Consider the following 72,089-nt stretch of genomic DNA (forward strand, 5'->3'; position numbering starts at 1 on the left):
GGATCCACCTCGGGTTCGCAGATTGTGCCTTAGACATTGGGCTAATTAATCTAGTAACTAGGTTAATTAAAATTGGAGTCACTTAGGGTTTTTTCCTAGTTTGCCCTAAAATAATTAAACAAGGTGGCGACTCACACATCACGTGCATTTCTTCCTTAGTCACATGCATTTACATGCCTTTGATATTTGGGGAGGGGTTTACACATGAATGTAAAAGAAAAATCAAACTCCAATAAATAGTTTATCTAATTATCAATTATTTATATTTTATTAATTACTATGTCAATTATTTCTTATTGAAAATTAAAATAATGATGATCATCCTTTTTAATAAATAATAAAAATTATAAATTAAATAACGAATATTTACAATGAAAAACAAACATGTGTAAAATATGTTTTTAAATATCAATATAATTAATAATTGTTGATCTAAATCTAAATAACAATCTCAAACTACTAGATTCAAATCCCAACCATAATATAGACAATAATGAAGCCAAAGTCCAAACCAAGTGGTTTTAGGGATTAGGAAGGGGAAAATACTTATTTTGTCTCTTAGATTTTACAAAATTAATTAACTCATTCCTGTATTTTTGACTATTATGTATTTAGTCCTTGATGTTAGATTCTGTCTTATTAAATAGTCCTTCTGTTCAAAATCAGAGGTTTTCTCCGTTAAATGCGGATGAAAAGATTAAAATATCCCTCAATAATTAAAACAAATATTGTACAAAAGTTATATCGCACCATCTCTCATCACCATCATCATTAACTCCTTAAATTTACCTCCAATGACCTTGACAAATATATGCACTTGGGTTAAATTTTGGCAAAGATCTATTGATTTGAGATTTTGCGACAATTCCATACACGCAATTGCATGATGGTGATTGATAAACATCAATCTTAACAAAGAGCTCGAAGACCACATAATGTAAACAACATAACCGAAAGGAGATATGGGCACGGTATTAGGAGATACTGCCGGGTTATTTCTCTCCTAATATCACGTAGCTTATCCAAGTAATTACATCATGTATATAGGTAGGGGTACTGCCCCTCTGGAAAGAGTTAATGCCAATTAAGCAATTTAAGACAATTCTGAATATAGTGCTCATATTACTACAATTTTGCTACTATCAAATTGGTGCGATGAGCATGGAACGAGCCAAACCGTAATTCCTTTTAGAACACTCGGTCATATATAGCTGATCTTTCCTTGACGACGAGCTTTCTACCGTATCACAATGGAGAAGACATCGCACCAGCTGTAGAGAATGTCGACGGAGCAGGCACTTCAGCTGATAAGTTAACGCCCCACCCCAGATGTCTCCACGTTAGACCCTCAAGCAGCTGCAATGCTCACCCAAGCATATAATGATTTCGCAGCTGTCTTGAAAAGGCTAATGGCCAAACCAGTAATCCAGCTTCCCCTAAAGGGTCGACGCCACATCAATATAGTAGTAGAAGGAGAAAATACTGCTAACAAGACAGTGGGAGAGTATATGGAAAAAGAAGACTACTCTTAACATACTGAAACGCAAGGCAGGACCTAGTTCCATGGACAGTGCATCCCTTTGCTTGGGAATGTAGGGCACAATGACTAGAACAAGTTTCGAGCAAAAACTTTACAAATTCTAAAATATTTCAGAGAAGCAGGAGACAACACTGACTTCAGACTGAGAAATTACCCGCCTTGTCCCCGAAGATCATGTTCGTGCCTTTTTGGTACCCTTTTGTTGAAGGTCATTCGAGCTTTTCCTAGGAGTATGGCATGGGTTACTTCACATAGCACCTGGTACTCGAAAATTGGCTCAAGGTATTTTCTCTACCCCTTCTTACCCTGAAAAAGTAGGGACACCGTGCGTCCTTGAATCGATAACCATCTTTCGGCTAACCTAGCCTCCTCCATCCCTCTGGACCAACAAGGGGTAGTACAGGACTATTTACCTGTTGTCCATCAACTACATAAATTCAAGATGCCGAGCTTCGAGATGTATGATGGGGCCACTGATCCAAGAAGCCACTTGGCAAATTTTTCATACGAATAAGCACATCCAGATGACAACAGACGCCCTCCTATGCAGGGCTTTCCCGATAACGCTGAAAAGGCCGGCTTAGGAGTAGTTCCAAATGCTCAAAATAGGATCCATATGTAACTTCACCCAGTTAGCGGAATCATTCAAAGCTCGGTTTATCACATGCATACCGAGTAGAAGATATCATTGGACCTGATAGAATTAAAGAGTGCAGATGGCAAGTCACTCCAAGAGTACATCACCAAATTCTAGAAATTGGCCATGTAGATAGAAGACCTTAATACTGAAGTGGCCATCGGTTTAATGGCAAAAAACTGTAAGTATAACAAACTCTTCGATTCGCTAAACATTGATAGGCCCTATTCTTTTCAAGAACTAATGGCTCGAGTCAATAACTTCGCTCGATAAGACAAAGCCTAGAAGGCACAACAAACACTACATAAAAAGGGCAAACCCAAATGGAAGGCCAAGTAAACTCGAGTCTCCAGCGCCCTCAAGTCAGCAGATCATATCGAGGTCGATTCGGTCATCAGATGCGCTTGCCCTATGCGCACACCAGCAATCCCCCAATAAGAGAAGTCAGCTTCATGCCCCTATCCAAAAGCCGAACGGATATCCAAAGGTGGATGAAGGACAACTAAGATGAGATTCACTTTAACTGCCCAAGAAAATTCAGAGAAGAGTCAGTAGGGTATAGAGACAAAAATAAATACTGCGCCTTCCACAAAGATGTTGGACATGATACCGAGCAGTGCTGGCAGTTAAAGAAGGAGATAGAACGCTTAATATAGTGGGAAATCCTAACAAATTCGTCAGGAAAGAAGACGGTCCAGAGGAAAGACGAGTAGAACCTTCCAAAAGGGCGGGCAAGCAACCAGTAAGACTTGAACCCATTGGAACAATTAACATGATCTTTAGTGGTGTCACAAGAGGTGACAACACAACAGCAAGGAAAAGACATGCTAGAGAAATCTACTCTATACAAGCAAATGTACCGGCGAAACATCTACGCAAACTAATCACTATCTCTGAAGAAGATGCAGAACATGTCCACTTCCAGCATGCGGACGCTCTAGTAGTAGAAGGTGGGATGGAAAACTACAAAGTTAAAAGAATCTTAGTAGATGACGGCGGCTGGGTAAACTTAATCACCTTAGTGGTATTCAAAGCCCTAAAGCTAGACACCACTAAGCTAAAGCCAATGCGAAAACCCCTTGTTGGTCTAGCATGAAGGTAAGTGTTGGTAGAGGGAAGTACGGAGATTGCTATAGAGCTTGGAGATGGCGAAAACACTAGAATAGAAAAGGTTGAGTTCGTTGTTGTTGACATCCCATTTCCCTACAATGCCATCCTTGGTCGCCCATTGCTATATGCTCTTGGCGCTTGCACATCAATCAGGTATCTTGTCTTGAAATTTTACTCTAACTTGGATGATATTATGATAGTCAGGGGTAATCAAAAACTAGCCAGAGAAGCATACATGGTGGCCCTCAAAGGAGTGCAGCTCGCCCTTCTTCTCTAGATGGTCCTAGAGGCCGAGGATGGGCCATCTTTCCTTTTCAAAATTCAGATCCTATGTCAATATGTCAATTTATTTTGCCAAAATGCATTAACGTAATTGCAAATGCAGACATAGAAGCTATTTTACACCCTATTACCCAACATACAACACCATTGTCGAATAACAACATATCTCCTATTATCCAGCATATAACACCCACACTAAACATAACCCCTTTCCAAAATTTATCTTCCCCACACAGTCCCAACATAGATATCAACACTAATCCTACCTTTTACCCACAGGACACTTCACCATCTATCCCAACACATCCCATTATACAACCACAACCATTACTAGAACCTTCACCAACTGCACCTAACCTTAGAAAACGTACCAGAATCAAACACAAACCAGCTTGGTTACGAGACTTCATGTCAACTGTGTAGTCTAATGACAATAGCACTCTTACTTCTCATGCATTTTCAAGTAATACATAATTTTCTGATTTTATTTCCTCTTCAAGTATATACTTTAGCACTTCCTATTTATCTTTTCACTCCAAAGTGTCCAAGTTCCTTGAACCCAACACCTATAATCAAGCTAAGTATGACAATAACTGGGTTATTACCATAGAAAAGGAACTTGCAGCATTTAAAGCAAATTATACTTGGTCACTAACAGATTTACCACCTAGAAAAGCCATTGGCAGTAAATGGGTTTTTAGAGTGAAGTATCTACCAAATGGAGACATAAATAGATACAAAGCCAGACTTATGGCTAAAGTGTACAACTAGCTCCTTGGCCTTGACTACACAGCCACCTTTTCACCCATTGCAAAATTAGTAATATGAGAATCTTATTAGCCATGGCAGCAGCTTACTCTTAGCAGTCCACCAATTGGACATTAACAATGCATATATCCATGGATTTCTAGATGAGGAGATTTACATGCAACCACCAGATGGGTATGACAAGGTTGAGCCTGAACAAGTTTGTAAATCAAAAAGATCCCTCTATGGGTCGAAGCAAGTTGGGAGATAATAAAATAAAGAGATGACTTCCAAATTGAAAATTTTTAGTTTCAAACAATCTCATCATGACCATCGTTTGTTCACAAAAGGGTTAGGTTCTTATTTCTTAATACTCTTTGTTTATGTTGATGATGTACTGATAACAGGAGTTGATGAGTCCTTAATCAAAGAAACTAAAAATTTCCTTCATCAGCAATTTACATCAAGGATTTGGGCTATGCAAAATTTTTTTTGGGACTTGAGATAGGAAGATCAGAGTCTGGTTTATTCCTTTTACAAAGAAAATATATTTAAAATCTTTTGGTGAGTACTAGACTTGAAGACTCTAAACCAGCATTAACTCCTCTAGTGCAACGCATTAAGCTGTCATCTACCATGGATCCCTTATTATCTAATCTAGATCAGTTCATGAGACTCATAGGAAAATTACTATATCTCAGTCTTACAAGACCAAATATCACCTATGCAGTGCAGTAACTAAGCTAGTATATGCAACAACCATGTCAAGAACATTACAAAGCTGCTCTTCACATTTTGAGATATCTCAAAGGGTGCCCCACTCACAGCTTGTTTTTCCCTAGCCACAACACTTTCCATTTGTTTGCCTACTATGATGCAGATTAGGCTATATCCTCAGATACTAGAAGGTCTGTTGCGAGTTTCTGCATTTTCCTTGGTACATCTCTCATATCTTGGAAAATAAAAAAACAGGTTGTCGTTAGTAGATCCTCTGGTGAAGCTGAGTACAGGAGCATGGCACTCACAGTTTGTGAACTCTAACAGATAACCTATATCTTGCAAGATTTACAAGTTCCTTTTAAATCTCTTATACCTCTATACTATGATAAAAAAGCTGCAAAAGTATGGCTCAATCATTTCCCTCAAATTTGGTCAACATCTTATTGTCATAGTCTCATCACCATCAGCAATCGAGGAATGCTTCACCAAGAACGACATCATTTTAGCAAATCGCCCGCTATTGACCATTTTCAGGCAATTCAGTTACAACTTCAATAATATAATCACAATCCCTTATGGTGACCACTTGCGCAACCTCCGCCATATCGGAAGTGTTGAGATCTTCTCAATGAATCGACTTAATAAGTTTATAGACATTCGGCAAGATGAGATTCAAAAGTTATTAATCAACTTATCGCGCCATTCAAAATAAGATTTCGTTGAGGTAGAGTTGAAATCAACTTTTTCGAATTTAACTTTCAATGTTATTATGGGATTGGTTGTAGGGAAGCGATATTATGATGATGATATGAATGGCGAAGAAGAGGCAAAGCAATTTAGGGAACTAATAAGCGAGATCTTTGGTAATGCTGGAACAGCAAATCTGAAGGATTATTTGGCGATTTTGAGGTGGATCAATGATGGTAAGCTTGCTAAGAAAGCCAAAGAACTTGCTGAAAGAACTCATAAATTGTTTACAAGGTTAATTGATAAGCATCAACAAAGAAAGGATGGGTTAAAAATTGCAGATACGATGATCAACCATTTACTTTCATTGCAGGAGTCCCAACCAAACTTCTACACTAATGATGTTATAAACGGGCTTACTATGGTAAGTAGATTAAGTTCCATGTTTTTTATATGTTTTTTTCCCCAAGGTAAGCAAACGGTAGGTTCGATTCAAACCGAATAAACTATGGTAAAACATATAAACCGAAATTTTTGGACAATAGACCGATTGAATCAGTTGGTTCGGCCAGTTGTGGTTGGTATTTGCCATGTAGATTCGGTTTTAAGCCCAACGTCTCTGAAATAAAATTGACCTGAACAATAATTTCGATGCAAACTAAATAAATCGATAAATTAAAATTCCTGTCAATAACTGACCGAATCAAAACGAAATGGTTCTGCTTGGTTAGTAGGACACTAGATCTCACATTCTTATTGCAAGATGGAGTAATAGAATTAACATCTTGAAAATGACTTTACACTTAATCACTGTCTGGCCAAAAAAAGAAAAAGAACTCTTCCTCCTAACCCCTAAACCAAGTGGAAGGATATCTGAATAACTACCAAATTATATAACTTAATGGTCTTTCTATTTTGACTCATCCAATTACTATAAAATATTTGTCTAAATGCATAATTCATATATATTTGTCATTTATGTGGTTAAAGGGGTGAGAGGATATTCTTGCTAACTATTAAAAAAGAAAAAAAAATTTAAATTCCCATTCTAACTCACTCAACTATTATATTATTTTTTATTAAATTTTAACTAAATATATCAATTGACACCTAAATTTTTTAAGAAAAATCTAGTGGTATTTTCAAATTTTAGATTTACATATTAAATCTTTGAACTTATAAATTATACATATTAAATCAATTTATAAAATTATACTTATTGAATATTTTAATTTATAAAATTATATTTATTTAATATTTTTGGAATGATTAAAATATACAAAATATTTTTCAATAATTAGTACCAAAAGATGCATAAATTATATAGTTGGACAATTAACTATAAACGACAAGCACAATTGAATTAATTTTTTAAGTAATAGAGATCACAATTAGTTTAATATGCTATGGCACCGGGATTTACTATTTTTTTTGTCTCTTTTTAATGAAATGAGTTGCCTTTATTTTTTATTGTTAAAAAAACTATTAGGTGGTTTGTCTCTTTTTAATGAAATGAGTTACCTTTATTTTTTATTGTTAAAAAAACTATTAGGTGGTATTATAATATACTATAACACAGAAGGTCCAGTAATCAACACATCATCAATGTAGACAATAAGAATAAGAAAATTGTCACTTGATCCCTTAGTGAATAGGCAATGATCAGTGGAAGATTGAGAAAACCCATAGTTGATCAAGATAGCAGTGAATACCTGCCTACTTTAGCCCATACAAAGAGCACTTTAGTTTACAAACTTGACCTGGGAATGTCTTAGTATAACCCTATGGTGGATGCATATAAATGTAATGTCCTCATCAATGTGCCCATGTAAGTATGCATTATTGATGTCTAGCTAGTGTAGAAAGCATAATTTTGCTGCTATTAAGGCCAATAGAACCCTAATAGTAACCAATTTTGCAACAGGGGAGAAGCTTTCTATATAATGTAGACCTAGGAATTGATTGCATCTCTTAGCCACTCAGCAAGACTTGTATCTGTAAACAATATCGTCTGTCTTATATTTGATTCTATAAACCATTTAGATCCTATGGTCTTCTTGCCTTTATATAACTTTAGAACAAGCCAAGTGTCATTTGCCTCTAGTGCATTTAATTCAGCCTACATTGCCTATAACCACTTCTCAACTTTCTTAACATGATTAAAATATTTAGGCTCATGGACTTTTAAATAGGCAGCAGAATATAATAAAAAAATCGACCTATTTGATGTGCAGGTGATGTGTCATTGCTATTGGATGAAACAAGAGCTACAAAATCAATAAGCCAAGCAGGTTTAGTTTTGGTTCTAACGCTTCTCATTAATTTTGGTTGTGGGTAAGTCAATACAGGTATGGTACTGTTTTGATCCGTTGTATGAGAAATGATATTTTATGATGGAATTGAGGTTGTATTTTGGTTTTCTATGGTATCTTGGTTTGTTATAATATTTTGGAATTGGTGATTTGCGATGGGAGATGGAAATTAAGTTTGTATGTTTGGTTGTGATTGCATGTTTGATTATGGTGGTAGATTATGATTATGAATGATTGGTTGTGGTGAATGGGGTGTGTATGTGTGTGTAGTATGTGGGATATTGTCATCAATGCATTTTGGAAAGGAGAACTTGTAGCTAGAAGTGGGTATTTGGTTATGAAAGGGGAATATATGCTCCTTGAAATTGACATCTCTAGAATGAATTTTTTTTTTTTTTATGTTTAAATCATAAAGTCTGTATCCTTTCTAGTGTGGCGTGTAGCCAAGTAAAATAGTCGGAATTGCTCTTGCATCAAATTTGTTTTTGTTTGGTGTTACATTGTTTGCAAAGCATAAGTATCTTATGGTTTTGAAATATGTGGTATTTGGGGATTTCGCATGTAAAACCTCAAAAAGGGATTTCCATTTCAATATTTCTATGGGTACTCTATTTATTTTGTGAGTGGCTACCAATAAAATTTCTGACCAAAACATCTTAGGGAGTCTAGATTGAAGTATAAGTGTTTTACCTATTTGCATTATGGACTTATGTTTCCTCTCTACCCTTCCATTTGTTGAGGGGAATAGGGACAAGATAGTTGGTGTATGATACCTTTTTGAGAAAAGAGCCCTTGTAATTATTTGTTAATGAAATTTGTCCTGTTATCTGTCCTTATTTTCTTAATTTTAGTCTGAAATTGTGTGCTAATCATGCTTAGGTAGTGCCAAAAACCTCAATCACTTGAATTTTGTCCCCTATCATATAGACCCATGTATACCTGCTGTAATCATCTAATAATGTGACCATATATCTTGTATCTGTCATTGATCTAAATGAATAAGGACCCCACAAATCAGCATGTACTAAAGCAAATTTAGCTTATGCATGGCTAGTACTAAGAGGAAAAGGCAATCTTTGTTGTTTTGACTAGGGACAAATGAAACAATCCTCAAATTCAATTTTTGTATTCAACAATTAAAATATGTGTTTGAATCTAGCATTTGATATGTGGCCTAGTCTAGCATGCCAAAGCATTCCTACATGCTTATTACGATTGTCACAAGAGATAGTAGCATTACAAGTAATATTTGAATGAAAATATGTGTTATTCAATAGGTATAAACTTCCTTGAACCCTTCCAATAAAAATAAGTGCATCAGTTTGTATATCCTGTAATAGACAATGGTTAGTTTTGGTTTAACAAAAATGTTGCATTTTTTGGTAAGGGTATGAACTGAAATCAGGTTGCATTTAAAACTAAGGACTAACAACACTTCATGTAAAACCAATCTGTGATTTATCTTTATTGTACCAGCATGTGTGACTATTTTATATGAACCATCGGGCAGTTTGACAAGTCTAGGTGTTGGTAATTTGTAAGTGTAATAAAAAAGTTTTGGGTTATAGGTCATATGGTCTGTAGCACCCATATCTATTATCCAATTGTCTTTATCCTTAGTCACGTAATTAAAATGAGATGTGTTTGTATTACCTGCAAAGCACGTATTATCTGGTCTATACTGTCAGCATTATCATTGAGCTTGCAAGCTTGCACTTCTTTGCCCTTCATCATCCTCATAACCTCTTGCTGAATCATCTTTGTGATATAATCATTGAGATCTCAATATGCTTCCACATTCATCACTGTTGAACTCTCTAGAGGCGTTTCATTCACTTGATTTGACATGCTGACACTAGCTTCTGCCCTTTTCTGTTTATACTCAGTAAACCATCCAGGATATCCATGTAGTTTAAAACATGTGTCCCTTGTATGTCCTCCCTTTTTACAATGATTGCAATACCTGTCTTCCTTTTGGTTGGCAAAATTGCTTCCATCCTTATTGTTGAATTTTTGATGATTGTTAAATCTATTTTCATACATTGTTGTTGAGTGTTCATTTGATTCAAAACTCATAGTGTGAACCTCCTTTTGCTTTTCAACCCTAAGAAGCATTGAATAGGCTCGGTTAACACTAAGAAAGGGGCCATCAGTACCATCAATAGTATTTGGTTTCTCACATTATCATATGACTCGTTTAATCCCATCAAGAACTATATGAGTTTGTCTTCACTATCTATTTATGTCATAGTTCTTGATGCTCCACAGGTACATGTACGTAAAGGCCTTAAGCATGTCAACTCATCCCATTGTCTTTTCATCTTGGTAAAATACACCATCACTGAGTTATTTCCTTGCTTAATACTTGAAATTTCTTGTTTGATTTGGTAGAGCAGAGGGCCATTGCTCTCACCAAATCTTTGTGCTAGCTCCTCCCATAATTGTTGTGCATTGTTTGTGTATGCCTCTACTATATCCTTTGATATGGAATTCAGAATCCATGACACCACCATACTGGGATATGGAATTCATAATCCATGACACCGCCATACTGGGATATGGAATTCAGAATCTATGACACCACCATATTGTCTACCCTCAGCCATTTTTCCATCACAGGTGAATTATTTTCTGGTTTTTCACATTGTCCATTAATAAACCCTAGCTTATCCGTAGCTCTCAATGCAATTATCATAGATATACTCCAAGACAAGTAATTATTACCAGTAAGTAAAACCTTACAAGGTTTGTAGTAGGATTGCGTAAATTAAGTAGCTTCAATCCATCTGATTCCTCTATTTCTGCTCTTACAGGTGTTGCAGCTATGGATGAATAAGTCTCCCTATTTGCTGATTTAAGGAGATAAATAAGCACAAGGACTGATTTACAGTAATGAATAAAAACAGAGATCAATCCATTGTGTCATAAGCTCTGATATCATGTTTAGAAATATAAAATTATGAGAAAAATTGTAAAACTAGTTGAGGAGTTGTGGATCTACTTCGTTATCAATGAAAAGAAATTGTACAATATGATCAGCTAATGAAAAAAAGATAACCAATATGTATTTATACTAAGTCCTGTCTAGTATTTTGTGTATTATCCTACTGTAGCAAAACTACTTTGCCTAACTAACTTTGTTATTCGCGTTAGTTTTGGTCCATGTATTGGTCCATATAAATTAATGTAGGCCTCTCTTTCATGCAGTACATTGTGCTAGTTGGATTTTGTATAATCTCAGGCCCATTTTGCATATTCCCATAGTTAACCTAGCGCCGTTTCCAATCCTTGATCTTTGCATTCGTTCTGATCATCACTTCCGTTTGTTCAGTATGAGAATGAGTAAGAGAGTTTTTACTTTTCATTTTTTTTTATATTGGAATTTATCAAAAAAATAAAAAAAATAAAAAAAAAGTTTTTCAAGTTAGTCCATTACGTTGATCAACCCTTTAGAATTATAGAAGCAAATAAAATGAAAAACATACCACAAGCACTGCAAATATTCTTATTGCAAAATGAGAACATTTTAGCACATATCACGAATTTGTATGATACTATGTTAGAGGTTCTGCTGTGACTTAAACTAAAATCTGTCCAAACTCATCCTTAATGAAACCATATTCTGTTGTTAAGAAGACTGGTAAAAGATCAAATTCACCCCAGAAAAAATCCAACTTTGAATAAGATCCTTCCCTCTTTCTTTTTCCTTTTCTTTCTTTTAACACTCACAAAAAAAGACAGAAGAGAGATTTGTTACATATGTTTCTCCATAGTCATCGAAGAAAAGTTAGTAATATCTTTCATACCATTTCTCAAATTTGGGAACAGGAGTATTGATACAAATCAATATAGAAAATATTCTGAAGCAATTTATAAATTTTTACAGCAACGCTGCAATTAAGCAGCTGGATCAATGATGCAGTAGAAAGCAGCATTTACTTGTCACGAAGCACCGTGTCAACAGGTGAACCACCTCATATAACAGCAATCTTGAAATAAGAACACTGTCTCATTCATCTTGTAAACAAGGCAGCCAGGCAAGTTGATGTAACAAAGATATGTAACCTCAAGCAGATACATGAAAATAACTCAAAATCAATGCCCATAACGAAGTGTCAGCTTCAACATCCTTGACTGGCTTCAGATGCAGATGGATGCAGCAGCACAAACTATCCTTTTGAACGGGTAATACATTAGCATTGAAGGCAAACAAAACACGGGTTTCAAACTGGCATCAAGAGTGGTAAATTCTAAACGAGAGTAGCTTACCATACCTCACAGCTTCCAATTCATTCTTTAACTTCAGCGATTTGAAGAATGCCTTCAACTTTATCCATGGCCAAGCGTAATATCTCAAGATGATTTATATGGAAGTTGAGAAGTCAGAGTACATAAACTAAAACAGAAAAGAAATACATCTCCTGGATTCCATGGGAAGAATCTAGAAACCTTTTACAAACAGGAGGTAGAAAACCTACAAGATGAGTTAACTAATACAAATAATAACAAAATGTTAATGTCACACTTCTAATTGAAAGGTCACCTTATTTAGGGGGAGTAAGCGAAAAGAACATTAATATGTCATGAAAAATCTGTAAGATAACACAAAACTACCAATCTTATTGGACGCACTGCATTTAGAGTGAGTGAAAGAAAGACTTCATTTGAAATCTGTATTACAAAAAGATTCAGTTTTCAAAAAATATTTCTAGGATACCAAAATTTCATGCCTAAATTCTTGCCTTTTCTAATTTTTCTGAAAGCCTCGTGAAGGGCAGCTCTAAATCATAAATTACTATAAATGACCCAAGAGTACATTAGAAGAAATGTTTTGACTCTTCAACAACAATAACTAAGCTGTGAAATTAAATGTTGAATCAGAAAGGATCTATGAGGATCCCAATCCCAGTTCTGTAGGATTGTTAGACAGCTATCTATAATTTCTCAAACAAAATGGTGGGTAGGATATTCCTGCTCATATCCATTGTAATCATAGTATAGCCTCTCTCCTTTAGCAATATCACGAGTGGCAACCAAAAATACCCGGCATTCACCATTTACACTGTATCTCACACATTTACAATTCTGCTTCTTCTTACCATCCCTGCACAAAATTGGATATATTTTAAACTTCATGGAGGACAGACTTAATATTTCGTATTTCTAACGCAACCTCGATACAAAAAATGCAACAAATGTAGAATTTGACTGAAGAAACAGGTGGGGTATCTTGTTTTGCAAACAGAAACCTAGATCAAGTAAGGTGCAAGTATGAGGAGGTATAATGAGAAGAGCAATAACTTTTCAAGTTAGAATATGGAGAAGCAGCAATAGGTTACACAGGCTTACGGAGTATGGTTGTTAATGCCATTGATAAATCGAGCAATATTTCCACGTTTATCAGGGCAGATGACAAGGCTTTTAGTTGGGTCTTTTGCTAAAAGAAGGGTCATCATACTATCACAATCGTCATGTTCACGATTTCTAATGTAATCCACATCGCCTGTGTACTCTGCTATTAATGTCATATCCTTTATCTGGCTATCTGCCTTAACTGTAAATCTGCATCACAAAATAGAAATGAATCTACTCAAATCTGCAGTGATGGAATACAGCAGCACTGGAAACCTGTTCAGAAAGTAAGTACCCTTCACAAGAATCAAAAACCACTAAAAGAGGAGGGCATTCGCCTCTTCTAGACATAGCTCTGCACTGCTCCAGTGTCTCTATATCCTCCTTTGAAAGAACCTAAAAAACCCAGAATTTACTGTAACTAACTCACATGCAAGATAAGAGCGCCAATAGCTCCCAAAAATTATAATTAAAAATGGAAGTTTGACTTCAGACCTGCATGCCACCCTCTTCAAACTCTGCCTGATTGGCAGCTCTAGGAGCCATATCAGGCAAGTAGGTTAGTTCATCACTAAACTCCATTTGCAATGCTGTTAAGGCAGATGCAAGGGTGCCCATTTGTTTCAACCTTTCAGCAGCATCTTCTGATGGAATAAATGGCAAGAGTCTCCTCCTTTTCTTTTGATACACCAATGGTCCTGAACGCCTTCGACGCTTTCTTGTGTCTTAAAGTCAACCGAAGCAAATAAAAAACCATCATATTGCAACTCAAATGCAAGTAAATAAGTAATTAGAATTAAAATGGAACATTATACATCTGGACTCATACAATCAGTATTATTTATGGAACCCTAACTAAAACTAACCAGCACTCAGCATGAATATGAAAGGCAAGGTTTTCTAATAGTGAGCAGCAAATTCTACAGAGCATAAACTGCAATTGATTGAATTGCCAACTGAAAACATATATGTTACATCAATTAGATTAATGAATATTGGCCAACTAAGGAACTCCCCTTAATAGAGTCACAGCAGAGTGGATAACAACACAACGTCTTCCAAGTTGAGCACTCAAGTACAAAGATAGAGAACAAAGAGATTCCACTGCCCTTAGTCTCTTACATTTCTTTCTTAAATCCAATGCTAAAGGAAATTGCATTTGGTTTTGCAAATATTAAAGGGCAAAAAGAAAAAGGGAAAAGGGAAGCATAAATGGAAGAAAAAGGCAAATACTAGGATTTCATATGCAGGTGATGAAGAACTGAAAATGAATCACCTAATCAATCACAAAATAACAACAAAAATAACCATCCTAAATAACCAAAAAGAAAATACCCAAATAAGTAAGTCTTAAATTTTATCCTAAATTGAATTCACAATTCTTTTAAATTTATCAGTCCCACCAAATTGTAATAAAAAAATGTTCTATAGGCATATGCATGGAGATACATGCATGCTTGTCTACTGTAATTGTGCAGTCATGTGATCTCCTTTGAGTCAAATGACATATAACATATGATGCAACAATGGACCTCTTCCATTAACTAAATATTCAATGGATTTTTGCAAGATTTTATAAGGTTGCTAGAAATATTATATTTAAATCGCGCCAATATATAGACTATTTGCTTACATAATGATCTCATTGTCGCCCCCTGTTTCCGGAGCTTTTAAAGGAATCTCCTTAATTATCTTGCAGTATGATTGAAGGTTGATTTTATTGTTTGAATTTGATACTTGCCTTTGTTTGCTTAATTTAGGAGGCAATTTAGCGATCTAGCATGATTGGACTTACATAGATTCAAACTTTGGCAAGTAAATAAGTTTGGCAAAAAGCAATCTACAAGAATGGCAACCACTAATCAAACAATCCATACACATGCTTGCAATTATAATTATAATCAAAATAACCGATAATCTCAAATACAAGTAAAACAAATAAAATCAAAAAAAAAAAAAAAAAAGCATTTATGTCTGATGCTAGAATTTCATGCAAAGTACATTGATGTTTTCAAAATTTGATCAAGCTGAAACATCTTCATATTTAAGCTAGGATTTCATTTTAAAGACACTTCTAATTTTCCCTCTCCTACAATTAAAACGACCAGCCCTTCACTTGATTCCTTAAGAAGTTAGTGTTTGCCAATACATATCCTACAAATTATAAAAATTGATTCATGCAATCTCCCAAAACTATCTCCAACACATTCTACAAGTTCAAGTATATCCAGCATTTTTCTTTTCTTTTCTTTTCCTTTTTTTTTTTTTTCCAATTTTAACACACCATCCCAAATAGTAATTCTAGAGAAGTTCCACATCAATGCAGGTGAATCATTCCCTTGTTTATTAATTAATTAATTTATTTCTTTTTGTGATTGTTGCTATTAATCCTCTTCTCCTTTCCTCAATGTTATTGGATTTATTTTCGGCTAAACAGGATTGAAAAACTTGTATCATGAAAACCTGAAAGAAGTTTTCAACAAGAAATATTAAAAAAAAATTTCAAAGATAAAAGAAATGATAAAAAGAATAACATACCAGCAAAAAAAGAAAAAAAAAAGGAAAAAAATTCACCTTGAGGAGAGCTGCATTTATCTTTCTTGCGATTACACTTCTGAATCCTGAAAAAATCAATTATCTTCTTCTGTGAAAGCCCTAAAACAAACCATCAACCCACATTGTCATATTTTTCATCAAAAATGAAAATAGAAACATAAACAGAAAAGTAAAATTTTTCCCCTACTTCTTACTCGTCTCTGTCCAGAGCACTTAGGGCAGAACCACGATCCAATCGGGACTCTAGCAACGATCGGCCTAACGCATTTCATGTGAAATCCCTTATCGCATTTGTCGCATAAGAGTAGCTCGTCGGCTCGTTCACCTGAGCCACATTGCTCGCAGCTCACGTCGCTGTAGTCAGCTCGCTCCACCACGGCATACTTCGCCTTAGCAAGTATCTCCGAAATGGGCTTTAGCTTTTTTGGCGGCGGTGACTCTGGCGGAGACGGCAAGGGAGTGGCCTTGGTTCGCCTCCGAGAGCCGATAATACGCCGAGCTGCCGCCGCCCCTGGGGAGGAGGTGGTGGAAGCCGGAGCCATAAGGCAGACTGTAGACTCGTAATTGTAGGTGGTAATAGGGGTAAAATTGGAATTTGGAAGGAAAATGCTGCACCGGAAAAAAGAGAAGAACGGGAAATTGGATGGAAATGTGTTTTGGTCTCTCACTCGCGGGGAATGGAGAGAGAGCCGGAATGGGTCAGAGATGCTAATGTGCGCTACGTATGCGCACGGAATTCGATGCGCGCGTTACGTTAGAAATGCTTGGAGTGTTTTGACGTTCGCAGCCGTTCTAAGAAATGCATTTAAAACCAACCGGTTTGACGTATTGAATCAGTTAAACTCAATTCAAATGAATTTTATGATTTTGTATTTTTTTTTTATATACAAATAAAAAAATAAAAGCCATTAAAGTAAAGGTTTGCGGATAAGGGTGGCAATTTCACCCTATCTGCCGCGCTCGATCTGATCTAATCAGATTTTAGTGAATTTGAGTAGTGAATAAACGGATTTGAGATGAATTTAAATAGTATTTTTAAATTCGGATTCAAAAATTTGAGTACCCACTACCGTTTAATGAACATTTGAAAAATATTTAAAATAATTATTTTTTAAAAAATTATATATGTACGTTTTTAATTATAATTAATGTTATAATTATATTTACTATTCAAAATAATAATTTATAATTTTTACTTACTTTTCCTTTTTGAAAAATAAAAATAAAAGATATTTTTAACGTGAAACGACTATTTAAATGGATTCAAATATTTAAATAGATAATAATAATTGAATTTCGGACGAATTTGAATATAAAAAATGAATTTCTAAATAAATTCAAGTACCAATTTATAATCAGATTTGAATTCGGACAGTGCATTTTAAACAGGAACAGATTCATTATCGTCCCTATTCACGGGCTTTGATAATTTAGTTAAAATAGCGTGTATGTGTTATTAGTTGGATAGATTAATGAATAAAAATTATTCAATAAAAATCAATATTGTCAGAAATGGACGGCAACTGAAGTGATATCTCACTGGATTAAGTTTCGACCAAGTTGGACGGTTCAACTGTATTTTCTATTTTTTCGATTTCTAATATTATCTCTCTCTCTCTCTCTCTCTCTCTCTCTCTCTCTCTCTCTCTCTCTCTCTCTCTCTCTCTCTCTATATATATATATATATATATATATATATATATATATATTAAGTGTAACAACTTATTTTTATAATAGTTAACATATATATATTATATCATTTTCATCAAATATTCATCCCCATATAATAAAATGATATATATAAATAAAAATTTTAATTAATAATTTCCAAATTTAAAATCAAATTCAACATCCTAAATTGAAAGTTCTGTTGTGGTGTGCCCACTTAAATGGGACCCACATGTGTGAAAGTAAGAAAAAAAATAGGAGCAGTCAGTTCAACAGTGATAGCACATGGGCGGTGCAACTTGAAAGAGTTGTACACGGCATTCCTACGCGTTAACCTGCCTATAAATAGAGGCAGAGGCAGAACACACAAGCACACCAGAAACGAGAGAGAAAATGTAGCGAGAGAGTGTTACCGTTTTAGGATGGGTTCCTAAAACGAGGGAGAGAAAAATAGTGAGGATTATTTTGGGGTGTTTTTGGGAAACACTTTGTGTGCCACTATTTTTGTATTACTCTCTTTGTACCTACTATTGTTTTAATAGTGGAAGAAATATTCGGAGTTTGTCCCGTGGACGTAGCCCTAAAAGAGTTGAGGGTGAACCACGTATATTTCTGTGTGTCCCATTTCTATTATTCCGCTGCCGTAATTATTTTCTCTTAATTGGTTAAAAGGGCCCAAGGAGTGGTATCAGAGCTGATGCCTAACAAGTGATATCAGAGCCTGATTCCCAACAACTGGTATCAGAGCCGAAGGTTTCGGTAGGGCCAGCCGGTCAGATAGCTGTACCGGATCCGTGGATATATTTTAAAAATGAATATACCACGACGAAGAGAAAATTACGACGAGTCCATTGGTGCTGTCCGCTCGGAAAGACGTTGCAGAATCGACTTAGTGATAAATAGTAAAATAGTAACTTAGAGTTGATGGTGAACAGTTACTATTGGCGTACTGTTGCTGAGTCCGTTTGAAGTAAGCCCAGCACTATTCACGCATAGTACTATTTACGTGTACAGTTACTATTCATGCATACAGTTACTATTTGAGTAGACTGTTACTATTCATGGTCACTATTCATGTATACTACTGTTCATGTATACGGTTTATGTTAGTGATGATATTCTGCACAAGTCAGAGGTGGACGACAAACAAAACACAGTTGCCAGCGACTCAGAGCAGAGTGGGCAAGTGTTTACAGATGTGGACAACAGACAAAACACAGTTGCCAGCGACTCAGAGCAGAGTGGGCAAGTGTTTGCAGATGTGGACAACAGACATAACACAGTTGCCAGCGACTCAGAGTAGAGTGGGCAAGTGTTTGCAGAGGTGGATGACAGACATAACACAGTTGCCAGCGACTCAGAGTAGAGTGGGCAAGTGTTTGCAGAGGTGGATGATAAACATAACAAAGTGGCCAGCGACTCAGAGCAGAGTGGGCCAGTGTGTTCAGAGGTGGACAATATCTCAGAAAGTCCAGTGGCCAGCGACTCAGAGCAGAGTGGGCCAGTGTTTGCAGAGGTGGACGATATCTCAGAAAGTCCAGTGGCCAGCGACTCAGAGCAGAGTGGGCCAGTGTTTGCAGAGGTGGACGACATCTCAGAAAGTCCACAGTGGCCAGCGACTCAGAGCAGAGTGGGCCAATTTTTGCAAAGGTGGACGACAGACATAACACAATTGCCAGCGACTCAGAGCAGAGTGGGCAGTGTTTGCAAAGGTTGATGACAGACATAACACAGTTGCCAGCGACTCAGAGTAGAGTGGGCAAGTGTTTGCAGAGGTGGATGACAGACATAACATGGTGGCCAGCAACTCAGAGCAGAGTGGGCCAGTGTTTGCAGAGGTGGACGATATCTCAAAAGTCCAGTGGCCAGCGACTCAGAGCAGAGTGGGCCAGTGTTTGCTGAGGTGGACAATATCTCAGAAATATACATGGAGCAGTCAGAGGGTTTTTTAGAAAAAGAGGATTGTGTTTGCAAACTGAGGAAGAGCTTGTACGACTTGAAGCAGGCACTGAGACAGTGGTACAAGAAGTTTAAGTCTGTTATGGGGGAGCAAGGCTACAGAAAGACTACTTCAGATCACTGTGTTTTTATGAAGAAATTCTCTGTTGATGACTACATTGTTTTTGCTCTATGTGGTTGATTGTTGGTTAGAAATCTAGTAAGTCTTTGCGTGAGAGACTTGGGACCAACAAAGCAAATTCTTGGCATGAAGATTACAAGAAATCGAAGAACCAAGAAATTATGGTTGTCACAAGAGAAGTACATTGAGAAAGTACTTCAAAGGTTTAGAATGGAGAACGCAAAAGCGGTTAGTTGCCTCTTACTAATCACTTTAAATTGAGTTCTAAACAGTGCCCTTCTACGGATGGAGAGAAGGAAGAAAAGGAAAAGGTTGCATATGTTTCAGCAGTTGGAAGCTTGATGTATGCCATGGTTTGTACACGGCCAGATATTGCTCACTCAGTCGGAGTAGTGAGTCGGTTTCTTTAAAATCTTGGAAAGGAACATTGGACTGCAGTGAAATGGATCTTCGAGGTACAACCAAAGTATGTTTATGCTTTGGAGATGAGAAGCCAGTATTAGTCGGTTATACCGATGCAGATATGGCTGGGGATGTTGACTCGAGAAAGTCTACATGAGGATATCTAATAACATTTGCAGAGGGAGCCGTGTCGTGGCAGTCAAGATTACTGAAGCGTGCAAAGAGTTGCTGTGTAACAACAGAACCAAGACCGAAAAAAGATCTGCAGGTGGTGCCTTGTGTCGAAAGTCTTCCCGACAAAAGGAGGTCGGGCGGCGTGTCCCGCAAAGTTGTAGCGGCGGTACAAGATGGTGGGCAGATCTAATAGATTATAGCTGCAGGGGGAGCCGTGTCGTGACAGTCAAAGCTCAATTCACCTTGGAAAGGATTCCTCCTTCCATTCTATCACTAGATCAGGGATGTGTTGGAGATGAAGCTGTTACAGCTTGAGAAGATCCATACAGGAGAAAATGGATCAGTCATGTTGACGAAGATTCTTTCAAAGGAAAAGTTTGAATACTGTCGGATAGTTGCATGGATGATGGAGAATATGGCTAATGTTCCCACTTAAGTGTGCAGGGGGAGAATTGTTGTGGTGTGCCCACTTAAATGGGACCCACATGTGTGAAAGTAAGAAAAAAAATAGGAGCAGCCAGTTCAACAGTGATAGCACATGGGCAGTGCAACTTGAAAGAGTTGTACACGGCATTCCTACGCGTTAACCTGCCTATAAATAGAGGCAGAGGCAGAACACACAAGCACACCAGAAACGAGAGAGAAAATGTAGCGAGAGAGTGTTACCGTTTTAGGATGGGTTCCTAAAACGAGGGAGAGAAAAATAGTGAGGATTATTTTGGGGTGTTTTTGGGAAACACTTTGTGTGCCACTATTTTTGTATTACTCTCTTTGTACCTACTATTGTTTTAATAGTGGAAGAAATATTCGGAGTTTGTCCTGTGGACGTAGCCCTAAAAGAGTTGAGGGTGAACCACGTATATTTCTGTGTGTCCCATTTCTATTATTCCGCTGCCGTAATTATTTTCTCTTAATTGGTTAAAAGGGCCCAAGGAGTGGTATCAGAGCTGATGCCTAACAAGTGGTATCAGAGCCTGATTCCCAACAAGTTCAAAATAACAAAATAACACTGTTCAATCCAAGCTGAAAGTTTAAATTTAAGTTCCTCAAACACAGAAACTATACTGATACATATAAAAGTAATAAAACTTTTTTTAAATGAACAATAACATATTTATTTTTTCAAATAAAAATCGTGTTTTTTATTCTTTGTATAAATAATTTATTATTAGATTTTTTATATAAAAATATAGAAATATATTGATATATATTACATACTTATATACAGTTTCCTCATGATGATTTTTAGTTTGATTTTTTTTTCAGAAAAAGAAAATTAATATATTTTCGTAAAAAAAGTTCGGTTTTTTTCAATTTTACGAATTTTTTTTTTTTCAAATTCAAGTCTGGATGACCAATTGGTTCTTGGTTTAACCATCCAACCGGCCGGTCCGATCAGGTTTCAACAACTGATAAATGCTCAGAAAAAAATACGAAAATAGGAAGAGAGAGAGCTCTGAAGGCTGCAGCAAATACCAAAGGTCTGATTTTTTCAGTTTTAACTAGTTTAATTCGATTTTTACATTTTTAGTTTTCTCAAAACAAACTTCCAGTAAATCGATTCATAAATTAATTGGTATGAATGATCATACCAGTTCAATTTTCAAAATAATCAAAAGATCAAAATATAATAATAAATTTTGTTTGTATGTCAACCTAATAATGATAATAATTATTATTATTATTTATTATTATCAAAAAATGCAGTTCATGAGGATACTTGAATGTTTAATTTGTGACCTCTTTGCTCATCATTGCACTTTGGGATTTAATGGAAATTTTAATACCAACAACATTAGATGATATTCAACCAATGAAAAAATCTAAAATCAATGAAGAGCAGATCAAATGAAGTTGGAAGGCAAAGAAACAACACACTCTTTCTAGATCATCATCCGAGGCAAAATATCGAGCATTGGCTTTTACCACTTGCAAGCTTCAATGGCTCAAATATTTGCTCAACGATCTTTATGTTAATCACTCCTAACCTGCTCTTCTGTTCTGTGATAGCAAATCTGCCCTACAACTTGCTGCAAATCCCATTTTCCATGAATGTACTAAGCACATCGAAATTGATTGCCACTTAGTGCGTGAGAAGGTTCATTCTAGACTCATCAAGCTCCTGGCCGTCTCTTCAACTGCTCAAATAGCTGATATCTTCACCAAACCATTGCCAACACCAATTTTTCAATCTTTAATCCTCAAGCTGGGAATGATAAATATATTTTCTCCAGCTTGCCAAGGGGGTTCTTAGCATATTTTTGTAAGGCTTGTTTTATTTATTTGTTACAGCTAGCTAGACATATAATTTGTATTGTACTTTCCTTTCGATCAATGAAGCATTGATTTTTCCTCAAAAAGTTGATACAAATCAAAAGGAAATGCACTTAAAGATCGACATTCTTTCTTGGCAACATCATTGCAGGGTGAATAGACAAAAGATGCACAAAAACACTAACAAACAAATAAAGTTTTCTCAAGAAAATACATAGCTTTCATCAAACTGATTTAACTATGAAGAGAGGAATAAAGCTAAAACTCTTCTTTTTCTTCCTCTTCGTCTTCCGAATGATCAAAGAACAACTTCAACCGTCCATCTTCTCTTAAGCGCGAAAGGTTTCTCGATTAGGAATTATCTCCTTAAAAATAGAGCTATCATTATCTTCATTAATAGAGGATAAGTGTAAGGGTTGCTTGTCTTAAACAATTTCAAGCAAGAAATTGGTGGAAGAAATAACCTATTTTTTGCAGACAAAATTCTTAACATGAATCTCCTTTTTTCTCTTCCATGACATCTTTTTCATCGTTTATGACTTATAAGGAAAGATCAAATAGTGATAATGAGGGAAAGAGGGTTAAGAAAGGCAATGTTGGTTCCAAAAAATATAAGGAAGATGATGAATAACTTTGTTTATTAGCAGAAAAATCAACATACGTGTCGTTAGTGAGTGTCTAACTGTTAGGAATCAGCTCTGATACCAGTTGTTGGGCATCAGCTCTGATACCACTCATTGGGCCCTTTCAACCGATTAAGAGAAATTAATGCAGCGGAAAAATAGAAATGAGACACACAGAAATTTATGTGGTTCACCCTCAACTGTTTAGGGCTACGTCCACGGGACAAACTCCAAATAATTCTTCCACTATTAAAAAATAGTAGGTACACAAAGAGAGTAATACAAAAATAGTGGCATACAAAGTGTTTCCCAAAAACACCCCATAATAATTTCCTCACTATTTTTCTCTCCTTTAGTTTTAGGAAACCCATCCTAAAACTAGAAAACTCTCTCGCTACATTTTCTGTTTCTTTCTGGTGTGTGTACTTCAAATGAAGCAAATCCTCTCCTATTTATAGGAGAGGTAATGCGAGAACCGTGTGTGAGTTACACACGGCTCTCCATTTAGGTAATGGTTGGTTGCCAACCTTCTGCCAACTTTTTGACATTTTCAAATAACACGTTTTCCTTTTTTTTTTTCTTTTCAAATTTATTGTGGGTCCCACTTGAGTGGGCACCGCACAACAAATCTCCCCCTGCACACTCAAGTGGGGACGTTAGCCATCATTATCCCTGCAGCTATAATCTATTAGATCTGACCTACCATCTTGTACCGCCACTACAACTTTGCGGGACACGCCGCCCGACCTCCTTTTGTCGAAAAGACTTTCGACACAAGGCACCACCTGCAGATCTTTTTCCGGTCTTGATCCTGTTGTTACACAGCAACTCTTTGCACGCTTCAGTAATCTTGACTGCCACGACACGACTCCCCCTGCAAATGTGATTGGATATCCTGAAAATCCATTTCACTGCAGTCCAATATTCCTTTCCAGCGATAATCTATTAGATCTGCCAACCATCTTGTACCGCCGCTACAACTCTGCAGGACACGCTGCCCTACCTCCTCTTGTCAGGAAGACTTTCGACACAAGGCACCACCTGCAGATCTTTTTCCGGTCTTTAGCTACCACAAATGAACCTTTTGTGAGCTTCCACTGACCATTTCTGAAAGTGCTACAGAAACCTTCATCATCAAATCTACCAACCGAGATTTGGACGCATGCTCGAAAGCCCATTCCTCATCAGTCTTCTCTTTCGGTTTAGTTCAACTAAACACAGGCAAATGCATTTTGATTACTATAAGGAGATATCTCATTTCTCCATATATGGTAATTCCCGCCATTTAGACTGATCATTTTGCTTGTCCATTTTGACTTGTGCAGAATATCATCACCAACATAAACCGTATACATGAACAGCAGTATACGTCAATAGTGACCATGAATAGTAATAGTCTACTTGAATAGTAACTGTATACATGAATAGTATCTGTACACGTAAATAGTACTATGCGTGAATAGTGCTGGCTTACTTGAAACGGACTCAGCAACAGTAACGCCAATAGTAATTATTCACCATCAACTTTGAGTTACTATTTTACCATTCATCACTAACTCAAGTCTACAACGTCTTTCCGAGCGGATAGCACCAATGGACTCGTCGTAATTTTCTCTTCATCGTGGTATATTTATTTTCAAAATATATCCACGGATCCGGTACCGCTATTTGACCAGCTAGACCTGCCGAAACCTTCGGCTCTGATACCACTTGTTAGGAATCAGCTCTGATACCACTCGTTGGGCCCTTTTAACCGATTAAGAGAAAATTAACGCAGCGGAATAATAGAAATGGGACACACAGAAATGGAACACACAGAAATTTACGCGGTTCACCCTCAACTGTTTAGGGCTACGTCCACGGGACAAACTCCGAATAATTCTTTCACTATTAAAAAATAGTAGGTACACAAAGAGAGTAATACAAAAATAGTGGCACACAAAGTGTTTTCCAAAACCACCCCATAATAATTTCCTCACTGTTTTTCTCTCCCCTAATTTTAGGAAACCCATCATATTTCTTTCTGGTGTGTGTACTTCCAATGAAGCAAATCCTCTTCTATTTATAGGAGAGGTAATGCAAGAATCGTGTGTGAGTTACACACGGCTATCCATTTAGGTAATGGTTGGTTGCCAACCTTCTGCCAACTTTTGACATTTTCAAATCGTTTTCCTTTTTTTTTTCTTTTCAAATTTATTGTGGGTCCCACTTGAGTGGGCATCGCACAACACTAACATGATGAAGAAGAATCAATGGTCATCCTACATAAACTGTATCTCTTTTTCTTTTCTTTTTTATTATTATTATTATTATTGGAGAGAAGAAATTTAAACCTGATTCTATGGTCAAAGAGCTTATAACCAGATTGGTACCGTGATTTATTATTTATTCAGTAGTAATAATAATAATAATAATAATAATAATAATAATAAATGGTGGAGAGTAGGTAATAAATACCCATTTGTCCAAAATTTTCTGACAGGATCCAAGAAAAATTCTCTACCAACTAGTAGCAACAAGCACTACCCTAAATAACTAACTAAATAAATAATCAAAATAACAAAAACCCATAAAAATAATATTTTTATTTATATATAACAAAATCTCGATACTCCTAGTCTCTACCTAAACCCCAAAAGCACCACCTCTTCTTTGGCTTGTCAAAAATGCCAGGTCCATGAGTAGACAGGAAAATCTCCACAAGAAGAGGAAATTGCTGAAGAGCAAAAAGAGTGACTGGAAGACTAGCCAGCAGAATTATTGGAAATGAAACCCAAGGCATACGTTGGCGAAGAAAAATGACAAGAGTTACTCCAAATGTTATCATCATAGTTGCTATAGAAAAGAAAAGTGTGGATAACCCTATTATCAACTTTGTGGGCAAGGACTTGAGAAAATCTTCTTCTCCATACCGCGCTGTCAGGATCCCCAAGAACATCAACAACGAAGATGTGGAAGCGAATAATGACATCGCGTCGGATACTATAAAAACCATGAATAAATCCTGATACAAGTACAGAGGCAGGCCACTGTATTGATCATAACCTCCTGGAGCTGTAAAGATTGCAGAAAACATAATTGTCGCGATAAGAGCAGCCACAACTGTGCTCGATTCGGCTGTGTCTTTCATCCATTTCTCACCTTCGTCAACTAATTTCTTATGTGATTCTGTAAATAAAGTGCCAGGAGTCTTGTGTTGTTTGTTGTGCATCTCTTTATATTTTGGTTGTGCAATCCTCTCCACTTCCTGCCATATAATTAAACAAAAAGAAAGTAGAGAGAGAGAGAGAGAGACAGAGACAGGTTCAATCAATTGATTCAAAATTAATTAAGAAAATTAATTCTTTTTCTCCAAATTAGTTCTAAAACCCGTAAAAAATTATATATGGCAAAAAATATTTATTTGGCCAATGTGACTTCTGCTAAATTTTAGTATATTAATTACCTTGTACCATTGAAGTTCCCTTTGCATTTGCAATGCTGCACCTGAAACGAGATCAAGCCGGGAGGAAGGTGCCAAGAATGCAGCTTGATGCAAAATATTGTTATGAAACTTGTCCCAAGAAGTTGCCATGGAATTCTTCTTTGCACCCATTTTATAAATAAGACTGAAAATCTTTTCTTGGCGTTGCAAAGTTGCATATAAAAATATACCTCTCTCATTTTCGTCCTCGCACCATATTATATCAGGATACTGTCTTGTCATCTCTACAATGATCTCTACAATTCCATGCTTAACAGCTTTAAATATGGCTCTAATAACTCCAAGTTGTTCAAATTCTGATTTGTGTAGAGTTGACAGTTGGTCGCAAATGCAGCACAAAAGTTCTTGTGCTTGGGCATGTGTCAACTTTAGGTTATACAAATGCTTGATTCCTGGAACTGTAAGCAAAAACAAGGTTGGAAAGCGAGAGGAAAAAGTTATAAAAATTATTTTTAACTTAGATAAACAATAAAAGTATTATTATTTGTTCAATTTTGACCAGTAGGGTAGAATTGTAAACAAATTTTCATATTGAAGGATTTAATAGTTAAAAATTTAAAATATGAAAAGTTTTGTGACAGGCTTATGTAAATAAGTAAATAAAATTATGAGGAGTTAAGGTAGGTATTAGATGTTATTACTTACCAAACGGTTTGAGGCATTTTGACACCACTACCAACAATTGGTGAAATGCTGCACATTTGGTGAGCGATTATGGAATATAATGTAAATAACATGATAAAAAGAAATATATATCATCTGATAAAAATGTGGATAAAAGAGTAATTTTTAATAGATAAGTTTTTATTAAAATTATGATATTAATTTGGGTTTTATACTAAAAATGTATCTGATAGCATCGTGTTACATTTTATTTTGACTTACCAAACATAGCTGTATTAATAACATACCTCGTCGAATGACATTTTTCTGCACAGCCGGTCCACTAAGGGGTCTTTCAATGTCGCCATGGTTGCTATTGGAGGGTTGAGGATGAGCAACACGAATAGCTTCAAGAAGAAATAATAGGGGATCAATCAAGCAACTCATCAAGTTAAAGTTAAAGTTATTAGTTGAGAAAGGTACATTTATATATCCAAAGTTGCCATAGAGAAAGGTCACTTCCACTGAGAAACGCAGATGGTTTCTGAGCCAACATCTCAAGTGCTGTATCTTTATCAGTGTCTTGCTCAAATGCCAATTGTGGGTGATGTTGAAGCAAATCCAAAGCAATATCTATATCAATATATAAAACGAAAAAGTAATGAGGACCTCTGGAGTCGGAGAGTATAAAGATTATTTTATCCTCCTAACATGTGTCTTCTTGGGATTAAACTCGTGATCTCACTTTGATTAACACTGCTTATTATTCCAACCAACGCCCTCTATATATTAGTAGATGGTTTGACCATCTAAATAGAAAGATATTGATGATATGGCTTCTTTTGGCAACTATAATGGAATATAATGCAACAAAATCAAATGCATTTCTAGTGTAAACTTACCATAGAGTTCATCAATGATACAAGCAGTGAGAAGCATAACTCCATTTTTGCCTTTTTGAGGACTAAGCTCCTCTTTGGGACTCTCATTATAAAGGTAACGAACCATTTCTTTATGACCATAAAGAGAAGCTACAACAACAGGTATTTGGTCATTCTGGTTAGGAATGGTGAGCAAATCCTTCTGCTTTTCGACCAAGTCCTCGGCTATCTTTGTAATCCCTCCAATAGCAGCATAATTAAGGGCAGTGGCATTTGTTTTGTTTTTGATTGCTAGATCCTCTGGGCTTAACCGTTTGATCAACTCTCTTACGATATCTACGTGGCCTGCTAGCACTGCTACGTGGAGAGCTGTGTCGTCATCCGCTGAAAGACTAGCAGTCACTGCGTTCGGATGTTGTTCAAGGAAGTTCTCTGCAGCCTCCCAATCGCCATTGTCAACTGCCTTATATAGAGCCAGATTTTGAAGGTACTCTCTATCTTTTACCTCTGCCAAAGTTTTGGATAAATACTTAAAATAAAGATACATTTGGAAAGCCGTGATGAAAAAGGAGCTGGGAATTGGAGATTATTTGATTACCTTGATCATGACCCGAGCTTTCCTGCTCTAATGCTAAAAACTGTGATTTTGCCCTGCGTGGAAGTACATTCCTCGAGGCCATATCGCCAGAAGACTTGATGATCTTCTAGGAATGGAGATATGTATATTTGATTAATGTGGTATCTAGCAAGTAAATTTATATAAATATGTGTGTGTGTGTGTGTGTTGGGAATATTTGAGATATAATGTGAGTGAGTTTAACATATAATGATGAAAGCTCAAAAATGCAAATTAAAGAAAGATTTATGCCACAGCTCACATTGTCTTTCGGTTGCAGACAAATGTGAACACCAAAAGCGGATCCAGAGAGAATGGAGGCATATTACAAGGCAATTAAAGCATAAAGGAAATGCCAATTTAAAGAAAAAGAAGATTTGGTCATTAGGCAATAAGTAGCCTAATAGTTGATTAACTATTTTGTAATAGAAAACTTTTAATCGCGAAGCCAAGATTTTAAATCACGGAGATTAACTTTTCAACACTTAAATTAATGGGAGCAAATGACTAAAAGTAAAAGAAAACTAAGTGCAATTGGAAATGAAAAGGATTTTTCAATTTATTTTGCTTCTTCCAATAAATGAGCTCATGAAATGTAAAGAGGGTAGCTTGAGAAATGAGAATATAGATGCAACTAATATGCTTGTGGTTATGAACAATGGAAAAAAAAGTAAGGCTATGTAGCTGGAAACGAAAAAGAAATGGTCCCAACTGGAAAAGAAGAAGAAGAAGAAGAATTGTTGAAAAAGAAAAAAAGAAGATTCTTCTGAAGAGTTATATATGCTGCTAGCAATAATGATTCCAGAGATTATACACTGTTTTCCTTCTTCTTTTTTTATTCTATTCATTATTTGCATAGATTTACCCTTGAAATTTAGACGATTTGTCTTGTGGCATCTCAAGTTTGCAGAAGACTTATTGTGACCCTATACTTTTGCATTTCAGAGATAATTATGTCTTCGCTAAAATAAAATGTAAAAGTACAAGGTCGTGATTAAACTATTAACAAAGTAATTTAATTTGGATAAAATGCTAAAGTATAGGATCATAATAGGTCTCTTGCAAACTTAAAATGTCACAAGCCAAATCACATAAATTTCAAGGATAAATTTATGCATAGGGCATTTATGTTTTACTAAGATATCAAACTTTAAATGATAACATCTTTACATGTTTGAGTATGACCTTTCAATCCATACATATGCAATTATGCATCAATCATTCCCTTGAATTAGTCCCTAATTAAAGAATTGTTTCATACTTCCATTTTTTTTTCTTCCTTTCCTTTAAAAAAATTGCTTTTTTCATATACTTTACCCTATTTTCAGCAATTTAAGCAAGTTTCAAACTCAACACATCAATATATTATAAGGTAGTGCCTAATTCCATTGAGGAGAGCCCATAATAAATAGAAGGTAATATTTGAACAATTGGATGAGGGTGAAGACAGAACTTGAGACCTTTTGATTTCAAAGCTTTCGCCTTTACTACTAAGGCAATACCTTATTGGCGTATACTTTATCTTTGTTGGAAAACAAATTAAAGAAAAAGGTTAATTCATTTTTTTATATCAAAAATATGAGGGAAATAAGCTATTAGATATCTTATCCTCCTGTCTATGGGTGTAATTGAAACGGCATAGAATGACACTCAATCCTTTTCATTTAAAATATTTTGAAATTTAAAATTATATTCCATTCTATTCGAAATAATTTTTGAAATTAAAATTTCATTCCATACTATTTTATGAAAATTTAGTTTGAAATTTGGTAATTTCACTTTTCTCAACTATAAATATAAATCTATTATGATATATTTTAAGATACAAATATTTAAATTTAATAAAAAACAATCAATATAATTATTTAAAATTAGATATAAATATTAAAAAACACATCAAATTGCAATAAAACAAGACATTCAAACTTATTGATGAGGACAACTTTCCATTTAATTAGTAATGAAGAATACAAAAAACATAAAGTTAGTGCGACTATAAAATGGATATAATAAAATTCAAAACAAGAAATAGAAAGAGAAATAAGAATTAAAAGTAAAAATAGACCAAAAGAGCAATTCATATAAAAAATTTCAGAAGATTTTCAAAGTTTTCATTAAAAAGAAATTTTCTTGTCAAGCACAATAAAAATGAAAATTTAAAAATATTTTACTCAAGTTTAACATTTTATTATTAGGTATATAACTAAAACTAAAAAAGAAAAAAAAGTAAAAATTCGGTATATGGATTGGAATATAGAATTTTCTAATAGTTTTTTCTAATAGTTTTTCGTTTCATATTTCTATATCACTAATTTAAAAAATACATTTCATTTTAAATTCGCCATATTCTAAAATTCCTTTTAAAATTGAAATTCGATTTAGATTGGTGTATTCCAAATCAATGTATACCCCTACTTCTGTTAGTTATGTCTCATATCTATTGAGAAGAATTTACCGTTTATTTATGGATTCAGAAAATGAGAGAAATAAAGGGCATTCTATAATTAATGATCTTGGTCTTGTAACTTTTTCTTTTTTGATAATTGTAAAGTTTGATGTTTAAATTTTTTTTTTTTAATTTTCTATTTTAATAACTGATGAAATAATTATTTTTTCTTTTTTTAATTTTGGCAATTGATGTTGTGAAATTAATTTTTAATTGCAATAATAGCATTGCCCTGTGTCGTTAGAATAATATTGACAATGTCAGTGGATCCAATTAAGGGAAGAGTAAGTCACATCAAAAATAAAAATTTTAAAAATAGAATACCAAAATGGCATAGTATTGGCTTGATCGAATTAAAATGGAAAAATAATCTTATATGATGTCGTTTGAACATCTTTCCACATAGGCAAGCCTAATTTGAGTTTGATATTAATAGATAGTGTTAGGGCCCGGCAATAAAATTACGAGAATAATAACACAGTGAAAAAATAGAAATATGACACACAGATATTTACGTGGTTCACCCTTTAACTGTTTAAGGCTACGTCTACGAGACAAAAACCGAATATTTCTTCTACTGTTAAAAATAGTAGGCTTACAAAGAGAGTGATACAAAATAGTGGCGCTCAAAAGTGTTTTCCAAAAACACTCCAAATTATGTTCACTATTTTCTTTACCCTGAGTTTTAGAACTCTTTCTAAAACTCAAACTCTCTAAATCTTTCTTTCTGTCGCTCTGCTTGGTGTGTTGAAACTCTAGCACCATCTCCTATTTATAGGAGAGGTGGAAGCCTGATTAGGAGAGGTGGTGTAATACCCCGAATTCTTATTTTCGAAACTTTTGAATTTTTATTAAATCAAAAATCAGAAATTTTAATCATGTGGACTGCAAGTATAAAATAGCCTCAATTCAAGCCCAAGTTTACGAAGTTGGGCTCAAGCCCAAAACACATTATCGAAATTTATCAAAAAAAAAAAAAAAAAAAATGTATATATATATATATATATATATATATATATATATATATATATATATATATATATATGATTATTAATATTAACATTAAGTAAATTGAAGGAATGTTATAGAACCTAACTAAAATAATCAAAATAAATTAAACCGGACCTAAAAATCAATTTAATTTGTCGAGAACCACACGAAGGATCCGAAAATCGATTGGAAAACTCGAAAAACCAAACGAAATGAGACCAAATCACTGAATCAGACCGAACCGGTTCGAATCGAACCGGATCGGCCCACTTTTCTTTTCTTTTTCTTTCTTTTTCTTTTCTTTTCTTTTCTTCCTTCTCCTTCTCCAGTAGCGTGGCCTCCTCCTCCTCCTCCTCCTTCCTCTCCTTCGATCTCCTTCCTCCGGCCACCAAATTCAGCAAATGAATACTCTAAAAATATCTACTCAACGTGAGGAAGAAGATTATAGCTTAGATTTGAACTGAAATTGTGTCTATTTTGAAGGGGAAGAGCTTGAAGTTTTGGACACCTTTTTCCGACGATTCACGCCGTTTCAGGCAAGCCTTGGACACAAGGTGAGTACCAAATGACTCCTCTCTTCTTCCTCTTTCATTTGATGGCCTCCTCGTCGACTGTAATAGCCGGAATCGGAAAACCCAAAATGGGTATCACCGAACCTTTCCGCCCAATTTCCGGCCAACTGGTTCACACCCACCTTGATTTGAACACATATTAGTGATCCTCTCATCGAAACGAATAAAATGATGTATTGTTTGTCAATTTTGGTGAAGGTTAAATTTTCCGGCCACCGTGCACGGTGGCGGCGGCGGCGGTCCGGCGACCGGCCGGCGAGACTTCAAGGGACAGAATGCTCTCCTCTTCGTGCGGAACACGGAAATGAAATTTGATTTTAAATCGGTACACTCTAAAGCTTAATCCGCAATTTTTGAATAAATTCTGAATTAATTAATTAATGAACTTAATTAAGTATTTAAGTAAATTAAATTAAATATTATTAAATAGATTTTATGAATATTAATTATAACTATAAGGTTGGTACAAAAAAAAATATATTCCTAGCTAATAATAAATTTTAGGAATTTTATTAACAAATAAATAGTTATATAACAATTAATTATAATGGATTATGTGAATTAAGTGACCGAATAAATGATGGATATGGCGGACGGGATTAGTGGATATGAATTTGCCCGATGGATGGGCTGTGTGTGTGGATTTGTGAAAATTTGAAAAAAATTTGGATAGTCCAGTTTATAGAGGAAATGCTGTCGAATTTTTAATAAAACACTTAATGAAGAATTAAATTAGTTATTCTTAAGAAGTAGTGACGACGAAAATTTGAGGTATTAAGAAATATTATACAATATTAGAATTATCATTATATAATATTTCTCACCGAATAATTAGAGATTTTATCTGAAGGTTATAAATTAGAATAGTTATTTATATAAATGAGAGAACCTAGATATATATATGCATATATAACAAGTGAATTAAATGACCGGTAGCCAAAATAAATAAACGAATGTGAAATATAAGTTTTTGAATTAAAATTCTTATTTAGAATTTTCTTGTTTATTTTAAAGGCTTATAAAATACAAAATGCGAGGACAAAAGCTGGAAGCATGTGGCTAAAAAGGCAGTCCTTTTAAAGGACAATAAAGAACTGTGAGTAGTGTTAGATAACTAGCATCATCCGCCTGCATTCATGCATTCACGGCTAAATGTTATCATGCATTATTTTGTTGAATTGCCATATTATGATGCACTATTCTTTGATATTAAAAATTGTTTGATTACTTGTGCTATGAATATACTGTGCCTTGTTTGTGTGGAATTGGGATGACGTGGACCACCATGGGTTTGTGAGGACGGTCTGTGATATGGATCCTGAATATGATATGATATGGAATTTGACCGTCGGCCGGGAAAATGGGAGATCGGCGCCCCCGTGTGCACCTGATGATATGGATTATATGGAAAACCACAGGATGGCTTCTTGTTGTTGCGCACCTGATAATCTAGATTTGATTGTAGCCCGCAGGGTGGCCTCCTGTTGTGAGCACTTGATGATCTAGATTGGATGGAGACCACCGGGTTGCCTCCTGTTGGTATGGAAAAGAAAAGAGAGAATGGAAAAACAATGAGAGGACTGGTCAGTGAGGATTAGACCAGTTGGCCGTATGGGGGATCGGCTCCCTGGTGCACATGTATGAGAGGGCGAGCCATGTGTGAGGACGGCTCGCTGGGGATTCAGGTGGTGCCATTGACTAATTTCCACGTGATGTGATTATATGAAGGTGATAATACTTGTGATTGCTGTTGTATTGCCATTTGTGTGACAAAGTGCATGATCATATAATTAAACGGTAACCGGATAAAAATATTTTAGCATCTGTGTGATTGTGTGGGGTGAGAGGGTTATCTAACCCTACTCATTGAGTTTGGCGCTCATCCCTGCCTACTATTTTTTTCAGGTAATAGAAAGAAAGGAAAGCCCTATGGAGTTGAGACACTTATTGTAGAAGATTGTTAATGATAGAAATAACGATGTGAATGTAAAGGTAGAGTTCCGCAATTGTATTCCAGTTGGGTTGTAAACAAATAGTAAAAGTCCATATTAAGTATATGAACTGCATTATGGATGCATATGTATAAAATGTTAATGGGCCTGAATCCATAATTATGAATAGAAAGTGAGATTTAAATAAGTTAGGCTTACTACGGGCTTCGGGGGCCTTAAGCCCACCCAGGTCCTAGTGCCGGTCCGGTCCATGGAAATGGGTCGTGACAAAGTTGGTATCAGAGCATAAGTCGGGCCTTAGGAATCAATTGCGGAACATAGGAAATTAAATAGAGAGCTCCTATGTTGGGATCGGCCGTAACCAACAAAGGAGGTGTAGTCTGGATTGAATTCCATTTTAGTGCCGGTGGACGCATCGTGCACGAGGATGGAAGGAAATCTATATGAAACTTAGGATGAGAATTAAATGTATATAAGTAATAGTAAATCATAAAAAGGTCCGGGTAACTGACGTTTATAAAATAAACATTTCGAGTTTTGCTAAATCCCCTCCATCTATTTTGAAGCAGAAGATCAGTTGGAAATTGGTGTAATGGCCTGATCACCCATTACACCATGATTCGACAAGAGACACTGCTTCAAAAAAGAAAAAAAAAAAAAAAATTGAAATTATTTAGAAAAGAATTCGGAGTTTTAAAGACAATAAGAAAGTAAATTTATTTGAACTATGATTTGAGAAACATGTTTTATTATTTGCTTATTGGAAATTGTTTTGAAGTTGCAATTAATTGCTTGGTTTTATTGTTTTGTCGGCATGTCAAAAAAAAAAAAAATTTATCTGATTTTAGAATTTAAATTATTTACAATGATTGCATGTTTGATTTATTTTATCATATTGTCTATCCCGAGGACTAAATTAGGCCTATAGAAATTAATATTGATAAATTAATAATAAATGGTATAGAATATGAATTTGAATTAAAATTTCAATTAAGATATAGATTAAATTCTAGAAATGTTACTGTTAGGGGATAAAAAGTGAAAATTGTAATGTACATTAAATTAAGGGTTAGCAAAAGAAGGATTTAGAACAAATAGTCATACTAGACAAGAAATCCTCAATTAACCAAGCGAAACTTAAGGATGTAAAGAGAAAATTTGTAACTTACTTAAGCATAACATTAAGGAGGATAGAGACTTATTGGAAAAATTAAATAGAGTTAGACGTGGAAATAATAATTTGTGTCTTAAAAAGTATTGATTGAGGTGAATTTCGATATATAGAATTTAAATAGAGCAATGAAATTAAAATAAAAGACAAAGGTAAACTAATTATGTTATTAAATATGAAGAAAATAATTTTTAACTGGATAGGTCATATTGAGGTGAGGCAGAATATAATAAGGAAATGGGTAAAACTTCCTTTGCACAACTAGTATGAAGGGTAAGATTTTGGGTGTTTTAATATAGAATTAAAAGTAAAATTGGTTGGTAAATAATTGGGCAAAAGTTTGAATCAAAAATTTGATTAATATGGAAAAGATTGACTAATAGTTAATAGAAGTAATTACAAGCCATGAAATAATTATGAATCTTTTATAATAAAATGAGCAATTAGATTGAATCGATAATAGACTTATGGAACTAATGTGTAACTAAGGGATAGTTGGTATAATCTAAAATTTTATAAGGTGAAAGTGTAGTAAGTGTATTAGATATTATATAATTAAGATCCTAGCACATGTAGGATGCTTAAAGGGCTAGACTAAGTTCATAAATCTATTATAATAAAATGAATGTAGAAGATGATGAATAATGGGGAATGAATGGGGAAAGGAACGTGGATGCTGTAGGAAGCTTAATAAATTAAGGAAATTGGATGTATCTAGGTAGAGAGTTATGTAGAAAGGACTAATACCATTTATTAATCTAAGGTAATGATAAGAAACGTGTATAAAACCTGCTTTAAAGAATTAAGTACAAATTTAGATCGAGGTGCTAAAATAAAATAAAATAAAAGTTAATAAATTTGGAACAGAATAAAGGTCAAAGATAACTCATAATGATGAAGTAGAGATAAAAAAAAAAAAAAAAAATTTAGAATAAGAAATTCAAGAAATAATGACCTTACGACGGAATTAAATTTTGTGTAGAATAACGGTTACACGCCATAGATTCATGTACCCAGCATTAAACTCTTTCAGGGATAGGACTTAAATGAGGTTGGGTACACTAAGGAGACATGAATGATAAAAGAAAGATTAAAATGAATCAAACAGCTAAAGAACTTGGATAGAACTAGGGGGATGTTAAATAATAGAAAAGCCAATGATGATCAATTAATTTATCTACTGTGAAATACTAGAATAAATAATTAGAAACAAATTGGGAAAGAAGTAAAATTCAGATGTAAGAAATATACATATATATATATATATATAAAAAAAAATGATGATAAAATAAGTAACGAAATAAATAAAGATAAAATAATAATATAAATATAAATATAAATATAAATATAAATCACTACTGAAAATAACTTTTGGGAAAATTTAAGGTGTGGACCAGTCTACTTGAGAGACTAGTAATAGCGAAAGGAATAGTAATGATGGAGATTAGAATATTCTTGGTTTAAGAGGATCATTTAGGGATGAAATATGTAACAGTAGACTGGAACTAGATGATTTAAGGATTGTCCTCGTGGAGATAGACAATTCATTTTTGTTAAATACCAAAAGGTTTTAGAAAATACAATGAGTGTTGATTTTCAAACTTTATAAAAATATTTTTTTATACCACGATTGAGACTGGTTTAAAATAAAAGTAAATGCAAATTTCTATTAAAAGAATTTCAAGGTTTTGTGTGAGTGACATGCCGATGTTTTAAAAGTTGGAAAGGAAAATTATTTTGAAAGTTTTTAAATAGTCAGTTACCCATAGGATGGTCAACCTAGGCTGTAGTTGTCAACTCATTAGTCGAATTTTGAATAAACAATTAATCTAATAATTTATAACGGTGAAACAATGTATAGTGGAAATATGAATAAATGAGGACTCTTAAGTTACTCAAAAATCTTTAGTAGACACATTTGATGAAATGCCTGATATGAGATAATTAGTGTTGTAGACTATTATTATAAATGAACTCATTAAAATGGAAATTTTCTCAAGAATAAGAAATACAAATCAAGAAAACTTAGAAATAGATACATTTAGAATTGAAAATTTTAGTACTATACCTTTTTAACTGTAGTAAATTGTGACAAATCAGAACTAAAGAGATTTGATGTGAAAATTTAAATTTTCTCGTAATTTATGAGATCATAAGAAAAGTATTTAACTCTAGAGGATATTTTGGAGTTCAATGGAAATATGTGGCAATTAATTTCTTCAGGCTTTTCAATAAGTATAACAATTAATAAATTTAAATCCTTACAGAAAAGAGAATAAAAGAAGCTAGTGAAGTGAATCGTAAGGTAATGGATAAAAATTTTGACATGTCAGCGAAAGGAGGAAGGACCAGAACTCAGTCGAGGTCTAGATAATAATACCAGGTGGCAGTGTGCTAACCTGAGAAACTAGAAATGATAAGGTTACATGGATAAATTTAAGGAAATCATAAATACCTTGCTAGACATAAATAAGTAAGGATGAGATAAATAAATTGATACTATATTTTAAAACTTGGATGGAAAAATTTAACGATTAGCTTAAGTATTATAAGGGCTAATTAGGGCCTTGCTATCATTTCATAATTAAGGCATAAATTGAACTTTCATATGGAAACGAATAAATTATTTAGTTGACGCAGAGTTGGGTGAAAGAAATTGAGTTATTGATGTTTTCTTAATTGGTGTGATGTTGAAATTGTAAGAAAGCGTTAGATCGGGACTTAAGAAAATAATAAAGATTAGATTGAAACAATAGTAATCGGATAAGTCGTGAAAAAAAAAAAAAAAAAAAAAAAATCTTAAAATTTTGGATTATAGTAATAGTTTTTCAACTTTGATTAAGCAAATATTTAGTCATAACATATGTAAATTAAATAAATCAAGTTTTATAATAAATAAATTAAATTTCAAATTTATTTTACATTATATATTTGGATTTCATAAAGGAATGCGTAATAAAATTTAATTTTCAAATGAAATTAAATAATCTTGGGGAACATAGATATATATATTAAGCATTTTATTGAAAAACTCGATTAATTATAAGATTTTTATTTAAAGAACGATTTTCTAAAGATTCCAATAGCCGAACGATGATAGTATTGAAGATTAATGTAATAAAACTCCTTATAAGCTACAGCTAGGTGGTACTATGTAGCTTGAACGAAATTTTATTCTAAATATGATAATTGGCTGTAGAAGTACAACCCGAATACCCCATTCACTGCCTTTCCTCGATCTGTATTTTCGCTTTTGAGCTGTCTCCTTGGTAGTGGAAGCAATTTCTTGTGACTTTAAAATTCCCCATGCATCCATTCTTATTCTTTCCCACTAGATTCAATTCGAGGACGAATTGTCTTAAGGGGGGGAGATTGTAATACCCCGAATTCTTATTTTCGAAACTTTTGAATTTTTATTAAATCAAAAATCAGAAATTTTAATCATGTGGACTGCAAGTATAAAATAGCCTCAATTCAAGCCCAAGTTTACGAAGTTGGGCTCAAGCCCAAAACACATTATCGAAATTTATCAAAAAAAAAAAAAAAAAAAATGTATATATATATATATATATATATATATATATATATATATATATATATGATTATTAATATTAACATTAAGTAAATTGAAGGAATGTTATAGAACCTAACTAAAATAATCAAAATAAATTAAACCGGACCTAAAAATCAATTTAATTTGTCGAGAACCACACGAAGGATCCGAAAATCGATTGGAAAACTCGAAAAACCAAACGAAATGAGACCAAATCACTGAATCAGACCGAACCGGTTCGAATCGAACCGGATCGGCCCACTTTTCTTTTCTTTTTCTTTCTTTTTCTTTTCTTTTCTTTTCTTCCTTCTCCTTCTCCAGTAGCGTGGCCTCCTCCTCCTCCTCCTCCTTCCTCTCCTTCGATCTCCTTCCTCCGGCCACCAAATTCAGCAAATGAATACTCTAAAAATATCTACTCAACGTGAGGAAGAAGATTATAGCTTAGATTTGAACTGAAATTGTGTCTATTTTGAAGGGGAAGAGCTTGAAGTTTTGGACACCTTTTTCCGACGATTCACGCCGTTTCAGGCAAGCCTTGGACACAAGGTGAGTACCAAATGACTCCTCTCTTCTTCCTCTTTCATTTGATGGCCTCCTCGTCGACTGTAATAGCCGGAATCGGAAAACCCAAAATGGGTATCACCGAACCTTTCCGCCCAATTTCCGGCCAACTGGTTCACACCCACCTTGATTTGAACACATATTAGTGATCCTCTCATCGAAACGAATAAAATGATGTATTGTTTGTCAATTTTGGTGAAGGTTAAATTTTCCGGCCACCGTGCACGGTGGCGGCGGCGGCGGTCCGGCGACCGGCCGGCGAGACTTCAAGGGACAGAATGCTCTCCTCTTCGTGCGGAACACGGAAATGAAATTTGATTTTAAATCGGTACACTCTAAAGCTTAATCCGCAATTTTTGAATAAATTCTGAATTAATTAATTAATGAACTTAATTAAGTATTTAAGTAAATTAAATTAAATATTATTAAATAGATTTTATGAATATTAATTATAACTATAAGGTTGGTACAAAAAAAAATATATTCCTAGCTAATAATAAATTTTAGGAATTTTATTAACAAATAAATAGTTATATAACAATTAATTATAATGGATTATGTGAATTAAGTGACCGAATAAATGATGGATATGGCGGACGGGATTAGTGGATATGAATTTGCCCGATGGATGGGCTGTGTGTGTGGATTTGTGAAAATTTGAAAAAAATTTGGATAGTCCAGTTTATAGAGGAAATGCTGTCGAATTTTTAATAAAACACTTAATGAAGAATTAAATTAGTTATTCTTAAGAAGTAGTGACGACGAAAATTTGAGGTATTAAGAAATATTATACAATATTAGAATTATCATTATATAATATTTCTCACCGAATAATTAGAGATTTTATCTGAAGGTTATAAATTAGAATAGTTATTTATATAAATGAGAGAACCTAGATATATATATGCATATATAACAAGTGAATTAAATGACCGGTAGCCAAAATAAATAAACGAATGTGAAATATAAGTTTTTGAATTAAAATTCTTATTTAGAATTTTCTTGTTTATTTTAAAGGCTTATAAAATACAAAATGCGAGGACAAAAGCTGGAAGCATGTGGCTAAAAAGGCAGTCCTTTTAAAGGACAATAAAGAACTGTGAGTAGTGTTAGATAACTAGCATCATCCGCCTGCATTCATGCATTCACGGCTAAATGTTATCATGCATTATTTTGTTGAATTGCCATATTATGATGCACTATTCTTTGATATTAAAAATTGTTTGATTACTTGTGCTATGAATATACTGTGCCTTGTTTGTGTGGAATTGGGATGACGTGGACCACCATGGGTTTGTGAGGACGGTCTGTGATATGGATCCTGAATATGATATGATATGGAATTTGACCGTCGGCCGGGAAAATGGGAGATCGGCGCCCCCGTGTGCACCTGATGATATGGATTATATGGAAAACCACAAGATGGCTTCTTGTTGTTGCGCACCTGATAATCTAGATTTGATTGTAGCCCGCAGGGTGGCCTCCTGTTGTGAGCACTTGATGATCTAGATTGGATGGAGACCACCGGGTTGCCTCCTGTTGGTATGGAAAAGAAAAGAGAGAATGGAAAAACAATGAGAGGACTGGTCAGTGAGGATTAGACCAGTTGGCCGTATGGGGGATCGGCTCCCTGGTGCACATGTATGAGAGGGCGAGCCATGTGTGAGGACGGCTCGCTGGGGATTCAGGTGGTGCCATTGACTAATTTCCACGTGATGTGATTATATGAAGGTGATAATACTTGTGATTGCTGTTGTATTGCCATTTGTGTGACAAAGTGCATGATCATATAATTAAACGGTAACCGGATAAAAATATTTTAGCATCTGTGTGATTGTGTGGGGTGAGAGGGTTATCTAACCCTACTCATTGAGTTTGGCGCTCATCCCTGCCTACTATTTTTTTCAGGTAATAGAAAGAAAGGAAAGCCCTATGGAGTTGAGACACTTATTGTAGAAGATTGTTAATGATAGAAATAACGATGTGAATGTAAAGGTAGAGTTCCGCAATTGTATTCCAGTTGGGTTGTAAACAAATAGTAAAAGTCCATATTAAGTATATGAACTGCATTATGGATGCATATGTATAAAATGTTAATGGGCCTGAATCCATAATTATGAATAGAAAGTGAGATTTAAATAAGTTAGGCTTACTACGGGCTTCGGGGGCCTTAAGCCCACCCAGGTCCTAGTGCCGGTCCGGTCCATGGAAATGGGTCGTGACAGGTGGATGCGTGATTAACGCGTCCACCTACCAACGGATCACCTACCAAAGAAATTTCTCCAATTTTCTTCTTTCTTTTTTTTTTTTTTCAACTACGTGTGGTTGATCACCTACCATCTTTTATTTTCAACAAAGTGTGGGTCCCACTGAGTGGGCACCGCACAACAAATCTCCCCCTGCACACTCAAGTGAGGACATTAGCCATACCGACTATCTTTCTGCAAGTGACAAGTTTCTCCGTAGGTAAAGCTTTAGTCATCATATCAGCGCCATTATTATCAGTGTGAATCTTTTCAATCTGAAATAACTTCATCTCCAGCGCATCACGTATCCAATGATACCTCACATCAATGTGCTTTGACCTTGAATGAAAGGTCGAATTCTTGCTGAGATGTATCGCGCTTTGACTATCACATAGCAGAATGTACTTCTCTTGTTCTATATCCAATTCTTTTAGGAATTTCTTCATCCACAAGAGTTCTTTGCTAGCTTCTGTAATGGCGATATATTCCGCCTCAGTGGATGAGAGTGCAACACATTTTTGTAATTTCGATTAATAAGAAACTGCTACTCCTGCAAAGTTCATTAGATATCCAGAAGTTGATTTGCGCGAATCAACATCACCACCCATATCTGCATCTGTGTAACCATCTAGCACAGGTCTATTATCACCAAAACATAAGCAGATTTTGGAAGTGCCCTTAAGATACCTGAGAATCCACTTTACCACATTCCAGTGTTCTTTACCTGGATTTGAAAGAAATCGGCTAACAACACCAACAGCATGAGCAATATCTGGTCTTGTGCATACCATGGCGTACATCAAGCTGCCAACGGCGGATGCATAAGGAATCTTCTTCAGTTCTTCTTTTTCTTTTTCACTTGAAGGACATTGACTAAGACTTAATTTGAAATGACCTGCAAGTGGAGTACAAACTGGTTTCGCATTGCTCATATTGAATCTACTGAGAATCTTCTCGATGTACTTCTCTTGAGACAGCCACAACTTTCTCTTTTTCCTATCTCTAGAGATCTCCATGCCGAGAATCTGTTTTGCCGATCCCAAATCCTTCATGGCAAAGGATTTTCCAAGCTCCTTTTTCAAGCTCTCAATTTTCTTAGCATCTTGGCCCACAATAAGCATATCATCCACATATAACAAGAGAATAATAAAGTCGCCTTCTACGAACTTCTTCACAAATACACCATGATCAGAAGTAGTTTTTTCATACCCGTGATTTACCATAAAAGAGTCAAACTTTTTGTACCACACTGTCTGGGAGCTTGTTTGAGGCCATACAAGCTTTTCTGCAATTTACACACCAAGTTTTCTTTGCCTTTGACTCTGAACCCTTCTGGCTGCTCCATATAAATTTCCTCCTCTAAGTCACCATGGAGGAAAGCGGTCTTTACATCAAGTTGCTCGATCTCCAAATTTAGGCTAGCTGCTAAACTGAGCACAACTCTAATAAAAGACATCTTGACTACGGGTGAGAAAATTTCTTCAAAATCAACTCCTTTCTTCTGACCGAATCCCTTCACAACTAATCTTGCGTTGTACCTCGGCTGTGAGTTGTTTTGTTCAGTCTTCAACCTGAACACCCATTTGTTCTTCAGTGCCTTCTTACCTTGAGGCAGTTTCACCAGCTCATAAGTTTGGTTCTCATGCAAGGACTCCATCTCATCTTGCATGGCTTTCAACCACTCATTTCTTTTACAATCTTCCATTGCCTACTGGTAGTTCTCTGGTTCTCCCCCTTGAGTCAACAAGTCATACTCATTAGGAGAATATCTCTGGGAAGGTATCCTGCCTCTCGCAGATCTTCTCAATTGAGGCAGTTCTTCTATTTGAGCTGGTTCAGCATCATTCTGAACAGGTTCACCATCATCTTCTTCATCATTTTGTGGTGCTACATGAGGTTCTGCATCAAGTCTAACAGGAAACACATTGATAGACTTTGGCTTTTCATTTTTCTCAAAGTCTTCAATGGTTTGGTCTTCCAGGAATACGACATCTCTGCTTCTGATGAGCTTCTTTTCAACTGGATCCCATAATCTGTACCCAAAATCATCATTTCCATAACCTAAGAAGATACACTGCTTTGACTTCGAATCAAGCTTGGATATTTCATCTTTTGGAACATGAACAAAAGCCCTGCAGCCAAATATTCTAAGATGATCGTAAGAAATATTTTTCCCTGACCACACCTTTTCTGGTACATCTCCGTTGAGGGAGGTTGAAGGTGAAAGGTTGATCAAGTAAACTGCAGTATTCATTGCTTCAGCCCAAAAGGTTTTCGGAAGTTTAGCATGAGAGAGCATACATCGAACCCTTTCAACAATGGTCCTGTTCATTCTCTCTGCAACTCCATTCTGTTGTGGAGTTTTGGGAACTGTCTTCTGAAGTCTGATGCCATGTTCTGAGCAATACTTCTCAAATGGACGTCTGTACTCTCCACCATTATCAGCTCTAACACACTTTAGCTTTCTTCCCGTTTGTCTTTCAACACTAACATGAAAGACTTTAAACATATCTAGCACCTGGTCTTTTGACTTTATTGGTAAAGCCCACACCTTTCTAGAATGATCATCAATAAAGCTGATGTAATATAAACAACCACTCAAGGATTTGTCACCCGTAGAGCAAACATCAGTGTGTACCAATTCTAGAATACCAGGCTTTCTAGAAGGAGAAGGGGATCTTTGAAAGGAAACTCTATGTTGTTTACCAGACAAACAATCAGTGCATATTTTTAGAGGCAAACCTTTCAAAGACAGCATTTTCTTCTTGGTGAGAGTCTCCATTCCTTTCTCACTCAAATGACCAAATCGTTGGTGCCACAACTCAACAGATGAATCTTCAATTGTATTCACCACTCCCGTGCAAACTTTGGCCTGGGTGTAATAGAGGGTGTTGAACTTTCTTCCTCTACCGAACACCAAGTTCCCTTTGGAAAGCTTCCACGTTCTGTTGACAAACAGATTTGCATAGCCCAATTCATCAAGACAATGAATTGAGATCAGATTGAAGTTTGCCGTAGGAGTGTATCTCACATCTTCCAACCAGAGATCATAACCGGCATTGGTTTTGATGCATACTGTTCCAATGCCGTAATTTTTCATATATGTGCCATTCAAAGTCTTGACATGGCCGTAATCTCCGAGGGTAAGTGATGACAAATATTCCTTCTTTGATGAAATATGATAAGAACATGCAGAGTCAATAATCCAAAGAGATTGTTGACTAGTGGAACACTCACTGAGACCAGCATGAGAAATCAAGGCACTATCATCACCAAGTGTGTCAACATCAATAGCTACTGAAGCTACCTCTGTATCGTCTTTTTCCTCATCATTTTCTTTGGCTCGTTCCTTCTTCCACTTTCTGCAGTGCCTTTGGATGTGACCGAGCTTGCCACAATGATAACAAGTGACACCTTTTCTTGACTTGGATCTTCTTCGTGAATTGTCACATTTGTCTGGATTTTGGGGGTATCTGGTTTTGCTTCTCCCCCTCCTTTCTGTAATTGTAAGGAGTGCATCTGAGTTGCTACTCGTACCATTCTCCTTACGTCTGGTTTCTTCATTCAAAATGCTTTCCTTAACAGTGGTTAAGGTCAGATTCCCCTCTGACACATTACTGAGGGTAACAGTCAACGTCTCCCAACTGTCCGGCAAGGAACTCAATAAGAATAGTGCCTGCACCTGGTCGTCAAACACTATTTTTGACGTCGTCAGTTGGTTCACTATTTCTTGAAATTTGCCCAAGTGATCCGAAGCACTTTTGCCATCTCTGTACTTTAGATTTACAAGCTTTTTAATTAAAAAAAGCTTTGTTCTGGGCATTCTTCCGCTCGTACATGTCCTCCAACTTCTTCCAAATTGAATAGGCATCTTTCTCATGAGCGATATGATTTATGACGCTCATTTCAACAGACTGCCTGATGGTTGCGACTGCTTTTCTGTTAATTGACTTCCAATCGCTTTCATTTATTGAAGTTGGTCTGACCCCTTTGTAACAGACTGATTTTTCTTTTAGTGTCGGTAATAGTGATTTACCGGTCTGTGAATAGTACCATCGATCCGGGACTTGGTATTATTTTAGTCCAGAAAAATTACTATGCTTAGTTAATATTTTATTTACTATTTTTGGAGCATGTTTGCATGATTTAGGTGGGTAGAAAATATTTAATAAATATTTTTGGAGAGTTTATATATTAAATGCATAATATTTCTAGTGTGGTATATTAAGAAATAAATGAGGAATTATTTTAGTGGAGTTAATTTAATTAATTGGTGGAGTTAAATAAGAAGTAGAAGAGAATTATTTGAGGAATATTTAGAGCCATTGGATGAGATTACTTAGGACTTGATCTTAGCCACACATTTTGCATGAAATTTGGAAGTCAAATTTGACTTTGGCACTTAAAGTAACACCACAACACTTTTTGTTTTCTTCTCTTCTCTTCTCCACGCTATTTCCATCTTCTTCCTTCTTCTTTCATTTTCTTCATTTTCTTACCTCCAAATTTACCACCAAACTACCTAATTAAACCATAGATTAGTACTTAATCCTTAAGAATTAAGAAGTAGAAGTTGAGTTTGGTGATTAAAAGCAAAGAGAAGTGAAGTTACCATTGAAGCAAGTAAGTTGTGGTTTTTGAGTTTTGTGAATTGTTAAGTAGAATTCATGGTTTAGACATGTTATTGATGCATTAAATCATGCTCCAACTATTTCTTTTGTCAAGTTTTGCTTGTAATGTTGATTTTTTCATGCTTTGAAGAGGTTGGAGACCATCCTCAAAGGGGAAAGAGAAAGCCAAGGAGTAAGGCTTTCCAAGCTTATTCAAGCTTGTTAATAAGGTTAGTGCAATCATAATTTCACTTGTTTAAGTTGTTTTACATGGTTAGGGTTTTGAATATATTTTGGGAACTTTGTATGTTTTGTTAAAATTGCTGAATTTTAATGTGAGATGTGTTCTGCCGTGGGATTGGAACTCATTTTTGACCCCTTTATACTTCCCATTTGTTTCTGACTTCTTCATGAAAGTTGTAGCTCTATTTCTCAGCTTTCCAAAACATATTCTTATGTCTAATTCCAATACTTGTAGCTCAACTTATGATTGAAATACCAAAACTGGTTCTGTTATGATGTCTTACCTGTATATCCGAAATTATTGTCCATTTTGACCACTCAAATGGCAACATAATGTCTTATGTTCTTCATACAAGTTATAGCTTTACTTCTTATCTTTCCAACCCATCCTCTTGTGTCCAAATTGGAGATACATAGCTCACCTTATGGCTGAAACACCCAAACTGACTCTGTTGTGTCGGGCCACATGCATTACTAAATTGAGTGCCCATTTTGACCACTATAATGATAAGATTAGGTTCTGAGTTCTTCATAAAATTTGTTGCCCTGTGTCTTGAGAATTCTATCGTTCTGGATTGGTTTCATTTGAGTGTTTGGTGAAGTAGGAGTTCAAGAAACATTGGACTTGGTTCTGCTGAATCAGGTCTGATCTGTTGGTCTGTGTTCTGAGCTTTTGTTTGTTATCTTACTCTGTGATCTGGGCTGTGGTCCCCTCTGAACATTTGTAGCATTTTTTCTTAGCTTTCTAATGAATCTGATTTCATTCAATTTGGAGACCCATAACTCAAATTATGTGTTAAAAACCCAGCAGAGGTCAAGTTTTGGAAATGCTAAAAAGTTCTTGATTTATGTACTTTTATACTATATTAAGTATATATACATTTATAGTGTTTTGAGTAAAACTTTTGAACTGATGAGTACTAAATGAAGAGGTTTTGATTAAGAATTATTGCTTTTGTGAAAGAATGATTTTTATTTGGGCTCTACTATGCATGATTGAGACGTGGTATGATGAGATGGATTTTGTTATTGTGAAGCTATGATCATATGCTAGGGTTATCAGCCCTTATAAATAGGCGGACGCGCTTATTTGTGTGATGGGGCGGTGCTTTCATAGGCCACGGTGGTGCTTTCATTGGCCATGATTGTGTGATGGGGGTGGTGCTTTCATAGGCCACGGTGGTGCTTTCATAGGCCACGAGTATGTGATGGGGGTGGCGCTAACATAGGCCACGATCAAATCTGCTTATGTTCATTCTGCATGAGTATGAGCCTTAACGAAAAATGAAATTTTATTGTTGCTATAAAAGAATGAAGACATATTTGTATTTATAATCTTCTCATTGCTTTCAAAGTATTTGAATTAAATGAATGCGATTTCTGTATTTATATAGTTGAGTAATTTAAGTTTTGCCTTGGCTATTATTGTTAATTAAATTGTTGGTTATTTAGCACCACTGAGTCTTCCACTCAGCGCGTTGATTTTTATCACGCGCAGGTTAGGAGCGGAGGGTGTTCTTCAAGACCAGAGGACGAGCATCAGAGTAGATATCACATTTTGGGTAGGATATTTTGTAAATGGTGATTTTTGGCATGTATATAAATATTGTGTTGTAAAGGTTGGATATAATAAGTTTGTCATGTATTAAGAGTTATGATTATTTAAGGAAATAACATCTTATTATATTTTTGGTGTATGATGATTATAGATTCCTTGAAAAGAATGTGTTTCGAATATTATTATGTTGATGGATATTTAGAAGTGCTTGTGGTATGTTGTGTTGAATTGGAGTTTTGGGGGTTTGGAGAAAATTGGAAGTGTGTATATTTTTTTTGTGTGGCAAGTTAATTTTTAGGGGAAACTCTTGCGAAATTTTCATAGGAATTTCCTTAAACATTATTTTTGTAAAAAAAAAACAAAAAAAAAAAAAACAAAATGTTAATTACTTGCCTCCTTATGAAAATTTAACCACTTCTAATTTGTGATCTAGCTTTTATAGTGACATAAGATGGTGCTCCGGCACCGATTGTGGCATCCACCGTCTGGTTCTCCGGGATTGGTCGGTGGGTGTTACACCCTTTCAACTCAATTGTTTCAAAAAGATCTTTGCAGCATAGAAGGTCTTCCATTAATATCTTCCATACTGCATAGTTTGATAAGTTGAGTCTAACCATTGTGCTTGTTGTTCTGTCGTCCATTTTTGACTTGTGCAGAATATTAACACCAACAGAAACCGTATACATAAATAGTAATATACGTGAATAATGACTGTATGCCTGAATAGTAATAGTATACGTAAACAGTACCTGTATTCGTAGATAGTAACTGTATACGTGAATAGTTCTATGCGTGAATAGTGCTGGGTTTACTTGAAACGAAGCATCAGTAACGCCAATAGTACTGTTCACCATCAACTTTGAGTTACTATTTTACTATTCATCACTAAGTCGATTCTGCAACGTCTTTTCGAACGGACTGCACCAATGGACTCGGCGTAATTTTCTCGTCGTCGTGGTATATTTATTCTCAAAATATATCCACGGATCCGGTAAACCTTCGGCTCTGATACCACTTGTTAGGGCCCGACAATAAAATTACGAGAATAATAACACAGCGGAAAAATAGAAATATGACACACAGATATTTACGTGGTTGACCCTTTAACTGTTTAGGGCTACGTCCACGGGACAAAAACCGAATATTTCTTCTACTATTAAAAATAGTAGGCTTACAAAGAGAGTGATACAAAATAGTGGCGCTCAAAAGTGTTTCTCAAAAATACCCCAAATTATCTTCACTATTTTCTCTACCCTGAGTTTTCGAACCCTTTCTAAAACTCAAACTCTCTAAATCTTTCTTTTTGTCGCTCTGCTTGGTGTGTTGAATCTCTAGCACCATCTCCTATTTATAGGAGAGGTGGAAGCCTGATTAGGAGAGGTGTTATTAACGCATCCACCTCCCAACGGATCACCTACCAAAGAAATTTCTCCAATTTTCTTCTTTCTTTTTTTTTTTTTTCAACTACGTGTGGTTGATCACCTACCATCTTTTATTTTCAACAAAGTGTGGGTCCCACTGAGTGGGCACCGCACAACAAATAGCAACTCTCCCTTCTGTCTTTGACGCTAAAGTACCAGCCAAGCTAAAGGCCAAGATTGAGGCTTCCGTTAAGCCCAAGGGCAAGGTTGTGACTAAACAAAACCCTAACCTATTGTATTTAACAGTTACAAGGCCAGATCTCATGTTTGCTACAAGTATTCTTTCAAGATTTATGCAGTCACCAGTTCAGGTGCATTTGGGAGTTGCTAAACATGTATTAAGATACATTAAGGGGACAACAGACTATGGCTTATGGTATACAAGTGTTGAAGATGGAAAATCAATTGGCTATTGTGACAATGATTGGGCTGGTTGACTAGAGAAGACATGAAGAGCACTGCAGGGTATGTTTTTTCATTGGGATCAGGGGTATTTCATGGATGTCAAAGAAGTAAGATATCGTGGCATAATCAACTGCTGAAGCAAAGTATGTAGCCTCAGCTGCAGCAGCAAATCAATCAATTTGGCTCAGGAAAATTTTATCAGATCTTCATCAAATTTAGAGAAATGCTACTGTGGTGTATGTTGATAATCAATCAGCTATTTCCACAATAAAGAATCCAGATCATCATGGTAGAACTAAGCATATAAATGTGAGGTTCCATACTATAAGGCAAGCAGAAAAAGAAGGTTAAGTGTAGTTGGCTCATTGTAGATCAGAAGAACATATGACTGATATTAAGGGTGGCCATATTACGGTTTCGGGAACCGGAACAGTCGCTTCGAACCGGTCCGAAACCATAATCGAAACCGGTCCGAACCGAAATCGAAACCGGAGATTTTCGGTTCGGTTCCGGTTCCAGATTTGTGGAACCGCAAATCGGCGGTTCCACAAAATTAGTCGGAACCGGATTGGAACCGCTGGTTCTCCGGTCGGTTAGAACCGTCGGTTCGAACCGGCGGTTCTAGCCGTTAGAAACTGTCAGTTTTATTGTTTTTTTTTTTTTAAATTTTGTTGTGAAATCTCAAACTTTTTTAAACAAAAAATAAATTCAATTGAAGAATTTTTTAAAAAAAAATAATTAAGTTCAAGTTTTTTAAAAAATAAATTTAATTGAACCATTTTTTAATTTTTTAGGTGTATTTTTTTTACAAATAACTTTCACAAATTTATTAAATTTTGAAAACCGGTCTTCAAAATTTAAAATTTAAAAATATGCAATTTTTCTGAAAATCGATCGGAACCGTCGGTTTTGACACCGTACCGGAACCAGAACCGTTTGGTTCCAAACCGGACCCGGAAATTTTCGATTTGGTTTCGATTCCAGTTTTTTTGGAACCAGAACTGCCGGTTCCGGAACCGTGGCCACCCCTAACTGATATAATGGTTAAGCCTCTATCAAGAGGAAAATTTTTGTTTCTAAGGGCAACACTAGGAGTCTTAAAGAAAAATCTTAAGGGCAACATTCAGCCCATATAACTATGCAAACAAATCTCATAATTATATTATATCTCGGCCTAAATTTAACATCTTAAACATTTCACAGATCGAGCCCAATTTACAATAGATCTCTTTTATAATATGGGCTCACAGAATTATTTCTTCTATATTAATACACGACTAAAAGTTTATAAATTCTACAACTGCGGAGTTCACAAGCAGATAGATTCTTGTACATATGGCTACATAATTTAAATAATTGCTAACTCTAAAATTTATTTTCTAGCTTTGCGAGGAAAGAGACAGAGCTTTAACTGGGTTTAGAAGAATCTACTTCCTGAAAGGTTAAACAAAAGACATGTGAGTTTATTAATGAATAATAGTTATTGCACAACACATGCATTCACACAAACGTGCAAATGTATTAATCTAATCATCCGGCTAGTTATATGCTTACCCAAACAGCCACACAAATGGCATCACAACAGCACTCACAATTATTAACATCTTCACATAATCACATCACGTGGAAATTAGTCAGTGGCATCACCGAAACCCCCAATGAGCCATTCTCCCATATGGCCCATCCTCTCATGACGTGTGCAGCAGGGAGCCGATCCCCCGTACATGGCCGACCGGTCTAATCCTCACTTGACCAGCCCTCTCATTGTTTTTCCATTCTCTCTTTTCTTTTCCATACCAACAGGAGGCCACCCTGTGTTTTATCCATATTATCCATATCATATCATCAGGTGCACACGGGGGCGCCGATCTCCCATACAGCCAACGGTCTCGTAGACCGCCCTCACAAACCCATGGTGACCCACTTCATCCCAACTCCACACATACAAGGCATAGCATCATCACAACACAATTAATTAAGTATTGCAATTACATGTAAGCATAGCAAACAATTAATTAAAGTGATGCAAATACACAAGTAGACATTCATAGTTAATTATAATTAAATAGAGAAACAGTAATCAACAACATATTATTATAATAATTGATCCATCGAAAATAAATAATAATAATAATAATAAAATAATTAGAAAACTTTATTTATTATGTATTAAGTTAAAGAGTTAATCTAATAAATCAATTAATTTAATTATTGATTAAGACTAACCTAGGTTCTATCGAAATCGGCAGAATCTCCCCTAAAATTTGATCAAATCATAATTCAATAACAAATTTTCAAAGTCCATCCATCGGGCAATTCACATCAACTCATCCCATCCGCCATAACCATAATTATTTATTTAATCTCTTACTCAATTCACACAGCCCATTCATCGGGCAGTCAATCCAAATACCCATCCTCTTTAGGCTACATACGTCATTCATCACACACACACACACACACATATGCACTTAGTAACTCCAAACCAACTAATCAATAAGTCATAATAGCCTTCGAGCATATTTCAATGATATTATTAAGTATTCTATACCTAATTACCAAATAACTATACATTTTTATAATAAAACTTGATTCGCCATGTCAACCCTTTTCTACATTTCTTTTATTTTCTTCTCAAAAAAAAAAAAAAAGAATTACTACTACTTAGTTTTTGTTTATATTCAATACACTAATCAAATTTATATTTTCAAAATTTAATTATATAGCTCAAAATACAAATTAGACTATTCTTAATCAAACTATTCTATACTAATCAAACTAATGAAAATAGAAATCAAACTAATCAAAATACAAATCAAACTATTCTATACAAATTAAACTATTCTATACTAATCAAACCACAATACAAAATTTAATTATATAGCTTTTAAGATTTACAAATTATAAAATAATCAAACCAATATTCACAGAAAAATAAAACAAAATAATCACAATACTAATATATATAATCACTAAAATTTACTAAAAATAACATCAAAATTTCAGAAAATAACCACAATACTAATCAAACCAATCAACCAATATAATCACACACTAATATAATCAAACCAATATTTACAGAAAAATAAAACAAAATAATCACAATACTAATTAATATAATCACAAAAATTTACTAAAAATAACACCAAAATTTCACAAAATAACCACAATACTAATCAAACTAATCAACTGATATAATCACACACTAATATAATCAAACTAACAAATGAATTAAAAAATTAACAAACAACACAAAAAATGACAAAAAAAAAAACAATGTATAAATAAGAAACAGAGAAAGAAAGCAAAGAAAGAAGAAGGAAGAAGAACTAACATGCTGGCGGCTACTTCTCTAGCAATGGCGCAACCTCTAGTGATCCCACAGCAGCCCACGACAAACAGCAATCACAGAAAAGGAGGTAAGAAAAAAGAGGGGGAGGGAGGTCTGATAACGACCAAGGGCTTATAAAGCCCTAAAATTTTGCTACCGCCACATCGGTTGCAATATTAATTGAGGCGATGTCCTTTTGTAAATGCTAGTTTTGCGATCAATTGGGGACCATCTAAGTCGGTTGTAAAACATTGTCTGTAAATTACTCGCTACTCGATTGCAATAGAACACCAAATTCTCGCAGTAAATTGTGCTGCGAAAAACAGCGACATTACCACCTTCGATCACTAATTTGTCGCCAAATTGATCACAATCTCGTCGCTATGCAGTCGCAAAAGAAAAACAAAACTCGCAGGAAATAATAGCGCGAGAATTAGTGACCGAATCACAATCCGTCACAAATTGGTCGCTAATTCGATCACAGATCGATTGCACCTCTGTCGCCGAGTATTTTAGTAATCTAAGTTCTAATGTTGTTGCAATAGGTCGTTAATGCGTCGTAATTGTGCGATCGAATCAAGTCGATCGCAATTTCGCATTTTTTTGTGGAGAACCGGCACCTAATTTGGTAGACTTTTCAACTGAATCCAAAGAAGAAGAGATCAAATATAAGGAATAGGAAGCAATGGGTGAAGAACGAACTTTGAGACAGCTTCATGCACCTCTGTTGGATCAACAACCTCTTCGCATCACTTATCCAAACCTAGAGGTGGCGTTTGAGCTAAAGTTAGGATTGATTCACTTACTTCCTACCTTCTGCGGGTTGCAGAATGAAGATCCACACAAACATTTGAAGGAATTCCATGTAGTTTGTTCGAGCATGAAACCATAAGGAGTGACGGAAGGGCATATCAAGCTAAGAGTGTTTTCATTCTCTTTGCAAGATGTAGCTAAGGAATGGTTGTTTTACTTGCCCGTAGGTTCAATCACGTCATGGGATGATTTGGTTCAACTCTTCTTAGAAAAATATTTTCCATCCTCAAGAGCGGATATAATTTAAAGGGAAATAAGTGGAATCAAGCAGAAAGATGCGAAAACCATCCATGACTATTGGGAAGATGCAAAAGACTATGTGCAAGCTGCCCACAACATGGGATTACTGAACAATCCTTGATTCAATATTTTTATGAGGGAATGTTGGATTTGGAAAGGAGGATGGTTGACACAGCAAGTGGGGCTCTTGTTAACAAAACTCCTCGACAAGCCCGAGAGATCATATCCACCATGGCTGCTAACACACAACAGTTTGGGAGATGTGAGGATCTACCAATGAGGGTCAATCAGTTTTAAGTGACTCTAACATTGAAAATAAGCTTAATGAGCTAACAAGTTTGGTCTAAAGCATTGCTACAGGTATGTCTTTACAAGCTAAAGTGTGTGGGATTTGTGCCTTTCCTGGACATCTAACCAATATATTTCCCACACTACAAGAAGGAGCTCAAGAGCGAGTAAATGCAATTGGAGGATTTCCTTGACAACCTAAAGGATGTATGATCCTTATTCAAACACGTATAATCCGGGATGGAGTGATCATCCAAATTTTAGCTAGGGAGCAAGACAACAAAATTCTCATCAATACCAATATGAAACACCTTAACAACAGTCAAAAGGGTCCAAAAGCAGGTATGTCCCTTGAAGATATTGTTAAATCTCTTGCAATTAACACTCAACAATTTCAGCAATAGACTAGGGCTAGCATTCAAAATCTAGAAAATCAAGTAAGCCAACTTGCAACCTCTTTGAGCAGATTGGAGTCCCAAGGGAATTTATCTTCTCAAACTTATTAACCTCAAGCAAAATGAAAGTGCAATCACTTTGAGAAATCAATTGGAGTTGGGAATTCTAGCCCCAATGAAAAGTGACAATAGCTTGAGGAAAGATGCCAAAAAGGAAGTAGAGATTCAATATAGTAGACATACTGCAAAATCAAAAGTAAATTTGCCCAGACCAGTCGTAACTAAGCCCCCTTTTCTTGAAAGATTGGCTAAATCAAAGAAGGATAAGGAAGAAAAAGAAATCCTAAAAACTTTGTGCAAAGTGGTGGTGAATGTACCATTACTCGATGCAATTAAACAAGTTCCCCGCTATGTAAAGTTTGTAAAGGAACTTTGTACGAATAAGAAGAAGTTGGTTGGTTATCAAAAAGTAAGTGTGGGGGACAATGTTTTCGCTATGTTGCAAAGAAAATTGCCCCCTAAATGCAAAGACCGAGGTATGTTTTCTATTCCATGTAAAATAGGCAATTTTGGAATAAAAAAAGGTATATGTGACTTAGGCTCTTCAATAAATGTTATGCCATTGTCTATTTACTCTTCTTTAAATGTTGGTCCATCAAAAGAAACATCTGTTGTAATTCAATTGGTGGACAGGTCCATGGTTTACCTCGAAGGGGTATTAGAGGATGTTTTAGTATAAGAAGGTGGGTTGATTTTTCGAGCTGACTTTTATGTCCATGATATGGAGGATGATAAATCATCTACTTTATCATAACTTTTACTTGGAAGACCATTTCTTAGCACAACTAGAGCAAAAATTGATGCTCATGATGGTACACTCACTATGCAATTTGATGGAGAAATAGTTAAATTTAATGTGTATGATGATCCATATGACGTGCTTAGTGTTTATGGTGTTGATGTTATTGATCCTCTAGCTCCCAAGATGAAGAAAATTACTTTGGAAGACCCAGAAGGGGTTGATCAAAGTCTGAGAATGTCTAGCCTGGGACATCAAACAAGGGCGCCTATTGGGAGGCAACCCAATTTTTAGGCTTGCCCAATCCTAATTTCTATAGCTTTATTTTGTTTTTAGATTATTTTATTTTAGTCATCTTCTTCCTAAGTTACTCTAGTGTAGTCTGTTCTTATCTTTTTTGGGCTGCCAATGAATTTCCGATGATGGTGAAAAACTTAAAGAGAGGCTTTAATGGTTAATGTTTATTTTTATGGTGGTAATTTTTTTTAAGAGAGTTATTTAATTGTTAAAATATTTTTAATCTGTTTTTCTTTTAAATGATTTATCATCCTTATTTACTTTATCATTAGTTGTAGTGTGTTTTCACTTTTATTATTTTTACTTTTATGGGAGATAACAAAAGAGAGAGGACAAACAGAAATAGCAAGAGAACCCCAGCTCCTCTACTCTACCAGCGCCGTCATTGTCTACACCTCCACAGGCACAACTTCCACTATTGCTTTCTCTCCATCAAAGCCGCTCCAAAGCCACATCCTGCGATTCAGAAGATCTAGGAGCCTTGTCATCGCCATCACAGTTAGAGCCTTCATCTCCTCTTGCCGCCGAGCCACACTTCACCACTAGCTTAGAAAGAGGCAACAACAACCTCCTCCACAGGGGAGTTTCTCCAATCTTTAATAATTTCTTTTTAGTTTTTCTCAATTATTTACTTGTCAGAAACTGTCTTATGCTTGATTGATGATTCTACATTGAGGACAATGTGAGGAGTAAGTGTGGGGGAAGAGTCTGGTTTATATATATATATAATTTTGAATTCCTATACATGCAAAAAAAATTATGATTTGTTATATTATAATTTGAATATTGAAATTTCCATAGCCATCTTATTTTCTTCAAAATACTTGAAATTAAAAAAAATAAAAAATAAAAGATATTATCTTGACAATTAATCTTATAATCCAAATAAAATTTAAACTTTTATTAATAAAATATATAATAAAATGGAGAAAGAAAAGAGAAAAGGAAGCGCAAGTAAAGGATGTGGCGGAGAAGAGATATGCAGTGAAAATAGCTTCTGAATTTTGGTACAACTTTAGAAACGGATAAAATTCCGTTGCTAATTGTTATTGACTCCCAGCAAGTGCGGAAAAAATTATTTGTGCTATAACTTTAGAAACTTATAAAAATTTCGTTTCTAAGACGTTCACAGAATCCTTTATCAACTTTTAGCAACAGAAAAATAATGAAACAAGATTTGCTAATTAATAAAAATAATATGATTAAAGAAACTAATATAATCAATCTAATTAAAATTATTATATATTTTAATCGATAAGTTAAATTAAAATTTTCATAATTAGAGTGTCCCTCTCTTTAAGATATTTCATGATAATGCTATTTAAGAGGGAAAGTTTATAAGCTTGTAATTATTTATGATTACTAAATAATTACAGTTAATCTATAAATTTAAATTATAAGAACTATAAATAAAAATTATTCTATTAATTTGTAAATAGAGAGAGAGTTAAGGTTATATTTACCGCAGGAAGAAGATATAACTACAAACTCAATAATTCAAATTAACAAAAACTTGATGTAACAATTTTTGATTGTCAAAAGTAATAAATTATTGATAGCCAAAAGCAATTAAAACTAAACGTATATATAGTCCCTACTTAGAATGATATTAAATTTATAATATTAATATAATAAAAATAATAAATTGATATCATAATCAGAATATAATTAGTAATGATATTTTTGTCAATTTATAAACTTAATAGGGGCATTTCAAGAACCCAATATTCCCCTCGTTCGTTCTTTTATATATATATTCCTTTTGTATTGTATTTCTCAATGGTTAACTTAAAATGTAAATATTTTAATTCATCTTGTAGTAGTTTTTATACTAACTAGACGATTTTATTGATTTAATAAAATATTTAATTAAAAAGTAAATTGTTAAATCTAAAATTACGTGCTTAATTGAAATTATCAGAGAGTAATAAAATTTAATCGGAATAATCTAAAAGCTAATATATCATTTTTAAATTGAAAATTATTTAAATCTAAATTCTATTAGCTATAAATAAAATAAAAAATTATTCCAATCCAAATATAATATAAAAATCACTAAATTGTTTTTACTTGGCTAAGCTTAAAAACTCCTTATATCCTTCCACAAATTTTCTTTTTTTTTTTTTTTAATTTCATTTTCAGTTTTTACAAGTAGGCATTTGGCATTTGTACAGAGTAAATAACTATTTAGTTCTGGAGGTATTATGAAATTCATTACCTCGTCTCTCTATTTTGGAGAACCATTTGAAATGTCTCTGAGTTTAATTTCTATCAAACTAAGAGGTCTTTGAGTCCCTAAAGAGAGCATTTTACCGTGAGTCAATTAAAAAAAAATCTGTATTTAACAATGAAAGAAGAAAAATTAAGCTCAAAAATATACCTTTACCCTTATTGAATATCTACAAAGATAAAACTAAACAAAGTAAAGGCAAAAAAAAAAAAAAAAAATTTGAGTTAATTCTAGATAAATATAAATTAGCCATGAAAAAGGTGTTTGGATTTTGATTCTATTTACAAAATCATTCAAATTTATTAAACAATTTACTCTTTAGAACTTAGAACTGTGGAAGGAAAAATGATAAAGTTAAGGGATTGAATTGTTTAAAGCCTACCTTGATCATTTCACTCTAAATTGTTATGAGCTTGCTGAAAATACAATTGTCTATATACAGTTTAGAGAATGGGTTTCAATTGCTACAACAAAGGTTCTTGTCAGTGAGAGTAATGTCAGTTGTCTGTTTACAAGCGAGGGGGAGCTCATGCTCAGCTTCTCTGCCTTGGTCCTTGCCCGTACCTAGCTTCTCGGCCAGATCTTTTGTTTTCCCATGCTTTTGTCACGCCTTTGTCCCTACATCTACCAATAGAAATTAGATTCAACCAGATCCTAACCTTTGAAGACTAAAATTAGAAAATTGCATGTTATTTCAACAACCAAATGGACCATGCCTTAAAACATATCTTAATGCTTCCCTTTCACTTAATTTTTTCCTCTCTTCTTTGTTTTTCGATCGCAAAAGTTTTCAAATTTACAAGTTTCTCAAATGGATCAAACAAAAAACCAACACCCAGATCCTATATTAGAGAGAAATAAAGAAATAAGCTTTTTGTAGTGATTCTTGTATTCAAATATCATTTCGAAATCAATTTCGATAAATTTGATTATTGTAATTGAAATCGTCAGCCATCACAAACAAATCTGATGGAAAATAAGGGTAAATTTATCATTTTCTCCTAATTAATTTTGAAAAGGGTCTCTTTCCCAATTGATGTTATAACTTTATCTGTAACATTAAATTTAAGGACATTATAATTAGTTCTCCAAAATAAAGGGACGAGATAATAAATTTGGTAATACTTCAGGGACTAAATAGTTGTTTACCCTTTGCAATATATAATGCACGAGTTTTGCATTTGACTATTATTTTCCTGGCTTTTTATACCAATGCAAATAATTCTCATTTTGACGAATTGTTATTATTATTACTATTATTATTATTCTTAATTTCCAACTTATACCAAAAACAATTCAAACACCCAAAAAATTACATTTTCCCCTTTCTCTCACTTTCTCTCTCCACCATCCATATTTTCAGTTTTCGCCCCCAGCGTTGATGGATCCGTCCCGATTTTTCATCGGCGGCAACCCACCCCCGCCACCACCGCCACGACAATTACAATCAAAGCCGCCACAACCACCGCCGCCAAAAAAAAGGAACCAAATCCAAGGCCCTCGTCCTACCGCACTTAAAGTCCACCAAGACTCTCACAAAATCAAGAAACCCCCACTTCCTCCACCACAGCAACCTGTAATCATCTACGCTGTCTCTCCAAAAGTTATCCACACGGAGGTTTCCGACTTCATGGCCGTCGTCCAACGCCTGACAGGATTATCCTCCGGTGACTTCTCCGGTGACGGCGAAATATCACCAGCAGCAAGATTAGCTGTTACAGAGAAAGCAAGTCCAAGAGAAAGAAACTCTAACACTAACTGTGATGAAGGTAATAATGATCTAATGGATATGATAGGAGAAGTGGAAATAAGTCAATTTCCGGGAATCTTATCTCCGGCGCCAGAGACGTTGTCTCCGGTATCATCTGGATTCTTTTCTCCGGTAATAGATCCAAATTTCTTCAATGATGTGATGAGTAGTCCGTTTGGAAATAGTAGTTTTGTGGTTAGTCCTTCTGGGTTGTTACCAACTTCTAGTTTAGTTTCTCCTTTACCTTCACCGGACATCTTCAACTTGTTAATGGATTTTTAGGCAAGAGAAGAAATTGTTGACTTCGAAAATGGGGTTGACTGATGTTTGATTGCTTGACGAAGTGAATTAGAAGAAATGTAGAAAATTTATTAATTTCAGTTTTTTCTTTTTAATTTTTGATTTTTGATTTTTGATTTTTGTTTGTGGCTGTTATTATTTTTGTTATAGGGGAGCTAGGACGTAGTTATGGGTTGGGCATTGATAACTCTGATTCCAATTGTACGAACTATTCAGGTTTTGTAATTTGTATTAATAAAATTTAATTAATTTTATTAGTAAATAAGGTTGAATATTCCTGTAATTTTATAAAAAAAAAGAAAAAGAAAAAGAAAAAGAAAAAGGTTGAATGTTCCTGTAGTATACCCATTTAGCTAACTACAGAATGGGAGGATCTTTATGATACTCAATTTAATTCCTTACGATTTGATTAAAATGGTATTGGATATTAATTAAATAAGTTTGATATAATAAATATTAAATTTATTGGTTTTACCATTAAGGCATGTCATAGAATTATTATTGAAATTAGAACGATTTTGGTTCTGTTTTGTTTTGATAAACAAAAAGATATATAATATTTATACTTTTAATTTTTAGAATTATCATATACTATGAAATTAGATTAAATATAAATTATAAATTATAAAGATCAGTAATAAAAAAATCTGCGCAATGTGCAAGTGTTCAACTAGTTTATTTAAAATTATAAGTTTTGGTATTATAATAATAATATTTAAATAATTTCAAATTAAAAAATTGTCGCAAATCTATTGATCTTAAGTTTCTTTGGTGAAGAATAAAGATAAAAAGGCATAGCTAAGTGAATATCTAGATAAATGAAAAAAGAAAGTATTTAATCAGGTTATATATTTTAAAATTTTAAAGTTTCAGTATGGATTATAAATTTTAAACTTTTTTTAATGAAAATTTTGTCAAAAATTTACTATATATTCCAAAGCATATAGTATATACTATATAATTTCCTAAATATGTATATATTGATGGGAGCCGGGAATTAAGCAGCGGAAATTATCCAAGATTAAATCAAGTACGAAAGTAAATCACATACAAATGACACAATAATGAATCTGTTGTCGTGCATATTTGCTCACTGATATTCTTTTCAGATATCTTCAAGTCACCCTGCAGCCTTCTGCTATGTAACTTTAATTGATTCTATGAATCTCATTTTTCTGAGTGGGCTAAAAAACACAGTACGTTTGTTTCTAGAGAGACTATTGCGTTTTTTTTTTTTCTTCTAAATATTCTACTATCTCTAGCGTGTATTCGAAAGTCAATAACATATCTTATCCGAGTGGGAAGTAAACGATAAGATCAAACGTTTTGTTATCAATGTGGTTAATAATTTAAATAAAATAGATTATCCCTTTTTAATTAAAATTAATAAATAAAATTTTAATTAAAAAATTAATCTATTAATTATTTAAAATATATAACCTACGTACAATCCAAATAATTAAGATACAGCATGAACCACATGAATAAATTAATAAGGCTACAAATTATAATAAGAATCCATATAGAACCAGTATATTCTTATTATAATTAATCATAAATTATTTTACTATAAATCCATGATTGAACTCTTTATCAATTTAACTTTTCATAACGTAATAACTTATGTTCCCCATATAAAGATTAGAGATACTTGTCAAATAAAATAAATCATTGACAATTTATTTAAATAACTATTTTCATCTTTAAGATTGTCGCTTAAGTTTTATGTGTCGGATTAAAAATCCATTTCCAAGGTTTACACAATGAAAATTTATAAGCTTACTTAAATGCATTATCATTCTCTAATCCGAGACATGGATTTTATCATTAATTAATATTTCACAAATACAAATTGTCTTTCCCTAATTCATTGAGAATTATTGTCCAGAGCACTCTTTAATGAATTAAAAGCACAAAGCAATGTTTACTTGATCATATTAATTAAATCAAGATTAAAAATATAAATCTTATTTCTAATGTCTTTCAAAAGTCAATATAAAACAACCGTTCTCTACTTGGTCCAGTTAGATACATACAAGATGTACTAACACTATTATTATAAAATATGCTGAAAAATTTATTCATTTAATTCAAATCTCCAATTAAATACATAAAAATAATTGTTCAAAGAAAAAAAAACATCTACATACTATTACATTCGCATGGTTAATATTATATCTCTATCGTATATCCCTCAATCAACACTAAATGAAAACTTTATTTATTTACTTATCATTAAAGCTATGCCTAAAGTCTCAACAAATATTTCATATTTTCATGTAATTATAAGTTAACAAATACTAAACACACGTCTTCTTCTATGTAATTATACATAGCAAATGTTAAGCTCAAATCAATTTTTTATATATGAAATTTGAGAATAACATTATCTTAGGTTTCATCTAAATTCATGAAAAATTAATTTTTTTTTATTTTTTATTTTTTATTTCAGGGTGGGCATGTGCCATGATTGTCTCTATGTGGCTCCGCCCCTGGATATAATGATATTAATCATTATATAAAAAACATAATATAATTACATGTTGAATTTTTTTTTTTTTTATATTGGAGAGGGAGATTCGAATTTGGATTTATTGCCGAGTCATATATGTACTTACCACTAGACTATGTGTATGCATAATTATATGTTGAATCTTAATATTGTGTTTGAAATAAATATTTTAAAAATTATTATAAATTATATTTCATTTTTTATAGTATTCAATTTTAAATTTTTTTATTCCAACATATATGCTTAATTATTTGATTAATTTCCAAGTTTGAAATTGTATATTAAAATATTAAATAATATTACATCTACATAAAATAAAATGATTTTAACTAAATTTAGAAAATAGGTATTTAGAACAAAGATTTGAAAACTAGCGAAAAACCTACTTCCTTAGTCTTTATTTTGAATTACAAACTGAACTTCATATATTTCAGCAAGTAGCATGATTACTTGAATATTAGTAATAAATTCAAATTAAAAACTTTGCCTCTGATATATTTAAAATTAAAATATTTAAGTGAATATAATAAAATCAATAAATGAAATGAAAAATAAATTCATATTTAGAAAAAAAAAACACGTATTATAATTTAATAAAAAAAAATTAGATCTACAATAAATTACAAAAAAATTAAATGGAAAATAAAAATCTAAGATGAATTCTTTTATCCTCTCCCAAAATCATAGATATAGTGTTTACTGTTGTATTCAGTGAAATTTAAGGATACATAATTGATTTGAAATCAAATTGAACCAACAAAATCAAAGATTGAATCGAAATTGAATTATATATAGAATCAAATTAAACTGAATTTATGAAAGAGTCCATCGAAGCTCCTGGTACCTAGTGCAAGATTTTTATGTAGAGTTCATAATAGCCTCCATTTCAAAATGGATCATTCAATAATTAATAAACCTTAATAGATGTTGAGGAAGATGAGATGCTAGTTGTAAAGGAGTGGGTCTCCTTTTGGTTGGGACATGGCTAGTGTGGATACAGATGCAAGCCACCCACAAACTTATCCTGGAAAGAACTGGGCTTTCATATTTAAAACCTCTTTGCTTTCCTGTAAGAGTTTGATTGAGCAAATGACTGAAGTTGCTCTGCTGGAAGTGATGAGGTCTGCTGTTTCATTGAATTCAGAAGTTATGGATGCAATTGGCGATATATAAATTCGCCCGCAATCCAGTGGCTTCGAGAAAAGATTTTGCATAAATCTTCGTAATTTTGTTCTTTGATTTTGGTTTTGATTAGTTTGTGAATTTTTTTTTCTTGATTAAAGAATTTGTTAAAGTTACAGCTACAACAGCTCTTGAAGCTAAAATTGATGCAAGTGTTGTTGACAGTTTTTGGATGTATTTGGTTAAAGTCATTTAGATTTTATTGTACTTTGTTGAAGTCAAGAAGTAGGTGAACTACCTTGCTTTTAGGTAGGTTTGGTGAACAAACTTCCTTGATTTATGGAAGGTTGGTGAACAAACTTTAGAATAAGTTTAGTATAAATATTTATATTATGCTGTAATGGAATTAATGAGATGTGAATATTTATTTCTCCACACTTATAAAATCTGCAGATTTTCCTTCTCTGCATAATTTTCATTCTCTTTCTTATTTTTCTGCGCTTCTAAACCAACAAGTGGTATCAGAGCAATCTTGATCTCAAAGGGCTGTGTGTGTTTTAGTGAAAATCATAGAGAAAGCCACCAAATAAACCATAATTTGTGAAGTTTTCTGTTTATTTATTTGTCCTCAAATGGCTTCCAGTAGCCTGTCTCTTTCACCACCTCATTTTAATGGGGAAAACTACCATGTTTGGGCTATGAAGATGAGAGCTTATTTCAAGGGGCTTGGATTATAGCAGTATGTGGAGGAAAACAGAGTACCTCCACCTCTTAATCAAAATCCAATCCTTCAGCAGATTAGACAACATGAAGAAGAGGTTGCTAAAGCTCCAAAAGCTCTGTCCTATATCCATGCAGCTGTTGCAAATCCTATCTTCACCAAGATTATGACATGTGAGACAGCACATGAAGCTTGGGAAAAGTTAAAAATTGAGTATCATGGATCTGAAAAAAACTAGACAGATGCAGGTATTTAATTTAAGAAAAGAATTTGAAATGTTGAAAATGAAGGACAATGAAAAGGTGAAAGATTATGTTGATAGAGTTATGAAATTTTAAACCAAATTCGATTTGTTGGGAGAAGAGTTATAAGAAAAGAGAATTGTGGAGAAAGTTATGGTGACTCTCCCTGAAAAATTTGAAGCCAAGATTTCTTCTCTTGAAGATACTTGGGACATGTCACAAATATCATTGAATGTGCTTTCAAATGCTCTACAAGCTGTAGAACAAAGAAAAGCCTATAGGGAAGAAGAAACCATTGGAGAGAAGGCTCTTGTTGTGACTCATAAAACAAAAATGCAAGAAGGAAGTTCAAGAGGCCAGCAAACTGACAGAAAACCAAAAATGAAGAAGAATTTCAGAAAAAAATTGGAGAAAGGACAGATTTCCACCTTGTCCACATTGCAAAAAAACAAACCACATTGAGAACTACTGCTGGTTCAGACCTGGAGCTTAATGTAAGGTTTGTAAGCAATTTGGTCACATCGAGAAAGTTTGTTCTACAAACCAAAATCAACAAACACAAGCCCATCATGCACAAGATACCGAAAATTCTGAAAAGTATGAAGAACAACTCTTTACTGCAAATGAAATTGAAAAATGTGATGTCTCAATTGAAACTAAAGAAGCATGACTTGTTGATAGTGGCTGCACTAACCACATGACACCAAACTTGGTGAATTTTGATAGCTTGGATACAAACTATTCTTCAAAAGTCAGACTTGGAGATGGTAGGCTTGTTGATGTCAAAGGCAAAGGAGATGTGATTGTACAAACTCCTTCAGGTACAAAGCTTGTTTCCGATGTTCTTTACGTACCGGATCTAAATCAAAGCTTGTTTTTGGTTGGTCAATTGCTGGACAAGAATTACAGTTTGCTATTTAAAGATAAAACTTGTGAAATAAGTGATCCTTCTGGCTCAAAGTTATTTGCTGTCAAAATGAACCGGAGAAGCTTTCCTCTACATTTAAGAAACTTCGAAGAAGAATCTTGCTTGAGTCATAAAGAAGAATCTGATTTGTGGCATAAGAGACTTGGTCATACCAATCTCAATTCATTAAAATTGCTGCAATCCAAGAAGTTAGTTGCTGATTTGCCATCTGTAGTTGAAGACAGCATTATATGTGAAATATGTCAGTTAGGCAAACTCAGCCAAACACCATTTCCTACTGATCAAGCATGGAGAGCTTCTATGAAACTTGAATTAATACACACTGATGTGTGTGGCCCTATGAGTGTCTCATCTTACAATGGCAGCAAGTATTTTCTATTGTTTATTGATGACTACACCAGATTCTATCGGGTATATTTCCTCCAATTCAAATCTGAAGTTTTCAAAGTGTTCTTGAAGTTTAAATCAATGGTAGAGAATCAAGTTGGCTCCCCAATCAAGATTTTAAGATCTAATAATGGGGCTGAATTTACATCCAATCAATTCAAGCAATATTTGCAAGAAGCGGGCATTCACCATCAATTAACAGTAGCTTACACACCTCAACAAAATGGTGTCAGTGAAAGAAAGAATCGATCTGTGTTGAATATGGCGAGATGTCTCTTATTTGAGAAAAATCTACCTAAAGTTCTTTGGGCTGAAGCTGTAAACACTGCTGTATATCTTCAAAATCGGCTTCCAACTAAAGCTATTGAAGGAAAAACTCCTTTCGAAAGCTGGTTTGGAGTTAAACCATCGGTAGGTCACCTCAAAATCTTTGGAAGCTTATGTTATTCATTTATTCCAAATGCAAAAAGAGGGAAATTGGATCAACGAGCTGAAGAAGGAATTTTAGTAGGCTACAGCAGTGAATCCAAAGCCTACAGAATTTTGAATCCTGTTACTAAACAGGTGTATGTCAGCAGAAGTGTCAAATTCGATAAGAAAGGTGAATGAGATTGGAGTAAAATGGAGCCAGGAAATTCTAAATCAGTTCTTGATTTTCAGCAAGAGCAAGAACTTCCAGTTGACAATGAAGAAGAATCAGATGAAGATGATTATGCAATTAGAGGAACCAGATCCCTAGAGGAAATTTACAGCAGATGTAATGTTGTCTCACTTGAACCAACTCAGGTGGATGAAGCCTTAAAATTGCCTGAGTGGAGAGCTACCATGGAGGAGGAGTTGAAGATGATTATGAAGAACGAGACATGGATTTTAGTTCCTAGACCATTGAATAAGCATGTAATTGGAACTAAATAGGTATTCAAATTGAAATTAAATTCTGATGGCTCCATCAATAAGCACAAAGCAAGATATGTTGTTAAAGGCTATGCTCAATAGCAAGGGGTTGATTTTACAGAAACCTTCGCACCAGTTGCAAGATTTAACACTATCAAATTGATTTTGGCACTAGCAGCAAGTGAAGGGTTGCAAGTCTTTCAATTGGATGTGAAATCAGCTTTCTTAAATGGTTCTTTGAAGGAAGAAGTGTATATTGAGTAGCCTGAAGGTTTTAATGATGAAAGCAATAGAGTGTGTTTATTGAAGAAAGCACTCTATGGTTTAAAACAGGCCCCAATGGCCTGGTATGCCAAGATTAATCATTACTTGAAGAATTTGGGTTTTAAACGCAGCTTGAATGAGGCAACACTTTATGTAACTCAACAAGGAAGTGATGTGCTTATCGTTTCTGTGTATGTTGACGATCTACTTGTCACAGGCAACAATTTACAATTAATTCAAGAATTCAGATTGAAGATGTAGCAAGTTTTTGAGATGAATGATCTTGGCTTAATGTGTTATTTCCTTGGGATTGAAATTGCTCAAGATGAGCAAGGGATTTTTATTTCACAAAAGAAATTTGCTTGGGAGTTGCTTAAAAGGTTTGAACTTAGCAAATGCAAACCAGTGAATACACCTACGACCCATGGAATAAAATTGCAAAAGGATGATGGTTCTCACTCTATAGATGCTTCAACTTATAGGAGCATGGTTGGTTCTTTGCTGTATTTATCTGTAACAAGACCAGATATCATGTTTGCAACAAATTTACTATCGAGATTCATGAATTCTCCAACTGAAAACCATCTTACAGCAGCCAAATGAGTTCTGAGATATGTGCAAGGGACTGCTGAATTTGGTTTGTTTTATAGAAGATTAAATGGTGTGAAGTTGTTGGGGTTCTCAGACAGTGATTGGGCTGGTTCATTGGACGATATGAAGAGCACTACTGGTTTTTGTTTTTCACTTGGTTCTGCTGTCATTTGCTGGGGAACAAGAAAGCAAGCTTCAGTTGCTCAATCAACTGCAGAAGCAGAGTATGTTGCAGCATCTGCTTCTGTAAACCAAGCTATTTGGTTGAGAGAGGTGTTAGTTGATCTGAATTTTCAGCAAGAAAATCCAACTAAAATACTTTGTGACAACAAATCAGCTGTTGCTATGGTTAAGAATCCAATCTTCCATGGGAAAATCAAGCATATAAAAATCAAGTACCATGCAATTCGTGAGGCTGAAAAAGAAAATGAAATTCAGATTGTTCATTGCAGTTCTGAAGACCAAACAGCAAACATTTTCACCAAGACATTGCAAAAACCAAGATTTGAATTTCTTAGAAATAGACTTGGTGTTTGTCTCAACTCTTGCATCAAGGAGGAATGTTAAAGTTACAGCTATAGCTCTTGAAGCTGAAATTGATGCAAGTGTTGTTGACAGTTTTTGGAGGTATTTTGTTAAAGTCATTTAGATTTTGTTGTACTTTGTTGAAGTCAAGAAGTAGGTGAACTACCTTGCTTTTAGGTAGGTTTGGTGAACAAACTTCCTTGACTTATGGAAGGTTGGTGAACAAACTTTAGAATAAGTTTAGTATAAATATTTACATTATGCTGTAATGGAATTAATGAGATGTGAATATTTGTTTCTTCATGCTTATAAAATCTGCAAATTTTCCTTCTTTACAGAATTTTCCTTCTCTTTTTTATTTTTCTGCTCTTCTAAACCAACAAAATTATAGAGTTGTTAATGAGTTATAGATTGCGAGATGAGTTAAATTTTCTTTTTTCCCCAATTTTCTTATTGTAATTGTTTATTTGGTTGCTTTTTTCGATCTTTGTGTTTTATTCGATCTGGGCTTTGATTGTATTCTTTTCCATTAATTTGTTGAATGAAGCTGATGAACAAGATGGACAGCCATTTGAAGTGCCCATGGCATGTGCTTAGCACATGAGGCTTTGATGGCTCACTTATTTGGAGCCTAGTCAGCAAAGATACAATTGTTTTATGGGACTTAGTCATCCTAATGGCAAATTCAGCCGGACACGTGGCAATAAACACCCGATTAAAATTTTTTTACTGATTTAAACACATGATTGTAAAAATTTTCTGATCAGTCACTAAAATATAAAATTTTGAGAATTCAGAAATTAAATTTATAATTAACCCGTTTGTTGTTTGAAGAAATGAGGCAGAAGAAATGTATAAAATTTATTAAAACGGTGGCTCTAATTCTAAAGTAACTCATCACTTTAAATATTGTAATAAATCAAAAGTGGAGAAATTATGAAATTTAATTAAAATTGATTTCAATTTCATTATTATTTTTTACATTTTTAAATAAAATATAATAAATTATTATTTTGCACGTAGCTAAAATAAAATTATTAAAAGTATTGAAAAATTATCAGAAATTTTAATATTTAATTGATTTAAAAAGGAAAAAAAATTTCTCGTATTTAATAATGATACTTCCTGAAATTACTTTATCTTCTTTATTATAAGTGGAAATCAAATAAAATATTCCAACTTACCAACTAGAATTTGAGTTGATGAACAACTGATTCCAAATATTTTTCCAAAATAACATATTATTTTTTCTACTTTAAAATAATAAAGAATATTTATAAAATCAGAAATTAAAAAAATTATGAATCTGAAAATTGGAAAAATGATTTACCTTGATTCCTATTTTTCTTCTCCAGCTTTAATATTTTGTTATTTTGCTTAAAATAAGATAAATTATTCCTAAATTTAAGAAAAAAAATTCTCATTAGGAAACATATATATATATATATATATAAAAGAAAATAATATATGATTATTTTCGTAATAATTTTATTAATTATTTATAATCACTTAGTAATAATTGGTAATGATAATTATAATTTTTTGTTAATAAATGAATAATTAAATAATCAAAATATTATAACTATCAAGAGGTGAGAAGGGACAACAAGAGTCTCTTCTCCCTCAACCAAAAGTCTTGAGTTTATTATGTAAATTTCTTGTCTTCTTCTCGTAATAACAGGCATTGATAGATCGAATATTTGTAAATGCAATCTGACTTCTTTCAAATATGTTAAATGATTTGTAAAATTTTATATTATATATAAAATCACTAATCATGTTCAACTCAATTTGGTTCAAGCATTTAGAAGGTAACCAAAAAATTAGGAAGCACCTCTTTAATCCAATAGTTACGAATGCTGCGTTCAGAGAGCTATGTAATCAAAAAAGAATTTTTAGTATAATAGTAATGCTTTCATTATATAATATTATTATGTTCTTTTATGACGCGCCAAAAGTAGCCTAAAGTTCAGTAGTTCAAAAGAAATATAACAGTCAATGGAATTATTTACAGAATCAAATGAAATAAGTATCTCAATTAGTGGATTTGAAATTCAGATGATGCTTTTATCTTTAAATTCTGAATCCAAATTCCAGGACATGCTCCGTGGATGCAACCTTTAAACTCAATTACAGATAACCCTAAAATTTGATGTTCTACGAGAAGCCACCAAGAAAAAGGCAGTGATAAGTATCATGTCCTTGCGACTGTTGAGTTCCATGTCCCTCCTATCAGTGTCCCAACCCTTTCTCCCTTTATTGCTTTGGAGATGTTACCAGGCTTCGATAGATTGAACACCACAACTACAATAAGGAAAAAACAAATATTTGTTGCCATCAATAAATATAACAATAAAAAGAAAAAAGCAATCAATTTACGTTAGACAAAGTTCAAGGGTCATTTTCCATAGAGCTGGTAGCTCAATGATCAAGTGCCTCTCTCATATTGACCCCTTCAGCATGTACAATGTACCATAAAAGGGAAAGCGAAAAATAGGTAAAGGTTGAGGCCGTTTATGCTGGTAATGATTTTTGACCTTCCGAACTTCTAAGTAGAAGTAAGCTGGCTCCCCTTAAGACACCCCAATAAGGGTTTGAGTCCTTGATTCAGGAATCTCTGAAGTGCAGGTTTGTATTGGTAACCAGATATAGTCCATTCAGTGACCATTGCAAGGATTGGTCTGAGTAATTTCCATGGTGCATATGGGATGGGGGATTCATGTACCTGCTAGAAGAGTCACTGGACCCTGTCGAGGGGAACTTTGGGGGGTGGGGAACTCAGCGCACAAGGATCCACTTTTTGAGGTCAAGGGAAGGTCGTTTGAGCTCACAAAGCAATCTTATCATTGGCTCAGGCCTCACCCTTGTGAACGAAAAAGAAAAAAATTGGGAAAATAGTGGTCCTACCAATGAGTTGATGAAGATGATGCCAAACATACCAGGAATATTATTCTCTTGGCACAAAGTAACGGCTGTCATGTCCA

General features: G+C 34.4%; 5 protein-coding genes, 1 long non-coding RNA gene and 1 pseudogene across 14 annotated transcripts in view; 3 read left to right on the plus strand and 4 right to left on the minus strand.

Annotated features, from left to right (window-relative positions):
* Nucleotides 1-5,805: 5,805 nt before the first annotated feature.
* On the plus strand, nt 5,806-7,498 carry LOC149497755 (isoflavone 2'-hydroxylase-like). The gene is made up of 2 exons (XM_089719277.1): nt 5,806-6,147; nt 7,379-7,498. Exons 1-2 carry the CDS (start codon nt 5,806-5,808, stop codon nt 7,496-7,498), a joined length of 462 nt encoding a protein of 153 aa, XP_089575403.1.
* Nucleotides 7,499-9,546: 2,048 nt separating this feature from the next.
* LOC149497756 (uncharacterized) lies at nt 9,547-10,796 on the minus strand (annotated as a pseudogene).
* Nucleotides 10,797-11,807: 1,011 nt separating this feature from the next.
* ATXR5 (TRITHORAX-RELATED PROTEIN 5) lies at nt 11,808-16,748 on the minus strand. 6 transcript variants are annotated; one of them, XR_016320164.1, is made up of 7 exons: nt 16,131-16,746; nt 15,962-16,042; nt 13,883-14,112; nt 13,683-13,783; nt 13,385-13,597; nt 12,310-13,139; nt 11,808-12,204 (listed from the first exon to the last, which is right to left on the minus strand). XR_016320164.1 is itself a non-coding variant. In XM_089719607.1 (6 exons), exons 1-6 carry the CDS (start codon nt 16,483-16,485, stop codon nt 12,980-12,982), a joined length of 1,140 nt encoding a protein of 379 aa, XP_089575733.1. In that variant the 5' UTR covers nt 16,486-16,746; the 3' UTR covers nt 11,808-12,979. The 6 variants fall into 6 exon arrangements, 2 of the variants coding, with proteins under 2 accessions (XP_089575733.1, XP_037491589.1); XR_016320166.1 differs by having other exon boundaries at nt 11,808-12,209; XR_016320163.1 differs by having other exon boundaries at nt 12,305-13,139.
* Nucleotides 16,749-25,611: 8,863 nt separating this feature from the next.
* Nucleotides 25,612-29,020, minus strand: LOC105645175 (Ankyrin repeat family protein). 2 transcript variants are annotated; one of them, XM_012230703.4, is made up of 7 exons: nt 28,731-29,017; nt 28,154-28,639; nt 27,735-27,884; nt 27,560-27,658; nt 27,294-27,341; nt 26,610-27,046; nt 25,612-26,411 (listed from the first exon to the last, which is right to left on the minus strand). In XM_012230703.4, exons 1-7 carry the CDS (start codon nt 28,810-28,812, stop codon nt 25,779-25,781), a joined length of 1,935 nt encoding a protein of 644 aa, XP_012086093.1. In that variant the 5' UTR covers nt 28,813-29,017; the 3' UTR covers nt 25,612-25,778. The 2 variants fall into 2 exon arrangements, with proteins under 2 accessions (XP_012086093.1, XP_020539332.1); XM_020683673.3 differs by lacking the exon at nt 27,294-27,341 and having other exon boundaries at nt 28,731-29,020.
* Nucleotides 29,021-32,278: 3,258 nt separating this feature from the next.
* LOC149497757 (uncharacterized) lies at nt 32,279-48,789 on the plus strand. 2 transcript variants are annotated; one of them, XR_016319977.1, is made up of 8 exons: nt 32,279-32,738; nt 32,955-33,081; nt 33,771-33,852; nt 34,662-39,978; nt 40,195-40,321; nt 41,011-41,092; nt 41,902-47,079; nt 48,545-48,789. It is a non-coding gene; the product is annotated as an uncharacterized LOC149497757 (long non-coding RNA). The 2 variants fall into 2 exon arrangements; XR_016319976.1 differs by having other exon boundaries at nt 48,591-48,789.
* Nucleotides 48,790-60,115: 11,326 nt separating this feature from the next.
* MKS1 (MAP kinase substrate 1) lies at nt 60,116-61,184 on the plus strand. The gene has a single exon (XM_012230692.4). It carries the CDS (start codon nt 60,251-60,253, stop codon nt 60,899-60,901), a length of 651 nt encoding a protein of 216 aa, XP_012086082.2. The 5' UTR covers nt 60,116-60,250; the 3' UTR covers nt 60,902-61,184.
* A 9,897-nt stretch (nt 61,185-71,081) lies between these two features.
* LOC105645162 (Amino acid kinase family protein) overlaps nt 71,082-72,089 on the minus strand; it is a 6,059-nt gene continuing 5,051 nt past the window's right edge. For both annotated transcript variants that reach the window (XM_012230690.4, XM_012230691.4), the window contains exons 6-7: nt 72,045-72,089; nt 71,082-71,409 (exon numbers count right to left, since the gene is read on the minus strand). The exon at nt 72,045-72,089 is cut by the window's right edge and continues 132 nt beyond it. In XM_012230690.4, the coding sequence (XP_012086080.1) occupies nt 71,300-71,409; nt 72,045-72,089 (155 nt within the window). In that variant the 3' untranslated portion in view covers nt 71,082-71,299. The remainder of the gene's footprint in view (nt 71,410-72,044) is intronic.

This window comes from Jatropha curcas, chromosome 3 (genome assembly GCF_041381405.1).
Source record: "Jatropha curcas cultivar XTBG-Jc1 chromosome 3, XTBG_Jcur_1.0, whole genome shotgun sequence".
Taxonomy (NCBI): Eukaryota; Viridiplantae; Streptophyta; class Magnoliopsida; order Malpighiales; family Euphorbiaceae; genus Jatropha; species Jatropha curcas.

Excerpts from the sequence above, each read along its gene's own strand:
- LOC105645175 (XM_012230703.4), bottom strand. The coding sequence starts at position 28,812 with ATGGCCTCGAGGAATGTACTTCCACGCAGGGCAAAATCACAGTTTTTA. Across the intron at positions 28,640-28,730 it reads AAGCTCGGGTCATGATCAAG|AGGTAAAAGATAGAGAGTAC; the intron begins GTAATCAAATAA and ends AAACTTTGGCAG. Across the intron at positions 26,412-26,609 it reads GGGAACTTCAATGGTACAAG|GAAGTGGAGAGGATTGCACA; the intron begins GTAATTAATATA and ends ATTATATGGCAG.
- LOC149497755 (XM_089719277.1), top strand. The coding sequence starts at position 5,806 with ATGGGATTGGTTGTAGGGAAGCGATATTATGATGATGATATGAATGGC. Across the intron at positions 6,148-7,378 it reads TTATAAACGGGCTTACTATG|GCAATGATCAGTGGAAGATT; the intron begins GTAAGTAGATTA and ends CTTAGTGAATAG.
- ATXR5 (XM_089719607.1), bottom strand. The coding sequence starts at position 16,485 with ATGGCTCCGGCTTCCACCACCTCCTCCCCAGGGGCGGCGGCAGCTCGG. Across the intron at positions 14,113-15,961 it reads TAAATGCAGCTCTCCTCAAG|ACACAAGAAAGCGTCGAAGG; the intron begins GTGAATTTTTTT and ends GTTGACTTTAAG. Across the intron at positions 13,140-13,384 it reads GGCATTAACAACCATACTCC|GGATGGTAAGAAGAAGCAGA; the intron begins GTAAGCCTGTGT and ends AATTTTGTGCAG.
- MKS1 (XM_012230692.4), top strand. The coding sequence starts at position 60,251 with ATGGATCCGTCCCGATTTTTCATCGGCGGCAACCCACCCCCGCCACCA.